This window comes from Simochromis diagramma, unplaced genomic scaffold (genome assembly GCF_900408965.1).
Source record: "Simochromis diagramma unplaced genomic scaffold, fSimDia1.1 OVJJ01000733.1, whole genome shotgun sequence".
Lineage (NCBI taxonomy): Eukaryota > Metazoa > Chordata > Actinopteri > Cichliformes > Cichlidae > Simochromis > Simochromis diagramma.
Genome location: NW_024387501.1, coordinates 243,730 through 315,818, shown reverse-complemented (window position 1 = coordinate 315,818; position 72,089 = coordinate 243,730). Strand labels below are relative to the sequence as shown.

Sequence of the window (72,089 nt, the reverse complement as noted above, 5' to 3'; positions counted from 1 at the left end):
TGTCGTGGATAAAATCAAATCTTTCCGAAAGGAGTTTTTGTGTTAAGCTGCGGTTGACCGCGTCCTCTGTGGCCCCTCTGCTTTGGGGTGTCCCCCAGGGATCTATCCTCGGGCCATTATTTTTCTCACTGTATTCACTCTGTCTTGGTGCGATTTTTCGTAAACACCGAGTGTCATTTCATTTGTATGCCGATGACTGTCATCTTTACTTACCCTTTAGTCATTTGGATACTTCCCCATGTCAATCTCTGCTTGACTGTCTTAGCGATGTCAAATCATGGATAGCAAATAACTTTCTAAATGTTAATGATCACAAAAGGGAAACAATTTTATTTGGCCCACATCGCTCTACTGATTCTCCAGATGTTGATTTTGGTGATTTGACCTCCCATCTGAAAAGTTTGATCACAAATCTTGGTGTTAAATTTGATTGCACACTTACCTTTGATGGTCATGTAAATCGGAAGTTAAGCCTTTCCTTACCAAACGCAACTTGGAAACTCGTATTCATGCTTTTATCACCTCATGTCTGGAATATTGTAATTCCCTTTTAATTGGGGTTGGGTCTGGCACTTTGTCACGCCAGCAATTAGTGCAAAATGCGGCGCCACGATTTTTAACCGATAGTAGGCGATTCGATCGCATCACTCCGGTTCCGGCTTCTTTGCATTGGCTTCCCATTGAATTTAGGATTCGTTTTAAAGTTCTTTGACTGGTTTTTAAATCCTTAAACAGTCTGGCTCCTGTCTACTTATCTGATTTGCTGAAGTCACATGTTCCTCCTCGCTCGCTCCGTTCAGCTGAGCAGCTGTTGCTGTCGGTTCCGAAGTCTCGGGCTGCGGCTGAAATGCAGAGGAGACCGAGCATTTTCAATTGCGGCTCCGAAGCTTTAGAATAACCCTCCCCTCCATATTAGACAAGCGTCATCAGTGCAGGTCTTTAAGTCCAGATTGAAAACCTATTTTTATTCCCTGGCTTTTAACTCATTTCATTTCATTTCATTTCTTTATTTATTTCACACATGGTTCAACAGTGTTTCATTTCCTTCATACAAATCCTCCTTCCCATTAATATAACACTGCACCCATGGGTGAAAAGGAGCTGGAAGAAGAATAAATTCTTATTAGCACCTGCCCCCTATCTGCAATCTAATTATTCTTACAAGAGGGCGCCAACAACCCAAAAAACCCTCAACATGTATCTTTATGTAACAATGCAAAACTAACAACAAATCTGTATAATCACAATATACAGCACTACTAAATGGCAATGAAATGTTTTCCTTCCACATTTAGCCCAAATTACTTTCATGTTCTTCATATTGATTTATCCTTTTAAGTATGTAACACACTTTAAAACGGTGCATGTTTGTACAACTCTTGAGATTATATTGAAGAGAATTCCAGATTCTTATCTGTCGGACACATTTGCCTTTGTGTGGTCTTAGCAAACTGGTGCTTAAAGTCAAACTTCCTTCTGCTGGCACCACTTCCTGAACACAATACAAACAAACTTTGTAACTTAAGAGGTAATGTACTATTTCTTGCCTTGAACATAAATAATAATGTCTGTAATTTCACTAAGTCTTCAAATTTCAACAATTTCGATTTTATAAACAGATTATTTGTATGTTCTCTATATTTAACATTATGAACCATTCGTACCAGTTTCTTCTGTAACAAGTATAGAGGATTTATATTAGTCGCATATGTATTCCCCCACACTTCAGCACAATAACTGAGATACGGGAAAATTAGTGAGAAATATAAAATACGCATCGCCTTATAATCAAGTATATCTCTGACATTACTCAAAATATAAATATTTTTAACCATCTTTTTTCTAACATGTTCAATATGAGATTTCCATTTTAATTTATCATCCAATGCTACCCCCCAAAAAACGGAGTTCAGTAACTCTGTCAATCAGAACTCCATCAACGAACAGAGTTACTTCATCCTCTTTTACCTTTCCAAAATCATAAATTTCATTTTTGTCAAGTTCAAAGATAATTTGTTTACCTCAAACCATTTTTTTTTAGTTTTTTCATTTCAGAAACCATTCATTCAGCCAATTCTTTCAATTTATCCCCAGTACAATAAAAATTTGTATCATCTGTAAACAAAACGAAATTTAACATTTTGGACACATCGCAAATATCATTTATGTATAAATTAAAAAGTTTTGGCCCCAAAACAGAACCTTGAGGAACCCCACATTCAATTTTCAGTCTTTCAGAGGAATTGTCTAAATAATGCACATACTGGGACCTATTTTCTAGATAAGTACTTAACCACTGTAATGCAATTCCTCTCACCCCATAAGTATTAAGCTTAGAAATCAAAACAGAATGTTGCAGCGAATCAAATGCTTTTTTTAAGTCAATAAATACTCCTATTGTATATTTATTATTGTCTGTTGCACATGAAATATCATCAATAGTAGTCATCAATGCTAATGCCGTTGATCTATTTTTCCGAAATCCATATTGATTTTCACTTAGTAATTGATGTTTTTCAATAAAGCTATCAAGTCTTTCCACAAACAGTTTTTCAAGTACTTTAGAAAACTGTGACAGAAGTGACACTGGCCTATAGTTATTAAAACTATGTTTCTCTCCCTTTTTATACAGAGGTATCGCTTTTGCCACTTTCATTCTGTCAGGAAATACACCAGCATGGAATGAAAGATTGAAAATATAACAAGGAGGAGTAATTATACAATCCAATGTCTTTTTAACCATAACCATATCTAAACCATGGCAATCAGTAGATTTCTTATTTTTAGTCTTTTTTAGAATTGCTGCAATTTCTTTTTCAGCGATATCAGCTAAAAATAGACTTAACCACTCTGCTTCCACCTTTCCAATCATCCTTTTGTTCTAGCCTATCATGTTTTCTAATTAGATTCGCCAACTTACTGTAGGTCTAATATTTACAAAAAAGGAATTGAATTCATTTACCACTTCATTCATGTCCTTTATAATCTTATTTTCCTTATAAAAATAATTAGGCAAATCTAAGGAAACGTTCCTATTGCCTAATATCTCTCTGAAAATATCCAAATACCCTTTATATTATTTTTCTTTCTTGAAATAATTTGCTATAATATTCTTTCTTGGCCTTCCTTAATATTAATACTAGCCTATTTTATAGACTTTTTATTTCTTATCCTTATACATCTGTCCAATTGCTCTTCCTCCTCCTCCTTACGATATAAGGTATCTAAGGTAAAAAACAAACAAACAGGTAAATGATCACTTATATCATTTATGATGAAGCCACTGTTAATATTATTCAATAAACTAAACTGTGCTAATGCACAAAAGAATACCTGCAGTGGTACTTCTGAGTAAAATATGTATGTGGGGTAATCAGGTTGTGAGCTTTTACTTGTTGCAAATCTGCAACGGCTGCCTCGAGAGGGTTAATAAAAATATGATCAATTAATGTTGCTGATGTATCCGTTATTCTACTCGGCTTTGAAATCGGAGGGTATAATCCATTTCCAAATAATAATTCTAAAAAGTCTGATGCCATCTTGTGATTAGTGTCTTTTCCTAACTCTGTAGGAAACTGACACCTTTCTTATTAATTTTATTTTATTTTTAATTTTGCTAGTTGTTTTTGATCTGTGTTGTTCAGCACTTTGGTCTGCCTGGTGTGTTCTTAAAGTGCTATACAAATAAACTGATGATGATGATTGGGTAGATGTCTGCCTCTCCGTGAGCCCAGTTCTGCTCCGTGTTTGCTCATGGGATCATGAGATCATTGGGATTCTCTCTTTAATATTGCAGGCTCTTTAGCTTACAGTATAAAGTACCTTAAGATGACTGTTATGGTCAACTGAAGCTGTTAAAATAAAATGTAACTGCATTCACATGCCCAGAAACCTTAAAGAAGACGTGTCAGAAGGCAGCCTAATCAAATGACAGAAGCACATCAGGAGCTTCTTTCGGTGTGCTGGAGCAGCAGCAGCTCTACTCTGAGCCCCTTTGGGATTACCGAGCTCCTCACACTATCTAACGGTGAGCTCGGGCACATTTCAGAGGAAGCTTGTATCTGCAGTCCTGTTTTTTCAGTCACTACCTGCTTTTTTGTATTATTAATGGCATAACAATAAAAGTAATGTTTTAAATAGTAAAATACACTCTTCTTTCAATGGAATAGTACAAGTCTGGTTGCCATAATGTATGAAAATGGTTAAATGGACTATAACATGTGAAAATACCCACTGGTTGTCTTAGGAAAATAAATTTCCTTTGGTTTATAAAGACATCTCTAAGAATGATACAATACTGAGAATACAATGATTTCACACTTTTTGCACATTTCGACACGCTCTCATCTCAGCAGCTTTTTTCTAAGCTTTGGAGGATTCTGGTGTCTGATGATGCAAGTCCTGGCAGGCAGGAACGGCAGCTGTAAGAATCCCCACTGGGAGGTGTGTGTGTGTGTGTGCATGTATGTGTGTGTGTGTGTGTGTGTGTGCGTGTTCCATTTCCTATATTGCGAGGACATGTCATAGACCCCATAAAGCTGTGCTTGGTGTTGGCATGACTCATGGCATCATTTCTGCAGATTTTCTCTCTCAGTCTGATTGGCTTCAGAGTGTTCTGGTTATAAACTGGTTACCATAATTCTCTAACACATGAAAGATGGCCAGTGTGAAGGTGATCAGGAAGGGAATCTAGTGTAAAAATCTGTGGAAATTAAATATCTGGATCCATCTGCTCTGGTGACTAAATTAACATAATGTTGAAACTAGACAATGAGCCTCTCTGCTGTCGTTAGCTGGTATCATACATGTGCCACAAAATGTGAGAAGTAGGAAAGTATTTTGTGGCCTCCTACTTTCTGCTATGTAGCCAGGACAATCCCTGAGTGTGCAGTGTGCTCATCTTTTTACTCCTGTGAGTACACTGTGTGGGTACTTGTAATGCACTTCATAGATTAAGATTCATCACAGATTAAGCATTAGAAATAGCTCATTTAACATGGAAGTATGCAAGTTAAAGCAAATCTCTCTAACACCACGTTTCTCCCACTGTGCTGTTTGATTTGGAACTGCAGGTTCTGACCTGCATCTGCAAAAGTTGATGCATTTCATTGCTGCTCTCATGATGGGCTGATCAGATAATTGCAACATAAGGCTGCTGGTAAGTGCGACTTCACCTCTGTGCTGGAGACAAGAAATTATAACATATTATGAAATATTAAACTACTACTAATATTTTAATGGAAACATTTCAGGGATAATTTCATTTAGGGATTGGCTTTGCTAAGGGTTACATTCTGGAAATAAGTGATGTAATGTCTTCTGAAGCGATGGAAAAATGATTATGTTCAGGAAAGAGTGTGTGGGAGAGCTGCCTCCTGCCGTTCTCTCTGTCAGTCCATTGCTGATTTTCCTTTCCAGCAGGATGCATATCATCCAATTTGTCATCCAAAAATGTTCTTGGGCACAGCAACCCGTACATCTACACATGCTCATTCTTACTCACAGCATCAGTTTCCAAGCTGGTTGTTTAAAATTCCTCAGCCAAATAATGTCCTCCAGTCTTACCGTGTCATGTTGGCAATGATGCACACATCAGCATGGTAGGGACACAGTGTGTCCTGTTTCTGGACACTACCACTGTTGTCTCAAATTAAACACAGTGAGTGGCACACTTACTGGAAGGGATGCAAGGTTTAACTGTGATTATCACGTGAAAACACAGGCAACATCTTCAGCCTTTATATATAACTCAGTTCTGCTACAATTTAGCCCATGTGATGTGACGCATGATGATGGAGGCGTGATGATGGACGCGTGATGATGGACGCATGATGATGGATGCGTGGTGATGGACGCGTGATGATGGACGCAGAGTGATGTGACGCGTGGTGATGGACGCGTGAATGACGGACACATGGTGATGGACGCAGAATGATGTGACGCATGATGATGGAGGCGTGATGATGGACGCATGGTGATGGACCCGTGATGATGGACGCGTGATGATGGACACATGGTGATGGACGCTGAATGATGTGACGCATGGTGATGGACCCGTGATGATGGATGCATGATGATAGACGCTTAATGATGGAGGCATGATGATGGACGCGTGGTGATGGACGCGTGATGACGGACACATGGTGATGGACGCAGAGTGATGTGACGCATGATGATTGAGGCGTGATGATGGACGCGTGGTGATGGACGCGTGGTGATGGACGCGTGATGATGGACACGTGGTGATAGATGCGTGATGATGGACGCATCACCATGTGATGGACACATGGTGATGGACGCAGAATGATGTGACACATGGTGATGGACCCGTTATGATGGACGCGTGATGATAGACGCTTAATGATGGAGGCGTGATGATGGACGCGTGGTGATGGACGCATGGTGATGAATGCAGAATGATGTGACGCATGATGATGGAGGCGTGATGATGGACGCGTGGTGATAGATGCGTGATGATGGACGCATCACCATGTGATGGACACATGGTGATGGACGCAGAATGATGTGACACATGGTGATGGACCCGTGATGATGGACGCGTGATGATAGACGCTTAATGATGGAGGCGTGATGATGGACGCGTGGTGATGGAGGCGTGATGACGGACACATGGTGATGGACGCAGAGTGATGTGACGCATGATGATTGAGGCGTGATGATGGACGCGTGGTGATGGACGCGTGGTGATGGACGCGTGATGATGGACGCGTGGTGATGGACGCGTGGTGATGGACGCGTGATGATGGACGCATGGTGATGAATGCAGAATGATGTGACGCATGATGATGGAGGCGTGATGATGGACCCGTGGTGATAGACACGTGATGATGGACGCATGGTGATGGACGCGTGGTGATGGACGCGTGATGATGGACGCGTGATGACGGACACATGGTAATGGACGCAGAGTGATGTGACGCATGATGATGGAGGCGTGATGATGGACGCGTGATGATGGACGCATGATGATGGACGCGTGGTGATGGACGCGTGATGACGGACACATGGTGATGGACGCAGAATGATGTGACGCATGGTGATGGACCCGTGATGATGGACGCGTGATGATAGACGCTTAATGATGGAGGCGTGATGATGGACGCATGGTGATGGACGCAGAGTGATGTGACGCATGATGATTGAGGCGTGATGATGGACGCGTGGTGATGGACGCGTGATGACTGACACATGGTGATGGACGCAGAGTGATGTGACGCATGATAATTGAGGCGTGATGATGGACGCGTGGTGATGGACGCGTGATGATGGACGCGTGGTGATGGACGCGTGATGATGGACGCATGGTGATGAATGCAGAATGATGTGACGCGTGGTGATGGACCCGTGATGATGATATAGACGCTTAATGATGGAGGCATGATGATGGACGCGTGATGATGGACGCGTGATGACGGACACATGGTGATGGACGCAGAGTGATGTGACGCATGATGATGGACGCGTGATGATGGACGCGTGGTGATGGACGCGTGATGACGGACACATGGTGATGGACGCAGAGTGATGTGACGCATGATGATGGACGCGTGATGATGGACGCGTGATGATGGACGCATGATGATGGACGCGTGGTGATGGACGCAGAGTGATGTGACGCGTGGTGATGGACGCGTGATGACGGACACATGGGGATGGACGCAGAATGATGGACGCGTGGTGATGGACGCGTGATGACGGACACATGGTGATGGACGCAGAGTGATGTGACGCATGATGATGGACGCGTGATGATGGACGCGTGATGATGGACGCATGATGATGGACGCGTGGTGATGGACGCAGAGTGATGTGACGCGTGGTGATGGACGCGTGATGACGGACACATGGTGATGGACGCAGAATGATGTGACGCATGATGATGGAAGCGTGATGATGGATGCATGATGATGGACGCGTGGTGATGGACGCGTGATGATGGACACATGGTGATGGACGCAGAATGATGTGACGCATGATGATGGAGGCGTGATGATAGACGCGTGATGATGGACGCGTGATGATGGACGCGTGATGACGGACACGTGGTGATGGACACGTGGTGACGGACACGTGGTGACGGACACATGTCCAGCGACTCTTCTGTCGCTGTCTGAAAATGTCTCGTTGGCGACACATTGGCTTTCTGCTCACCCAACACAGCGACCTAGTGTGAAATGTTCCACATTCAGCTTTCTGACTTTGTAGTTTTGTTGATTTGACTCAGTGGCACATTCACAAAGACAAAACAGACGAAATCTCTGTACGACTCAACAAGGAATGATCGTGTTTGAAACATCAAACATTTAGAAATTTTACCATCACATTTTTTGTTTTCATTTTTTCTTATAACAATATATAAAAAATAACAATGCTTCTTTTTCTTTTTTCTTTGATGCACATGTTTTTCTCTGTTATAAACAACTGACAGCTGTTTGTACAAAATAGTATACCAAAGCAATTGGAATACGTAGCCATAGCAACAACAGTCCAGAATATCGTACATGCATAGAAAAACTGCAGAGAGTGTGATTTGGTTCATTACTACAGTATCACAGTTGAAAAAGCAGCAGAAGCTTTGATTATGTAGTTATTTCACCCCAAAGAGAAGAATATGAATGGCTGTACAGACTCAGGCCATGAGGCCACATGGTTCCCTGGTGGCTGTAAATGACAGTGTTTACATTTATTACTTTTTTAAATATTAAAAAATATTCAAAGTTGCTTTATGAAGCTACACAGTTTATTAAACTTAGATGAGACGTTGAGCATGAGCAAACCAAAGACTGGTTCGATTGTGATCTGTCTTTGAATCAGTTCCTTTAAAATTGTGAGAAAGGTTATAATGGATTGCATTGATATAGCGTTTTTCAAGGCACCCAAAGCGCTTTACAGTTCCACTATTCACTCACTCTCACATTCACACACTGGTGCAGGCAAACCACAGTTGTAGCCACAGCTGCCCTGGGGCAGACTGACAGAAGCAAGCCTGCCATATCACGCCATCGGCCCCTCTGGCCAACACCAGCAGGCGGACACAAAAAAGGTTAGAGTGCACGTTTTCAGTGGCTGTTCAGTTTAATACCAGAATGAGTTTTACTAATAAGTACTCTTATAGTTACTTTTGGGACTGCATCACATAGCACTTCTATTCTTACTGCCCAGTTAAAGCCTTTAAAATTGGACAGTCTCTGTTTTCAGGCTAATTTGTGTCTCCTGTTCTTGCATGTATAATAGTGATGTGTCGGTCGCGAACGAAATGGCTCTTAGAGCCGGATCTTTGACGTGAACGACGCGAGCCATGGGTTTTTTTTTCTTTCTCTCTCCCTCTCTCACCCTCTCTCTCGCACTTTTTTTCCGCGTCACTCCGCATGCCAGCCTTGTGCTTTGTGCTGGGCAGAGGGGGGAGGGGTGGTAGTTACACTCAGTAGCACAGGAACAGAGCGGGAGGGAGAGAGAGAGAAAGAGCCAGGGACAACAACGTCACATTAGAAAGGTATAGTAATCATCCACAACTATTTTCAGTTGCAGATGATAAAGGATTCAGAAGGTTTATTCATGCAGGTCCATATGACAGAGAATATGCATGTTCTTTTAGTTTTCATATTATAATTTATATTTAATTGTGTTGTGGTTTGCAGTGTTTTGTGTGGTTTCACTTTAAATTTGTTTAAAAGGAAAAAGCTGAAAATTTAAATAGTTAAAAGTTCAAATGTGAATAGTTTTTGTATTATATGATTTGTTTATTACATTTTATGTGGAGTGAATGAATAAAAGTATATTTACGGTGGCCCCTACAGACAAAAGCACGTAAAAACTCCAAAACACGTAAAAAACTCAGAAGCACGTAAAAACACAACAGAAGTGCTCCAGGATGCTACACAGCAAAATCTCCAGTGTTAATTTAACACTGGAGATTTTGCTGTGTAGGGTGCAGTGTTGAGCTTTTGTTATCTTGTGGCTACACAAGCCAGCAAGTACCAACGACCGGATTTGGTGTGTGGTAGTAACAGCTACATGAACTTTTTTTTAAATTATTTGAATATATATGAGTGCTTGTGTATAAATACACAAACAATACACACATGCTTTCAATTGTGTAATTTAAGTGATCTAGTAGCTCTGCTTTGGAAGTTCAGTTCATGCTAGAAATGTGTTTTGGAGTTTGTACGTGTTTTGTCTCTAGGGGCCACCGTAAATATTTATATATAAACATATATAAATAAAACCACTTTTTTTACATTAGTAATTCCTTTTGTGCATAATTTTATATTATTGTTAATAATAAATTAATTAAAGCAACAAAACAACCTGAAGAGCCGGTTCGGAGCCGAAAGAGCCGGTTCTCTAAAAAGAGCCGGAAATCCCATCACTAATGTATAACCACCTTGTTATAAACATTCTGTATTAACATTAATGAAGGCATCTCTTGACTGGAGTTTGTTATACTACATGATCATTTGGTTCTTTTTTCCCCAGCTAGTGAATACGCTCGTTCTTTTATACAGAACAAACACAAAGCTTTCAGCCTCCTTTACCCTTCATTATTATGCTTTATCCTTTACCTGCAATATCTCTTTGGACTTTATATTAACAGGTCCAGTGAAAAGCTACCAAATGCGATTTCAACACTTGAAATCAAGTCCATATCTTTAACTGAATTCACCTATCCATGAAACTGCTTATATGTCAATATGGTACCTTTGTCCCTGACAAAGCGTACTGTACTGTTTTACATCCGGCAGATCTAGAAGAAACAGTCATGTTCTGTATGAATTTATAACAATATTGTAACACAGTAACAGTTGGGACGTGGTTTGGGAAAATAAATTAGAAGTATTTAGCTGAAGTGTATTTTATTTATGTTAGTTATTTTTTACCTTGTAGTTCTAAATTGGAAGGTTATTGTGATATTGAAATATAAAAATTAAATTATATTCTATTATTTCTTCATCGCTCATAATAAGCGTCACACTCGCGGAAGCCGGTGTACCCGCCGAAACGGCGTGCATTTATCGAGACTTTCAACCCCAGGTAGGTAAATTATGGATCTTCGGATCCACATTATGTCAGCAGCTGTTCTCCAACTATGTTAAAACACACAGCGCTCACGCCTCACAGACGACAGCTTACAGTCCTGTAGAGATGAAAGTGACTTCGTACAGCCCCGACCTGCAGACGCTGTGCGCAGAGGTTCAGGAGCAGAAGTCCCGTTGTAAACATATCACGGCAGACCGGCGATGTTTGCATGAACACGCTTTTCAGCATCTCTTTATTGACCACTTTTCACACACGGTCGCTGTACGCACACAGCCGGCTGTAGCTTTGCAGCTCACAGCCCGACACACACCAACACAACAGCACAACAGCAGAGAGAGCACAGACGTAAAGGCGGCGAGGCGTGATTGCAGGTCCGCTCAGATGAGTCCGCCCCCCTGTAGCGGCGCTGCAGACCATGCCCCGCCACACACATTAACCAGGTAAAATACATATTTAGGCAGAATTTTGCAAATATCTACTTTTTTTTTTAGCAGCATCGAGCTTTTTTCCAATTATTTTTTAAAAGTCAGGTCAAGGCTCCAAAAGCCCAAAGGCGATATGAGGATGGCTCACAACAGTTTTTGTTTGCTGGATCATTTTAGTTCAGCTGGGCGTCTTTCCTTTTGTTATATTTCTTTAAGAGATCAAAATGTGTTAATTACATGAATAAAATGTAATTTTCTCTGTAGCACTTCATGGATTTCATAAGCAGCACACCTTAGTTGTTCACACAATACAGGGAGTGCAGAATTATTAGGCAAGTTGTATTTTTGAGGAATAATTTTATTATTGAACAACAACCATGTTTTCAATGAACCCAAAAAACTCATTAATATCAAAGCTGAATGTTTTTGGAAGTAGTTTTTAGTTTGTTTTTAGTTTTAGCTATTTTAGGGGGATATCTGTGTGTGCAGGTGACTATTACTGTGCATAATTATTAGGCAACTTAACAAAAAACAAATATATACCCATTTCAATTATTTATTTTTACCAGTGAAACCAATATAACATCTCCACATTCACAAATATACATTTCTGACATTCAAAAACAAAACAAAAACAAATCAGCGACCAATATAGCCACCTTTCTTTGCAAGGACACTCAAAAGCCTGCCATCCATGGATTCTGTCAGTGTTTTGATCTGTTCACCATCAACATTGCGTGCAGCAGCAACCACAGCCTCCCAGACACTGTTCAGAGAGGTGTACTGTTTTCCCTCCTTGTAAATCTCACATTTGATGATGGACCACAGGCTCTCAATGGGGTTCAGATCAGGTGAACAAGGTGGCCATGTCATTAGTTTTTCTTCTTTTATACCCTTTCTTGCCAGCCACGCTGTGGAGTACTTGGACACGTGTGATGGAGCATTGTCCTGCATGAAAATCATGTTTTTCTTGAAGGATGCAGACTTCTTCCTGTACCACTGCTTGAAGAAGGTGTCTTCCAGAAACTGGCAGTAGGACTGGGAGTTGAGCTTGACTCCATCCTCAACCCGAAAAGGCCCCACAAGCTCATCTTTGATGATACCAGCCCAAACCAGTACTCCACCTCCACCTTGCTGGCGTCTGAGTCGGACTGGAGCTCTCTGCCCTTTACCAATCCAGCCACGGGCCCATCCATCTGGCCCATCAAGACTCACTCTCATTTCATCAGTCCATAAAACCTTAGAAAAACCAGTCTTGAGATATTTCTTGGCCCAGTCTTGACGTTTCAGCTTGTGTGTCTTGTTCAGTGGTGGTCGTCTTTCAGCCTTTCTTACCTTGGCCATGTCTCTGAGTATTGCACACCTTGTGCTTTTGGGCACTCCAGTGATGTTGCAGCTCTGAAATATGGCCAAACTGGTGGCAAGTGGCATCTTGGCAGCTGCACGCTTGACTTTTCTCAGTTCATGGGCAGTTATTTTGCGCCTTGGTTTTTCCACATGCTTCTTGCGACCCTGTTGACTATTTTGAATGAAACGCTTGATTGTTCGATGATCACGCTTCAGAAGCTTTGCAATTTTGAGCCTGCTGCATCCCTCTGCAAGATATCTCACAATTTTTGACTTTTCTGAGCCTGTCAAGTCCTTCTTTTGACCCATTTTGCCAAAGGAAAGGACGTTGCCTAATAATTATGCACACCTGATATAGGGTGTTGATGTCATTAGACCACACCCCTTCTCATTACAGAGATGCACATCACCTAATATGCTTTTAATTGGTAGTAGGCTTTCGAGCCTATACAGCTTGGAGTAAGAAAACATGCATGAAGAGGATGATGTGGACAAAATACTCATTTGCCTAATAATGTTAGGATGCCTGGGTCGTTGACCCAGGGTATTTGAGTTTATTATATTATTTACACTTTTTAGTCTTTGGTTTCTTTGAGTTCTGTCTTATGGTTTATGTCTCTGTCTTCTTTAGTTGCTCTGTCTCCCCTATCACCTGTATCCCCTTGTCTAGTTCGCGTCTCTGTGTATCCTTAGTTTCCTATATCCCCGTGTTCAGTCAGTGTTGGTGTCTGCCCTGGTCCCACGTCTCTGTTCCCTCTGTAGTGCCTGCATGTGAGTCTGTGTTATGTGTTTCCTGTTTTACTTTGAAGGTCTCTGTCTTATCTCAGTGTGTTCAGTTTACGCTTCCTTTTGTCTCGTCAGTTCTGATTTGTCCCAGCTGTGTTTCCCTCCTGTTACTCATTCCCTGATTGCTCCCTCTGTGTATTTAAGCCCTGTGTTTCTCTGTGTCCATGTCGCGATCTACCGTTTATTTTGCTGTGTGTTATGTCAATCTGCCGGTGTTAGTTTATTTTTTGACCTTTTTTCCCAGTTATGTTTGAGTTCAGCATTAAAGCTGTTTTGGTTTAAGTTCTGTCTCCGGAGTCTGCACCTTGGGTCCTATTCCTGTCTGCACACAGCCACACCTAACAAATAATTCTGCACTCCCTGTATATACAGTGTTAACTTCATTTTAGATGTCAACAAGTATTTGTGGCTCCCAGAGTTTTCTTTTGCGTGGAAACTGTGTCCAAATGGCTCTTTGGGTCTTAAAGGTTGTGACCCCTGAACTAGACTGTATCACGTCATCTCAACAAAAACGAATTAAGTTGCTGAATTTCATGCAGAGCCTATGTGATTTAATTATGTTCACCATAGAAACATGAAATTATTTTGTTCAAATTACAAGTTAGACTTTTGTAAATGTGACAACCACCCAATTTCCTTTTTTGAGTGTAGAAAAAGATGTCTTTGATTTAATTTGAGATGTGTCAAACTGGGGCCTATTGACAAAACACAACAATGCAAAGTGAACATTTTTTGTACTACATCTCTTCATCCAGAGGAGGGCAGCATGACTCTGTGTAACGAAGCAGTCCAGTAGTGATGGCCAAATGAAGCTTTCTGAAGCTTGTATTGAAAAACGGTTCATTACTCGAAGCTTTTCAACACAGTCCTCTCTGGTGACATCTGGTGGCCAAAAATATGAAGAGCAGCTTGAATCCACAAAATAAAACCAACTGCTTCATTAAGATTGCCTACTCTACAGAGTGGAGTTTTGTCTGATATTGGGCCGCCGTTGTGTTGCTTTGAACGTGTATTGTTTGGTGGTTAAAAAAACGTGTTTTATTTGGTTAATAAATAATTTTGACCAGTAAACTCTCCTTGTTTAAACATGCACCGTGGTGTGGTCTTCCTTTGCTTGTGACTTCTTGATGTTGGTAAATACAATAATTGAAAAATACCACGTTACATATAATATACATATAATAATGTACAACACATTATGGAGTATGCTTCTGCTGTGAGGTCCTGCCTCCATGCACTTATGCAGTTAATCGCTAGACGGGTATTTTTATAAATAATATTATATTAGGGAAATTTTCCAAGACATATTTTTGACCTGGGGGTAGAATTGATTGTGAACTGGAAAGGGAAAATGCTTATGAACTTGCAAATTAAAAACATGATGCATTTAAGGTAACCCTTTCTCATTTTTATTTAAGAAGAGAATTTGTTCTAATGTGCGATGGCTGAACCTGTTCCTTTTCGTGGTGATAATTTCTCCTGCCTTAAGAGAAATCCCTTCACATGGCACAGAGGAGGCTGCAGTGCAGAGAAACTGGTAGAGATGCAGGTATACAGTCTACCTGGGCCCCACAAACTATCAGCTAAAGAGAATAGATAAATTCAATTGCTGCACATTTGGCAGACTAACATTTTCAGATTAATTAAACAATAAAATATATATTTTTATAACATTACATGTAAAGAGTCAAGTGGAAGTTTTTCTAAAGTTATTTAATGATATTTATATTATGGAAGCAGATTTTTGACATTTTACCTTTTTCCCGTTTTCAGATATAATAAACACGCACAAAACAAAAGCAAACGGCCAGAACACAAAGCTGGAAAACCCACCCGATCGACCAAAATCAACTCAAAATTTTCCCACACAACAGAAACTCCTCTATTCCTCGCTGGCTCCAAATCTCTCAGTGGGATGATCAGTGGTTCGCTATCTGTCACCATCAAAACACTCCACAAATCCCGCAAATGATTCGCTTCCTTATAAACCATTGAATCAGACACCGAAGCAGTTAGGCTCTAAATGAAGCTTCGGACGTCACCGATCACGTGACTCTGGCCAAACGAATCAAGCTTCGACACAGTGCTTCTGAAGCAGTGTGTTGATTTTTTTGACACACGCACCGGAGCTTCAGCTTCAAGCGAGCCATCACTACAGTCCAGAGACTGTTTTCATTTGCAAGCAGAAAGCCAGCTGACAGCTGTGGATCAGGCTCACAGACTCAGTCCAGTACCTGTATTTCCAATGTCAACAGTGATAATCCCTCATTTGCCATTTAAAAACGATTTTGTTGGCCCAATAGGATTAAAAAGATTTCTTTTTTCTTAATCTTTTGTAACATTTGCTCTCAAGCACCAGAGTTTTGTTCTCAACACGGTTTATTGAGGAGGTAGGGGAGACCGGGGATAGTTGTAACATTTTTGACATTTCCGTCTGTAAATTGAAGCTCTTATAAGGTAGTGGTTCCAAAATGTAATGCAAAGTATTTACATGTCTCTGCTATTAAATAGTGCAGCTATTTTCTCTGCAGCACAATTACCCATTGCATGGTATGGCCTCAAACACAAAGAGTGAAATGTTACAATTAACCCCATAGTCTGGGTTAGTTGTAACATATCCTGGGGTGAAATGTAACACAATGAAATAAGGGTACTGACAAAATATTAACATGTAATCTTTGTTTATTCAACACATGAATGCACTTAGAGCCATTAATGTAGCTGTGTGTGTGTGTGACAGAATGCAGAAATCTAGCTTTTGAACATATTCCAACCCCCCAAAAAAGACAAATTATGGAATTTTCTGCAACTGAATATTTCATTCATTTTGGTTGGTCTTCCTTGAGTTTGGCCTCATTGGCTCAGTGGGCATTATAACCTACAACTCTTGCACCAATTTTAAACATAACAATGAAGCTGAAAAAATGTAGTTGTTCACCAGCATCGCAATTCCATTACTTTTTATCATGGCTTACCTTGGTGTGGTTTGCAAAGTGCTTCAGAAAGATGAGGAAATCTGTTTCTTGCACCCATCCTGACTTATTTCCACTACCAGTACTTCCTACTGGTCCATCTCTGACACAGTGGTCTGCATAATGTATGTGTGGGAACACAAACAGTGGAGGAATTGTGTTGCCAATGGCATTAACCGCATATACAGAAGCGACCAGTGAACCTCTCTCTGCTGATGTCGTTGCCCCAACTTGTTTAATATAAGTTAAAGTAATAGTGTGGTAAGTTGTAACATACATTATTGTTATAACTAACCCAGACTGTTGCTGTTACAACTGACCCAGACTCCTATAGCCATGAACTAGCTAACATTACAGCCAACGGCTAAAACATTAGCACTAAAGACCTACACAGAATATATCCCCATAGACATACAAATAACATAATTTAAGTTTGATGACTTTAACTGCAAAGCAGATAATGCTATTAGAAATTGAAATAAAGTAGAAAAACTTACTTTTTGGCATACAAATTACTTTTTTTGGTGTTTAAATTGTCTGTTTTTGACAAAATGTGCTGATTTTTCACATGTGATAGCAGAACTGAGTTGGGCATGCACAGGATGAGTCACATCATTTGAAACTTAGCCCTGATTGGAGAAATTGGAAGTGTTACAACTATCCCCGGTCTCCCCTACAGGAAAGAGGGCACAGGAAAATCCCGAGGAGAGTCAAATGGCCTGTATTTGTATAGCGCTTTACTCGTCCCTAAGGACCCCAAAGCGCTTTACACAACCAGTCATCCACCCATTCACACACACATTCACACACTGGTGATGGCAGCTACATGTAGCCACAGCCACCCTGGGGCACACTGACAGAGGCGAAGCTGCCGGACACTGGCGCCACCGGGCCCTCTGACCACCACCAATCAACTCACTCCCCCGCTCCCCAACAACAACAACAGCCCCCTCCCCTTCCCGCACACACTCGTCTTTTCCTGCAACCCAAACACTTCTCTTAAAGAAACAGTAACAGTGCAGAGACAGTGAACCTGTCAAAGTAAAATAACCTCAACAATCGTTACAATACTTATAAAAATCATCATTATTATCATCAAGAAATACTTTAGGAGCAAAAGTCATCCATCCTGATTTTTTGTATGAAAACTTTAAAGAATATACACAACCGGTCAAAACTTTCAGAACTGCCCAATTCTCCAATTTATGTTTTCCAATTAATAGTTTGAAATGGTACAAATGTGGTGAACTAGGTTAAAAAAGGGTAAGGTTACCCAAAACTGTAAAATAATGTACATTTCAGAATTATACAAAAATGCCTTTTCAGGGAACACAATGTTGGTTAACAGTTTAAAGCTGTTCTGCAGTAATGGGGGCGGATGAAAGCTGCTGCTACTAACTCCTACAGCTGTTCCAACCCCCTCTGCAGTGTTGGACACACTGTAGTTAGCAGCTTGCGTGATAAGCGGCTCACAGGACAACAGCTTCAAGCACAGATTAATGGTGGCCGTAGTAAGTGGAGGAGGGAGTGTGATGGTCTGGGGCTGTTTTCAGTGACTTGTACAGAGTGAGAGGCTCCCTGAGCCAAAATGGCCACATTCTGCAGCGCCATGCAGCACCCTCTGGTATGCACCTAGTCTGTCAGGGCTTCATCCTACAGCAGGATAATGACACCAAAAAGAGGTCCAAGCTGTGCCACAACTACCTCAGGAACAAGAACAAGATGGTGAGCTTGAAAACATGGAGTGTCCAGCACAGCCTCCAGACTGAAACCCCATCGAGCTGGTTTGAACTGGACAGAAGAGTGAAAGCAAAGCAGCCTACAAGGTCCACATTCGTGGGAACTTCTGCTACAGATGTGGGAGAATATTTGATGTCTATTGTAGAAAGCCATCAAAAAGAGTTTTCATGTTTATATGGGGCCTTGCCTGTTCCTGTTAAAATTTACAAAAAACAGTTTACATTTTTTTAAACAGCAATATGAGAGGAAGCAAGCTCAGTATAAGCCAGTTCATTGTATAATAAAGCAACTGCAGACAACAGTCAGAAACTCTGTACATGCTTAAAACTGCAAGGACAGAGATGTGACATATAAACAGGTTATCACAGTTCACAGTGCAACAGATTAGTGCAGAATACGGATATTTGACACATTCATTATTAGCACACGGATGGCTCCACATGATCAAGTTGAAAACAGGTTGTTTCTGTCGTATCTGGTGACATGTGTTAATGCAGACCTTCCCAAAGTGTGGGGCCCAGGGGGGGGAACAAAATGCTTGGACACTGCTAGCACTGGGCGCCTACAGAAAGGCAAAGCAGGAGATGAAGCATCGCTGAATATGTTTCCAAACCAACTTCATTTCAAGCCAAAGACTAGAAAAACAGCTGCGTTTTCAAAAACACCCGTGTAGGTGCGGACGCAGCGTAAAAGAGTTAGTAGTTTATTTTATTACTACCTGTAATTTATTGCAGATTACTGGTATTTGCTTAATTGTTTACTAAATGTTTGAGGTGTGAAATAAACCGCAAACGAGCAAAATATGTGTGTGGTTGGAGGATGTGTGTGTGTGTGGGGGGGGGACGAACATTTTTCTTGTAAAACAAAGGGGGCCCAGCAAAAAAAGTTTGGGAACCACTGTGTTAATGTCTGAATATCTGTGACATTTCAGTCTGATTCGACACTGATTTGTCGTGGACGTGTTCGAGGACGGAAACGCCTCTGTTAACGTCACGACCTTTATTTTGAAAACCGAACCAGACAGGAAGTTAAATGTTGCTGCTCCCTTTTAGTTAGTCACTGGATGAGTGCGTGCTTCGGGTGTTTCGTCAGTACCTTTACTTTGCTGTTTCTGATCGTGTCGATGCTTTGTTGTATTCGTCGTATTTGTTTACTAACGAGCACGAGTCCCGCGTGGCTGTTCTCTAAATGATCTGTTACATTGTTACTTTTTGCTGCGAGTTACTTCCGCATTTTAACAGGAGTTGGTGGAAGCGCCAGCAGGGTTTTTCTCAGCGCAGCTGTGTGACACACGTCTCCAGACATGTCGGTGTTCGACAACTGCTCGGTGCTGTTCGAACTCAGAGGTTTGTCGTTCAAGGAGAAGAAGACGGTGAAATCAGCAGTCACAGATCACGGAGGCAACCTTTCGTTTGTGGTCAACAAACAGGTCAGAGAGCTGTCAGCGCGGGGGGAGGGGGGACTCCTCACGGCTGAATGCTCAAATGAAACTTTACTAAACAACTTTACTTAAAAAGAGCTTTTTTCTTTGGTACCTGCTGCGTCCATATCGAGCTGCAGCACGTGACTATTTCAGTATAATGTTCACAACATATTCGTAGATTTTGAAACCATGCCAGAGCTGCACCACGAATGATCGAAGTCATTCAACACTAGAATTCTCCCACATCTATAGAAACATGTAGTTAATAGTTGGTTATGAATCGGCTGCACTTCCATGGAGCCTGCAGCCTCACAGGACTGTCTGGTACCAACAGAAGCGCACAAGTGAGCAAAAGCGCTCATTCTGCAGAAGGACGTCCCTCTGTGTTAGTGACGATGGTGCAGATGCTGAAGTCTGACCTAATAGAGCTAGGTTCTCTTCTGATGGGAAGCTTCAGCAATTCATTATTTTTGTAAAAGTATATATTTGCACACTGACTGACCAACACAGGCCAGCAGTGCAAAACGCCTTTTGGATTGTGTTGTGCTTTCAGCTACAAAGCTGCAGTGTGTGCATTCTGCAGCTTTATGTTCAGACCGAAAACCAATAAATACATTTAAAAATCTTAGACTTCTCTCTCATTTCTTCCTACATTTCCCACAGTGCTCTTTGGTAGTGACAACCGATGTATCCAACCTAAGCTCCAACAGGCTGCGTAGCATTCAGAAACACCACACACCTGTGGTCGGGGTGGATTACGTGTACCGGTGTGTGGAGAGAGGAGTTCTCCTGCAGGTAGATGAATACAAGCTGGACACGTCCTCTGCCTTATCAGGTCCTCTTCATCGCTCTTCCTTCAAGGCGGCTCCACTGGCTTCACTCGCACCTCAGCAGATAGGTCTGTATAGAAAGCACCACTAAGCAGATCTTTACAGTTTCATTTATTTCTGTATTTTTTTTCCATTAATTTGCGTTACAGACACAGACAAGCTGCTAATTCTACCCACATGCAGCACAATGACTGATATTTCCTTTACTGTTCAGTAACATCGTCCCCCCCACACTGATTGAAATACATTCACATTAAAAATGTTCAGCAGACTCAGCCAGCAGGTTGAACTAGTTTTATTAGGTCAGATGAACATGGGTGTGTGCAGCTGTGTGCAGTGTTACACATTCACATTGTGTTTAAAGCTGATGCAGCACTGTTGTGCAAATTGATAAGAACCTGTTTGATACTCGGTGTGTGCAAAGATCTATGCACAACGTGATATGATATGGAGTTAATTATTAAACTGTGTGTGTGTCCATACTGCAGGGTCAAAAGTCCGGGCCCAACCTGTGGAGTGTGTCAGTGGGACTCAGAGGGCAGAGAGTCCTGAGAGGAGTGGGAATGTGCTGGACAGGTTCAGGTGAGAGACGCCATCTGTCTGTTAGTGAGTTACATTAGGACCATCTGTCTGTTAATGTCGACGCCCTGAGTTATGAAGACACCTCTGACCTGTCACGGTACAGGACAAAGTACCAGGGATGCAGTGATCTAATATTTTGGATCAGATATGTGTCTGATTCTGGTTCAAGAACCTGGATGTGGTACATGGTTAACAGCCAAGTTCATTCTGCTCTGATTTACACACAAACTGGGTTCATGTGAGCGATTACGCGTGTAATAGGCGTGTAATAGGTGTGTAATAGGCATGTAATAGGTGCACCGTGTGCGTTTCACACTTTGCCTCTGCCGAGTGTGAAGTGGACACACAAGCAGAAGTTGCTTTACCAGCAGGAGGAGACAATATATTTAAAGTCAAGAATCACTAGTAAAGGCACGAAGTACATCCCATTGTCCTTCTGTGCCAGAAAGGATAAAGCTGGGCTGCTAATATGTAATTACATGTTTATACAGCACCACATGACAACAACAGTGGTGTCTTTATATTGTGAGGTAGAGCCTACAGTAATACAAAGATTGTGACTGTGATTATTGTCATGTTGGCTTGAAATCAGGTGTCTCCATCTGCTGGTACTGCATTGAACTGCAGCACAGACAGATGGTCAGTTTCAGCTTTCTCTGTAAGCCCACGTTGGGTTCAGATCTGGAAACATTGGCCTGGTTAAAAACCTGAACTGTTTGTTCTCTAAGGTGCTGTAGTTACTGGATTGGTTTAATAGTGCAGATAACTGCTCTGATAAGCTTTCTCCAGTCATGGCGCCTCAGAAGACAGCTGATGTTTGAAATGTTCATCTTGACAGAATTTATAGAGACACTGATTCGGATCTTCCATCAGACCAAAGTGACTTTCAAGTGGCAAAATATTCAATCTTTGAAAAGGTAAAAGAACATTTTTGTAGCTTACCACTAATGACATTCCCACAGCAATAATTACTGTAATGACTCTTACTGGTATTAAACATATGCGCTGTAGGTAAACAGCAACAGTTGGTGTGTGCTGGAGCTGCAGAGCTTCAAAGGGGAGGAGGGGCGGCAGTACCGTGTGGTCAGATACTGGAAGGATGATATACTCTGTGAGGTAAGAAGTGTTTTTACATGTGTATATATGTGTGTATACATGTGTGAGACTGACTCGATTCCACTCTGGTTCATGTTTTCTGTGTCCTGATGTGAAACTCTATAAATGTACATTTGTCTTTTGAAATGAGAGCTGAGCTGGATCCCTGCAGAGAGCGTAGTGTTGCTTCTTTAGCTGCTCGTCTTCAGGTCCAACAAATATTAGTGCGATGAAATCTCCTGACAGAAAAAACCAATCGGTCACAAATGTAACGTCAGTGTCACGCAGTGCTGGTGAAATACTTTGTGTCATGTGCACACTCTGTCAGTGCGCCCCAGGTGAGCTCGGTGAGCTCGAAATCATCAGCAGTGCTTAAACGAGTCCTGTGCCAAACCTAGAAGGGTTACGACCAACTCCTGGTGACTTCCTGTTTCTCCAGGAAAATCTGCTCACCCCACACACCGTACAATAGCAGCCCATCTGTCAGTGCTCATACCTGAAGGAGAGTGTGCATAGACAGTATAAAAGATGTTTCAAACACCAAATATTTACAAAATAGACTTTTTATTCAGTGTGACCTCAAACAGCTGACAGACTGATAAGCTCAGCAGGAGGGTCAGGACGACTATCGTAGTCTGGGTCCTTCAGATGGACAGCAGCCTTGAGATGTCCTCCGAGCTGCACTAACGGCAGTGTTGCTGTTCTTCTCTGTGCAGCCGGGTCTGAGACAAGTAAGCAGGGACTGTCTGCAAAACAGGACGCGGAAATAGGAAGACGTGTTCCACAGTGCACTGTCAGCACAATCACATGTCACTGCTTGCATAGACCTTTGATTTTGTGGTCTTTTTTTGCACACATACTTGTGTTTCACAGAAGAAGGCCGTGAGGAACAAGCTGGTGTTTTTGTCCACCTCAGAGGAAGCTCTGGAGGTGTTCCAGGCCCTGAGAGACAGCCTGGAGGCTTCAGGTCTCCGGAGGCAGAGCAGGTTTCCTCCTTCTGCCCGTGAGATGGGCTCTGCGCCCCTGCAGCAGGTCTGACACACTCACTGATGAATATTTCATCACATCTTTGCTCTCAGCTTTTAGACTCACCTTTATTTACTTCACTCGTTTTTTATTTGAAGAATTAAAGTTTAAAGAAATTCTCTTCAATACAAAATGTTTCCCACTTTCTTTCTGAGGTTTAATGAATCATCAGTTTTTACAATGAGGAATATTGTTGAATATCAACACAGGTTATAATTTTTGACATATTAAGAGGACACAATATTACAAAGTACACTCCCACCAACCACTGTGGCCTAAATCATCAACCTTTACTACAGCTATCTTTCTCTCTGTTAAACTGTATTGCAGCAGTTTACAGTACAAAGCTGTGGGTGGATCGGGTCTCACACCATGAATAATAACAGTTCAGTACAGATTTATTAAGAATGTCACCGTCACATCAGATGCTCTGCTTTATGTGTTCGTGTCACATTTTATATTTGTGCTCAGATTAAAGTTTCCTAAAAGTAATATAGAAGGAAAACACGAGCGTGTCCAAATCTGCTTTAAACTAAAATGACTGAATTCATGTTTCTGGACGAGAGAACGTGGGAAATCCTGTTTCTTAGTAGCACGTATGACATCTGAGACCTCCATCTGTGCTGCTCAGCAGTTGGATGATACATGCTCTGTTTGATTGACAGCTGCTCCTGGAAGAGAAGCTCAACACAGGAAGCTTATCACAGGAAGTGGGTGTGTTTGTGGAGCTGCTGTGGACCGAGGCGCTGGGCTGCCTCGACAACATCCTCAGAGTTTCAGTGGACAAGCTCAGCCTGAATGATGTAAGAGTTTCTCTATTTGTAAAACGTGGAGCTGCTGACGGTGACCACTGAGAGAAACTGCAGCTTTCCCATCAGCCTGACCTGATAGGACCGTGTGTGTGTGTGTGTGTGTGTGTGTGTGTGTGTGTGTGTGTGTGTGCAGGTGAGCAGGGCAGAGGGCTTGTTGCTTCAGGCTCAGAAGAAGCTGACAGAGGGAAACCACACTGAGCTGATGAGTCTCCTGGAGGACGTCTACACTCTGCTGCCACACAGACAACCCTCCATATTTCCCAGCACCAAGCTCATCTCTCAGAAACTGGACCTCTGTCAGGTACCACGCACACGGCTCTGAGACACGCCCACTGACGTCACACGTACTGAGAAAAATATCCTGCAGAATGATTTCTGTCAGAGATGCAGTGTGACTGAGCCAGGACAGAAAAGCCAACAAAACTATCACAATACAACTTGCAAAAACACCAAGAGCACCGACTGGTTCCACCGCTGTGGCACCATGTAAGAAACAGTTCCATAAAATCTTAAAGGTCAATGTGAGGCATGCACGTGATGTAAAGTACACATAAGGCCTCTCCCAGCTGCTGGGAGTGTTTCTGAAGGAGGAACGTTGCACTATGAACTATGACCCTTTAACTCCACCAGGAGATGGCGCTTTTTCACAAAAACGTTTCACAATTTTTTGATCGCTTTTACGCTGAAATATAAAAATTTGGTTTAGAAAATGTCAAACAGGTGGATAAACATTAGAGTCAACCTGACCGTCCTGTGCACTGCGACATACACTACAGACGACCAAAACAATCCCAGCATGCATTTCCTCATTTATCCAGAGATGTTTGGGCTTCAGCTATTCCGGTTCACTGTTCCTCTTAAGAACTTTTCAGCTTTTCAGGTTTTGCTACTAAAACATATTAACACAGTAAAATGCTAACCAAGCTAGCGCCGCAGCACTGGTGTAAGCTGAGTGCTTCCTGGCTCTGTCCTGTGTCTCAGATATCATCACACATTTATAGAAAACATTAAAGAAAAAAAATACACGACGACTTCAAAGGTTAAAAGTCTGTTTGAAGGGCCAGAGGAGGATGACGATTGGACAACATCACAAATTCCCCCACTCCAGTGCACAAGTCCATGATATCAGCTCAGCCTCTGTGTTCTCTTTGTATCTTTAGACTAACACAAAACAACGATTTGATTTCCTCCAGTTAATCCGAGATGTTCTGAATGCAAGTGAGATGACTCTGAGGAGCCCCGCCCCTTCCACTGTGGGGAAGTATCGAGCTCTGAGGTGCAGCGTTGAGACGGTTCCCCCCAGTAGCTCCGAGTTTCAGGCTGTGACCGATCTCCTGCAGGACAGGTAGTTTCATGTCTACTTTCCAATTAAGTAACAGCGACACATTCAAATTCATGGTGACATATTGTGATAAGGACCCAACACACACAGGATTTCATGTTGTTTTGACGTTTTGTGGTCACTCAGGAATAGCTGCTCCATTCCACACACCCTCCTCCATCTCCGCCGTCACTATATATACCAATCAATCAAAGCTTTATTCGCCACATGCAGGTTGCCCTGCAGTGAAATGGGACACCCCCCCCCCCCCCCCCCCCCCCCCCCGACCTTACACACACAACACAGACATCACATGGGGAGACAAGTCGGAGATCGGTAGCGTTACAGAAAAACACTGAAATATACACTACAATGGGAAAGTACAAGAGGAAAAAAAGAGACCTCTACTCATGCTGTGCTTCCATGGCAGGACAGCACGAGAACAGGAAACAAAGAAACTCCTCTGCACAGAGAGCACATAAATGTCCACAGCACAACATTGTGAAAGACATGACAAGCCACAGGATTGGGTGGGGGGTGAGGAGTAATCCGAAGCGAACACAGCAGCCGCCCTGCACAGCGCTACCATTCCAGCGTGGCACACAGACCCGCCGTGTTCCCTCGCAGGAAACAAGCATCCAAGGCGTTTGGAAAGGGAGGGGGATGAGTGTGTGCTTATCAGTGTAAGTGTATGTGTGTGTGTGCGTGTCCATAGTTCAGCTGAGACAGTGTCCTTCGCCCTGCCAGGCTAAGTAAACAGTCTTCCAGCCAACCCAGGTGGCCTTGCATGGAATGGGAAGAACAGTCTGAACACAGTTGTTATCAGGGTGGTGTTGTTCAGCTCCGGCCTTGAGCCCGCAGCTGGCGCTGAAGGGGTAGCCGCATTATGATGGTGATTTTTCTTTTACAAACAACTCATGAGAATTTCAAGCTGTTTTTAACACTCCAACACCGACACTGGTCTCAATCTCCCGTTGGATAGCTGCGAGTTTCTCCGTGATGTTATTAACCTTCAGTTCCGTGGTCTTTTCAGTCTTTTGCTCACAGAGCAGATTCTGAGACCTCACGACCGCAGCCAACTGATCCACGATGTAATCCAGCTTCCGCCCAGAGGTGTTGTTCTGAGTGGATTCTTCCCTGATGTACTCCAATATACGCTCAGAGGTGTTATTCTGAGCCTTCACTGCAGTCGTAAGCGCCTCCAAGCTCTTAACCATGCTGCTCTCAATGAGCCCTTTCTGAGAAGTCGCACCTGTCGTTCCAATCCCAGCGGGTAGCCTTGTGGGGGTTTGAACAGCCTGTTCCGCTCTCTTAATTCTTCGATAAGCCAGGGCCAAGCCAGCTCCGATCAGCAAGAACCCTGTTATCATGGTTCCAAATAGATAGATATCTTCAGCGTCCTCGATCGACAGTCCCGCCAAGCACACAATCCTCCATTTCTGCCACCCGTCCATCGTGTATCCGGCAGGGAAAGTCCCTCCAGGGCACTCGGGCTCTCCCGAGCCCAGACTTCTCGTTGAGAAAAGGGTGTCAATAGCATTCAGAGACCAGTTGATCAAATCCATAATTCTCTTTAGGTTTTTAGACACAGACTGTGAGAGACTGTTCCAGGGAAGTGAAAAAAGCACAAGACAAGGACATAAGAAGCAAAGCAGGGAAGATAAGGGAGAGGAGAAAAAGTGCGACCACCTTCGCTGAGAGCCAAACGAGAGAGTTTATATACGCAGAGAAGAAGAAGATGATTACGTTGAGCACTCACACCTGCCCTCTGTGCCACACCTCTGTACGGCTCCTCCACTGCAGCAGGCCACAGACCATACCCCTGCCACTTTAATATAGATGTTGTCCTAACACAGGGGTGTCAAACTGGGGGCCAAAGACTCCAATCCAGCATTTTGGATGGCTTTGGAAAATGTGAAGAGACAGCTTTTCCTCCTGAGAAAGATCTCCCTCGTGGCCATTCGTACTACATATTATAGGTTTCTGTCATTTTACACATTTACTTCTGAGAGCAGCTCTTTCATCACAGCAGCATTTCCTTATCATGTACAAAAACCCAGACATGCTGTTGAAATTCAGCTTCTCTGTCTTTTACATACAACTGATTAAATGTGTAAGAGTTTCACTGGTCCCACCCAGATCAGATCAAAGTGGGCTTTACTGGCCTCTGATGTAACATGGGGGTGACTTCCTGTTCCACACCTTTCCGACTTGGTTCAGATCGCCATCCCATCCCGGTGCCTCAGGTCCTCCTCTTCCCTTTCTCTTTCTGTTCCTTCCTCTCGCCTTGTTTCTGTGGGGGGGGGCAGTGCTTGTAGGCGCTCTGCCCCTTCACTTTGGAGTTCCCCTGACCTCAGAAACATCACTTTATTCCCTCTTTTTAAGTCCAACCTCAAAACCCACCTGTTGAAAATTGCCTACTCCATATAACTCATCCACGAACTTATACTTTCTGTCTGCTGCTCTTATTATTGTGTATATTTCATGTTTTTATGCCTGTTTTATTTGCTGTTCAGCGTCCTTGGGTGTTTTGAAAGGCGCTTTTAAATAAAATGTATTATTATCCCTGCTGTAAGAAGCCGGTCGTTGCAGAGGTAAACGAGCCAAGGTGCTCACAATGATCTGTCTTCAGTTTTCTGGCGCATGTCTTCTGTATGCAATGACACAAAGATCTCTTTCACAGATGTTCCCTCGCTTTAATCTGTGTTTCGCAGCAGGGTGCAGATCCAGCAGATTGTGCGTGTCGGCCGAGGGGTGGAGCTTCAGACCTTTAAGAGCGAGCTGGGGAATGTTAAGCCACTCCTCCATTCCTCCAGTCCCAACAACTTTGTGGGAATCCTGTCTCGGTGAGAACAACTGATCCTGTCGTTTGTCTCATACCTGATTCACTGTAAGAAAATGGACTTCAAGCTGAACCCACATCGACAAAACTCTTCTGTAAAGCAGTCCATTCAGAGACTTAGCTCGTCGCATCGAGCTGTGGTTGTCTGAATGTCGTCAGGGTGTTGTAGTCACCCGCCGTGGGCAGGCAGGCGGGTGGCGTGGACAACAAGTCAAGAACGCGGCGCTGTGGGGAATTGAAACACTTTAGCTGCAGTTACCAAATATCTCGATGAGTCTGGATCTCAGTGACGTTGACCTCGAGGTCAAAGTTGTCTGGAAACTTCATGATAACTTTAATTGATACCATAGCTGCATGTAGTAGTGACCTTGACCTGAAGGTCAGAGGTCAACTGAGAGTTAATGAGGAACATATATGCCATAGATGCGTCTTTGGGGAGGGGGCGACTTGTGGCCGTCAGTATTTAATTTTATTCAACTTTTGGGGACAAAACACAACCGTGTGGACGTCTTAGTCCATTTGCATGAACACGTTTGGTTTAATGTGTCGACCAATCAGATCAAAGACAGAAGGAAAAAACAAAGGTTTTCTGTATTTATTGTATTTCAATAAATACTCTGTGCTTGGTATTTACATGTAATCTAACCAGTGTTGGGACTAACGCGTTATTAAGTAATGCGTTACAGTAACTACGTTATTATTGTGGTAACGAGCACAGTAACTAGTTATTATGCCAAAACCGGGAACGCGTTACTCGTTACTGGGATTTAGATAGGCTCGTTATTCGTTACTTCGTGTGGTGGCTATCGTGGAGCTTCCACAGATTCAATAACATTAGCAAGTGGTGGAGGCCAGCAGGTGGATGAAGGAAAAGGGAGGCAAGAGGAGAGACCCGAAGCGGCCGCTGGTCCGAGAGTGTCAAGTGAACTGAACTTCAGGTAAGAAGTTGTAACCTGCAGTCCATCTGGGTCAGATATAAACCAAGTTTAGGTGGAGTTTATTTTCGTTATGCTAACTTTTTCGTACTGCGTGCTAGCTAGCATGACGGAGTTTCTATACAGCTGGGTGGGTGCTATGTTACTGATGTTGAACTTGATTTTGTTCATAAGGTTAATTATTAGAGTTTCCAACCGTCCCGTAAAAAACGGAATCGTCTCATATTCAGAGAAAATATTACAGGTTTCTTATTGAGGTGAAAAGAAACACAGTTTGTCCCGGACTTCAGCTACAATGAAAAAGACACAAAGCTGGAGTTACTCTGTGTCTTTGCTGCACAGCTGCCTCTTCTTCTCTCATCCTCTCACCCTCTCTCTCCTGTTTCTACTTCAATCATGAAACTGATCAATGATCAGCTGATCGGCTTTTCTCTCTTGTTTGTTTATCGCCCACTTTGCGCCAGAAAGAGGAAACCAGCGGATGTCGCGTAAACAGCAGCAGCACGTTTAAGCTTGATCAGCTGTTGTTAGAATTTATTTAATATTAATTTCTAGTATCAGCTGATGTTTGCTGGAGCCACAGCTGTAAGCCTGCTGGTCATGATATCGGTTTGGTTATCTGGTGAGAGGGAAACATGAAGATGAAACCAGGAGATGTCCTTACTGGATCATCAGAGCTGAACAGGTGATGGAGAAACAGGTTTACCTTTAAGGTGACATGAATGAGTTGAAGGGAAGTTATGAACTGTTTCTGAGAGACAAATAACACCAGGATCCTTTTTTTACTTAGCTGACAGCTGGTAACTGTGCAGGGGCGGATCTAGCAAAGTGTTGCCAGGGGTCCATGTAGGGCATTAAAAGGGAAAGGGGGGCACAAGGAAATACTTTCTTATTCTCATTTAAAATGTCTCGCTTTTAAAAAAATAATTATCTGAGTCTTACAACAAACGATTGATAGATTGATACATATATACCATCAGAACAGTGTACATCACTGTCACAACAGTGTTTATTTTCATTCAAAGGCTTTATGATTTTTCCTATAATGGTGGGCCGGTCTCTAGTCAAAATGCCCGGGACGATTTTCTTGTCCCAGTCCAGCCCTGTAAGCAGCTCATCTGCAGTCTGGTGTTACCTACATCTTCCTATTCAGAAGGCAGAATTTCCGAGTTCTGAGTACAATCGAAAGCACCACGACTGCAGTTTTTGTGTTGGATGTAAAAAGCGAGGATAGAATGGCTAGGATAGAATCAGGTGTGGGATTTCTCTCGTGGAAATGTGCACATTATTTTTTCCTTTCTATTGGTAGGTGGGACAGTGCACTTGTGGCAAGTAAGCAAGCTAGAAGACTGGCAATCTTGCTGGGTATCCAGTTACGGAAGCAAAACATTAACAAGAGAATTCTGAGTTAAACCAAAGTTACTTTCCCTAGTAACTAGTTACTCTGAAAGTAATGAGTAACTTGAAGTAACTGAGTTACTTTTGATAGAAGTAACTAGTAATGTAACTAAGTTACTTTTTTTTTTTTTTTTTTTTTTTTAAATGACATCAGAAACAGCAGTATGCGACATTACGTGATGGCAGAGCTTCAGTTCATCCTTTGTCATTTTTTTTTTTTTTTTTTTTTTTTTTTTTTTAATGTAACTAAGTTACTAATTTAAAGTAACTTACCCAACACTGAATCTAACTGATAAGCTACCAGGACATCTCTGCCTGTGTTCTGCTGCGAGTTCAGATCTGTGATGCTGTGTGGGAATAATGAATGGAAACTTAATGGGACAGAATCCCGTGTGCTTGGATTCTAAGAAGAGCAACAACAGCTTGCTGTCATGGTGTGTGTGCAGCAGGACCCGAGTGCAGGACTCAAGGTGCCAAAACTCAACTTTATTTGCTGGACAGGAAACGAAGAGAAAACTAACTAGACTGGGGAAGATAAACAGGCAGACAGAACTCACATGAGGATACAACACGACACAGAGCAACAAAAACACAGGGCTCGAATAAACACCGGAGCAATCGGGGAATGGCAGAGGGAAACACAGCTGGGACAAATCAGACCTAACGAGACAACAGAAACAAAACCAACACGCTGCACACAGGACAGGGACTATCAAAATAAAACAGGAAACACAAAAACAAAACTTAAGGACTAAAATTACAGAACAAAGAACTACTAGAGCTCGAAATACAGAACCATAAACCAAAAGACTGGTAATGATAAACCACGATGAAATCAAAGCTCAATAATTATACCAAAATCAAAACACATGACCCAGGACTGTGACACTTTGGGTCACACCAAAGGTTTGTTGTCTGTTGTGAGACATGTCTCGCTTTTTAACCAGTTAGAGGAAACTGTGATTTGTCTTTAACCCTTTAGAGCCGGTTGGAGTGGGTACGCTCTGTTTTGCGTAACTATTTTTAAATCCCGGTAGCTCTGCAACCACGTGAGCTAGCGCAATAATTTTTTTTGCATATGAAACCGGAGGAGTTGTACTTACATCTTATGCCATCAGCTTGTCCTCGGTCACAGTTTCCTTCCACATATAGCTTTGCAAAAACTGCATAAAAAGCACTTGCAGCAACAAAAACATAATATTCCAGAAACTCGCTTTGCCGATCCGATCAGCTGTTTGTAACACTTCCTACGTCCATCAGCGTGAACTATCACATGACCGCATGTCCTGCCCGAAACCGGAAGTGACGCCATTTTTCGCGGAAATGTAGTTTGTTTTACCATCAGGGCCTTATGAGCCTATACTGGTGTTTTTAAAAGTTATGTTTGACTTTATGACTTTCTGTGTCATTTCTGGGATGCTGAGGACTCATATTGCACTGCTGGAAATAGTTTATTTTGATGCACATGCTGTTTTTTTTGCAAATTTGCATTATAATATTTATTTTCGTTTTTCCTGCAGTGTATAGAAATTGGGATATTTCAAAAATAAAACTATGAAGACACTCAAAATAAATTTCCTGTGGTGGGAAACTAGTTTGTGCAACTTTTTTGTATTTACAGTTTTGAGGGATAAGCCTCTTAAATTTCTCTAACTAGAAATATATGTTAAAAAAACAAAAACGATTTTCAATTTTTTTGTAGTTTATTGCACTTTTTTGCAATTTATGTAATTACTATGCACTTAATGCAGACATGTTATTAAAATTTGGGCTATAATGGTTGTATTGACAATGCTCCCAAAAATGGCTCCACAGCATGTAAAAATATAATATAAGCTCTGGCGGACTTGGTTGTATGGTAGGTCTTAAAGGGTTAAGGACACTGACTGGCCAGGTGGATTTCAGCCAGACACAGTGTCTCTGGATGTTTAGTGCTTTATTTCTACAGCCCCAAATCACAACAACAGTCACCTGAAAATGTTGTTAGTGGTTTCACATTTATCATGTATACAGATGTGCACGATGTGTTTATCACATCACTTTGAAACATGTCGTCTTTTCACTGTCCTCTCTCTTATTCTTTCACTTTAAATAAACATTATGTCCATAAATATTTGGACAGAGACGGGTTCGGTTTTTTATCACAATGAATTTGTAATGAAGTTCAGACTTTCAGCTTTCATTCAGAGGGTGGAACAAAAAGATGTGAGGAACACAATCTCATCATTTCAGGGGCTCAGACGTCATTGGACAAACGAAACAAGTGAAAGTAATTGTTGAAAAGCCTTTTCTGGCACTGACAGCCTGAAGTGTTGAATTCATGGACATCACCGGATACGGAGCCTCCTCCTTTGTCATGCTGTGCCTTTACTGCAGCAGCTTTCAATCGCTGTTTGTTTGTGAGCCAAAGTCTTCAGCCAATGAAACGCTCAGCTGGGTTAAGATCAGCTGACTGACTTGGCCTTGGCTCTGGCTGTACGTCTTGTGTCCATCTGTATTAGGAAACGCCGTCCAATCATTTAGCTCGATTTGAGCAGACCTCCTTTATTAACATAACGATATCTTTAATTTCATATGAATTAATAATAATAATAATAATGGATTGGATTTATATAGCGATTGGATTTATAATTGTGTGTCTTTAATGTCTGTAGTGAAACAGCAGCTGTGTTTGTGTCCTCCTCTTCAGTGGCCTGCTGCTGCCCCGTGTGGGAGTCGAGCACCACGGCATAGAAAGAACCGACGTCGGCAAACTGGGCGGTGGGATCTACTTTAGTGATTCCCTGAGGTTAGTCGAAAATCTCGATTTGACCAGTTTCTTTGTGTGTCTGAGACACACGCTGCTGTGCAAAAGTCTTGAGCCGCCCCTCATTCATTGACATTTTGCCATTGAGTGAAAAGTGTGCAAACGTTGGTGGGAATACGACATAAGGCAAGTATGAAGAACTAGTTCAAGGACGAGAGACGTGTTCCCGTTTTGTGTTACAATCTGGACACAAATCTGATGATTCCATTGATTTTGATTCCCAACACCACTGGCTGAACTCCGTGTTGCACCTCTCCCCTGACTCCGTGCGCATCGGCAACGCTTTGAACCAAAACGTTCCAATTTGAATAAGATCATGAGACTTGTTGCCACTTATTTTAACGTGATCTTTTGTAATCTGCACGCCTCAGCATCTTCTCCTTGGTTCCCTACGAAGGACTGTGAGGTTCATACGCTGTGGAGTGTTTTCAGTCCTCTGGTTGTAGAGTTTCCTCTGAATGTAAAGCAAACACTGACCTGCAGTAATAAAAGCTAAATGATTTCACTTGTTATTATTGGAGTTTTGATATCTCTGAACCAAGATGGCAGCAACACAGTCACGTTTTCCATCCACAGCACCAGTCTGAAATACTCCAAGCCCGGCGTGACGGATGGCTCCCGGTTGTTGTTGGTGTGTGACGTTGCGTTGGGACGTTGCAGGCAGGTCTACAGGACGGACGTCCTGCTGAAGCAGGCTCCCGACGGATACGACAGCGTGCGCGGAGTCCGCCGCGCTCCAAACACTCCCTCTGAGTTTGAGGTACAGTAGGACTGTGTGAGCGTTTACATGCACATGGACAGATAAACAGACAGAAGAAAACACTTACTGCCCATAAGCTGAATTATTGTTCTTTGCTGAATATTTAACTGTTGTCACACTAGGTTCACTTCACTAACGCACACAAACATACATCCACTCTTGTGTCTTCCAGGATGATGAGTATGTGGTATACAGTCCTGATCAGGTGAAACTCAAGTATGTGGTTCAGTTCAGCATCCAAGGAGACCAGCTAAAGGCCTTCACTCCTGCCGTGGACATGTCACCTGAGCTCTGTCTTCCTTGTTCTGCTGAAGGTGAGCACTGGACACCTGCGCCTTTGATCGGCTCTTATTTATGGCAATGAACGTGAGAGTACAGTGCGCTCAGCTTAGTGGTTGAAGTTGAGCTTTCATACGTTTTTACCCCTCAGCAGTAAAAGGCTCATGTGGTAGCATCGTCACTAAGTTTATAATTCCAGTAAGCTGAGAATGAAATTTGAACCTCAAGTGCTAAAAATCATCAGTGACCCTTGACCTCAAGATCAAGTTCATAGGTCTGAAAACTCCAAAAGGAAGCCACCCAGGATTATGACACTCCATACTTGCATCTACTCACATTAAGCCCAGACTGATCCAAGTGGGGTTAACCAGTAACACCACCAGATATAACATGTAGTGGAGCAAGCACTGCTGCACAGCTGTCTTTAAAGGTAAACAGTGATGTCATTCATTAGATGCAGCTTATAATTTACAGATGGACATCTTTACTCAAAGCACGTTTTAGTTTATCGTAGAAAGACACAAAACCTTTGCATGTAGAGTTGGTGAAACTACACAACAACAGTTTTTTGTCAAGCTCTTCAAAGTGTTTGTTTGTACGTCCAGGATGTTGGTTGTGGCCCTCAGCTACAGGTTTGTTGCCATGCAGGCTGAGTCTAAAGAAGTGTCAAGATCCTGCTCCGGTGGCTTCGTCTATGTGAGAGGACTGTGTTTATTGGTCAGGATGGGACTGACAGTCTCTGAACAGCTATGAGATTAGTGGAAATCCTTTGTCAGCACGGTCTGCTATGTGCGAATTATAATTATGAAGCTGAAAGATAGAAATGAAGCTAACCACGTCATTCTGCACTGTTTTGTCTCTTGTTTCTGTGTGTAGAGCTCAGTTTAGGCGATGATATGTTTGAAAGCAGTAAAAACCCCTTGGAAGAGGTGACCGCCGGACTGTTGGACAGCACTGGTCAGCAGCTCCCTCTGCAGGCCGTTCATGTGAAGTGTAAACTGATGGATCTGCTTTCGCAGGTAACGGTGGCACATCGAGTCTTTTCAGTGTTTTTCATTGTTAGCTTGCTGACATACGATTTGACATTTGATGTGATCGTCTGTCTCCTTGTTAGGTCATCATCTTCCAGAAATACACAAATCTGAGCTCAGTGCCCATTGAGGCAAAGTATGTTTTCCCTCTAGATGATTCAGCTGCAGTGTGTGGGTTTGAAGCTTTCATCAACGGGAAGCATGTCGTGGGACAGGTAACGGAGCGTTATTCAAATACTAGTTCACCGTCTGAAAGTTTGTCAAACTCACTCTGTCTGTCTGTCTGTCTGTGAAAATCTGACCAAAGCATAACAGGATCTTTTATTATTCCTGTTGTTGTTGTCAAAGCCCAGCAGTCTGTTGATAAAGCCCAGTACTCTGACGCTGGAGGGAGTAGAAAAGCATTCTTTAGTGTTTTCCACAAAGTTCTGCCAACATCAACGAGCCTTGAAGCAGCCGGGTTTGTAAAAGACTTCAGGCTGTGACTACATCACCCTTCAGCTCACTCGCTCTTTTGCTAGTTTGATCTATCAAATGCAACATTTAGGTTTATTTTGGACATTGAAGTTCTCATGAGCTCATTGGCTAATGATTTGTGAGTCACAATTTGTTGACCAATAAGCACGTGGGTTCTCTCATTTCAGTCATAGCCCTGTGCTCGTGACATTTGGATTCAAAAGATGAACGATGAATAGTAAAGCTGCTCAGTTTGAGGGTCTACGTCTATCGTGTATATAAAGCCTGTGCTGTTCAACACAACGTGAGCAAACCAATGGATGTTTGTTTCTCAGGTGAAGGAGAAAGAAAAAGCTCGCAAGGAGTACAAACAGGCTATTGAGAAAGGACATGGAGCTTATCTCATGGACCAGGATGCACCTGTACGTCTAAGCGCACGCACACACACACGCACGCACGCACGCACGCACGCACGCACGCACGCACGCACGCACGCACGCACGCACACACACACACACACACACACACACACACACACACACACACACACACACACACACGGTCATCATGCGGGTCCAGAGCTGTTTAGCGTCTCCTGGTGTTATGTAGGCCCTTTTAGCCGCCACTGGTTGTGACATGGTCTGTATCCTCACTGCAGGATGTGTTCACCATCAGTGTGGGTAACCTGCCCCCTGGTGCAACTGTCCTCATCAAAGTGACCTTTGTCTCCGAGCTGATCATCCGGGACGGCACAATTCTCTTCTCCCTGCCCGGCAGCGTGGCTCCGTGGCAGGAGAGTGCAGCCCTCAACCAGACCACACAGGTAACAGAGATCCTGTCCAGCTCATGATTGAATCAGACTTTGCTTTGATGACAAATATGACTTTAAACGTCACTCCACAGGTTAGTGTGGAGAAGGTGTGTGTAACTGATGAAGCTGCGAGTGTGAGGTGAGCGAAATGAAGCATTTCTGTTAACCAGTCAGCGTGAACCTCGTCTGCTCATATCCACCTCCAAACTGTTAAGAACTGAACAACAGCTTTGCAGTATTTACAGCTTCATTATTTCGTGTATCGTCATGTTTTTGGTTTGGGGTTGTTCAATCACTGTTCCTTTTCTCTCAGAGAGTTCACCTTGGACCTGTCAGCTGAAATGCCCTATGAGATCTCCAGCCTGCAATGTATCACTCACCAAATCAAGATGAAGGTCATTTGGCTTTTTATTTTACATTTAAGCAGTGAAACTGAATATTTTATTTACAAAAAATGTGTCCAAGTGGAAGACTGTAGATAATGAAAAGAAGAGGCCCCAGGACAGATCCCTGCACGCCTGCAACCAGAGGAAAGGGCTGAGAAGTGAAGGATTTAAGTCGAATAAACTGGGTGATCTAAACCTGGCTAGTGGGATATGGGAGAGACCGATGGAGGCGAGCCTACTGAGGAGAATTGAGTGAGAAATAGTATCAAAAGCAGCAGTCAGATCGAGAAGAATAAGAATGGAGAGTAAACCATAGTCAGCTGCCACGAGAAGATCATTGGTTACTTTTATCAGCGCAGTTTCAGTGCTGTGGGACGGCGAAAACCAGACTGCAACTGTTCATGCAGATTATTATTAGTTACGTACGATCCAAATCTTTTGGGATTTAAGTCCCTCTGATCGAGCATGTGAACAAATGACAACCTGGCTGCATTTGGAATTGAATCAGAAGTCGTTAAAATTAATTCTGCTACTATTAATAACAATAATAATTACAATCATTATTATACTTGATGCCGTTTGTTCTTTATTTACAGCTTTCCAAAACACCGTCATTCATTCTATTTAAAGATTTCGATTGTTAATATTTGTTTAATGTAACTCTATTTTAGTTGGAAATCATTTCTATTTGACCTGTTGTCTGTGTCCAGTCAAAGGAAGGCTGGGTGGACCATACCACTAATTGTTTTGCTGTTTTACCTCAAAGTTTAAACCAAACTGCTGTTTACAAATATGGATTTATTGCATGCAAACCAATCATTTTTTGCTCTTTAATGTTTGTGGTCATGTAGAAAACCGACTGTAAGGCAGTGGTGAGCGTGCTGCCAGGACAGATCATGGGTCCAGATGGATTCCAGCTGTCCATCATGCTGTCTGACGTCCACCTGCCCAGGATGTGGGTGGAGAAACACCCTGACAAGGACAGCCAGGTTTGTCTGTCGCTCTCTTTGTCTTCTCCTCCTGTCACTCTAAAAATGCTGCTTTTTTGTTCAGCCATCTCCTTTACGTCCCTTTAGGCCTGCATGTTGGTTTTCTATCCAGACTTTGAGGTCAGCTCCAGTTCAGATGCAGATGAAGTCATCCTGCTGTTGGACACATCCGAGTCCATGAAGGGAGAGTCTCTCCGCTCGGCCCGCATAATCGCCCTGCAGATTCTCAAAAGCCTGGATCGCAGCCTGAGACTCAATGTCGTTTTGTTTGGAACAGGTCGGTTTGTACTTCCAGCCTGAGGCAGCTTTTAGGCTAACATTTAAAAAGTGTTAGCTCAAGTCAACCTGAAGGATGTGAATAACAAGAGCAGCACGTCTTTCTGTGAGCAAACGTATGTCACTCACAAGAGTTTCATTTACAGTTTGTCATATTTGCATTTTTCCCACACAATACTTGGATGAAGCTGTTAATCACATATTACTGAGGAAACCCCGCAAATGCTTGCTGTAGCCAGTGGTAGCTTTCTTAACTTTTACTGTGTTTGCCTTTCAGATCACACAGAAGCTTTCCTAACAGTGACGCCACTTGGTGAAGTTTATGAAGAAGCCCAGAGATTCATCAAGGTCAGTTATAAATCTGCTGTGCTCTTATAGCTCCGGGTACTGAGTAGCATGGCTGCATGCTGCTCTATTTGTTCTATTCTTATCTTAGCAGGTACGCTAACACTAGCTAACATGATCCAGAAAAAGCCCTTCTTTCACCTCAGCCCTAAAAGGCTGATGGGGTTTTGTCACCACCCAAGTTTGTGAATGTGATAACTTGAGAACAAAGCCATGTAGGATTTTCAAATTCTTACTATAGGTGTATCTACCAACAGTGTCAGACATGTTTGAATCTTAGTGACCATGATCTCAAGGTCAGAGGTCAACTGTTCTGAAAATCTTCAATTCAGTTTTATTTATATAGCGCCAAATCACAACAAAAGTCCCTCAAGGCGCTTTATGTTGTACAGTAGATACAGAGAAAAAGCCAACAATCATATGACCCCCTTTGAGCACTTTGGCGACAGTGGGAAGGAAAAACTCCCTTTTAACAGGAAGAAACCTCCAGCAGAACCAGGCTCAGGGAGGGGCGGGGCCATCTGCTGTGATTGGTTGGGGTGAGAGAAGGAAGACAGGATAAAGACATGCTGTGGAAGAGAGACAGAGGTTAATAACAGATATGATTCAGTGCAGAGAGGTCTGTTAACACATAGTGAGTGAAGAAGGTGACTGGAAACTTAACTTGTGACACATCAAACTTATTGGTAATGTCACAAGAAAAACAATGGTGTGCTTGGTTTCAACGTAACTTTATTCTTTCATGAGTTACTTACAAGTTTCTGACCACTTATAAAATGTGTTCAATGTGCTGCCCATTGTGTTGGATTGTCAATGCAACCCTCTTCTTCCACTCTTCACACACTGATAGCAACACCGCAGGAGAAATGCCAGCACAGGCATCCAGTATCTGTAGTTTCAGCTGCTGCACATCTCGTATCTTCACACCATAGACAATTGCCTTCAGATGACCCCAAAGATAAAAGTCTAAAGGGGTCAGATCGGGAGACCTTGGGGGCCATTCAACTGGCCCACGACGACCAATCCACTTTCCAGAAACTGTTTGTCTAGGAATGCTCGGACCTGGCACCCATAATGTGGTGGTGCACCATCTTGCTCGAAAAACTCAGGGAACGTGCCAGCTTCAGTGCATAAAGAGGGAAACACATCATCATGTAGCAATTTCAAATATCCAGTGGCCTTGAGGTTTCCATTGATGAAGAATGGACCCACTATCGTTGTACCCCATATACCACACCAAACCATCACTTTTGTTGGTCCAACAGTCTTGGAGGGATCCATCCAATGTGGGTTAGTGTCAGACCAATAGCGGTGGTTTTGTTTGTTAACGTCACCATTCACATAAAAGTTTGCCTCATCACTGAACAAAATCTTCTGCGTGAACTGAGGGTCCTGTTCCAGTTTTTGTTTTGCCCATTCTGCAAATTCTGTGGCCGATCTGGGTCATCCTCGCTGAGATGCTGCAGTAGTAGTAGTAGTTTGTAAGGGTGCCATTTGTGAGTAGCACTACTGTGCATATTACTTTGTACATTTACACTACTCGGGTCACTTGTTTACTTGCACTGCTGTGACAATACACTGGGGTGCTAATATGGCACAAGACACTTTAACATTGTATTCACACAATGTACATTTTCAGATTTTGAATTTAAAATTTCCACATTTTTTCTATTTAATTTATTTATTGTATATATTGTCTTTTTGCACAGTCAAAGGAGAGTTCAGGACACATTTCACTGTGTTGCACTCGTATGACTCTGCATATAACAAATAAAGAGCCTTGAATCTTGATGTAAGGAGCAAAAGACCGGGACTGAGCTCTTGGCAACGCAGGAAACTGAGCTACTGACTGTAGTGACGTTTATGGGTGAAGTTGAGCAGCTGACTGAGCAAATATCTGAGTTTCATGCTGAGCTGGCAGCTCTGAGTGCTCTGGCCACAACTCAGCGTTCCCTAAATCAGAGTGCTCTAATTCAGCACCTGCGATTTCAAAGTCCACTAAAAAAGCTACACAGTCCGCTGAATTAGCTCACTTGATCCCCTCGCCAAGGTCGAAGGCGGTTGTTCCAGAACCATGTTCAGCCTCAGTTACTACCTTTAAAGCAGCCTGATTAACAGCCACACAAACAGTCTGAGAATGCACAGCCTGTTAATGGGCTCTAGTTTAAACACTCCAGGCTCAGAATGAGCACAAGAAAAATAGTTTCCATCACTCCCTGAACACTCCTGCCCAGAATGAATAGTCACTGTTTCAGCAGGTAATGACAAAATGCCTCGGTTACTCACAACAGCTTTACAATTAGCAACTACAGGGACGGCTGACAGTGAACTAACAGTCTCCAGGCCCACTGGCCCAGAGAAACCCACAGTGGACAGGTTAGACAAAACCTTTCTCTCTACTTTCAGCTGGCTTAGCATTGCTAGTTAGTGGGGAAGAAACGGCCTTCATCTTGTTAATAGCAAGTGGCGTTACAACTATGGTGGAGTCTGAGTTACTCACTGTGCTGACTAGCACTGCTGGTCCTTTGTCTGCTGACTCAGCAGACGTTGAGGGAGTGAGAAAAGATGGGGTAGGGTGCCGATGGCGAGGAAGCCTTCTTCCCTGAAGTGGAGGGTCCAACAAGTGAGCAGCAAACGACGGTGGGGAAACTGTCCGCCTATGAAGAAAAACCAGGCAACAAGAGCTCCCAGGGAGCAGGGTTTTAATAGTTTTGCAGTTTTCATTAGTTTTTATTTGTATTTAGTTTTGACTTCAGATTTTCAATTTTATATCAGTTTTAATTAGTTTTTACCAATTGTTTGCTAGTTTAGTTTAGTTTTTATTTTTTTGAAAATCCTTAGTTTCAGTTTAGTTTTGATTAGTTTCAGTTATAGTTTTAGTTGTGTTTGCAATAATTAAGTGCAACAAAATCCCAGTTTAATCATATCAGTCATGCTCTTCTGCTTATCCTTGGGTATGTTGCTCTTCCAGCTACCATACCCTGCACAGGTCGCCTGTCTGTCGCAGGGCTAACACGCAGAGACAGACAACTCACATTCCCACCTATGGGTTCTTTAAATAAATAAATAAATAAAGGCAGATGAACAACCATTGATACCAGGCAACTATAAAATGTATATCTTGGCCCCAATGAGACTATTAACTCTTGCAGCACCGGGTGTTCGTAATTTTGGTTCAAGTGAATTGATAAACTTTGTGAAGGCAATTGACTCACACAGTTATGTAGATGTCCCCGTCCTGTTGTCTCGGGATGCATCACGCTGCCTTGCCTGGGGTTAGCTTCTGTTTTCTGGGGATGAGGGTTGAGTGTGCTCCCTTCTCAAGGTAAGCTAGGTTAGCCTTCTTGTGTGAGCTTTTCAAGTGCACTTTAAGGTTTGTGGGATTTTTTTCCCTTTAGAAATGTCCCTCATAATTTGTCTCTTTCCACTACAAGACACTTGCTTTATCCAAAACACAGTCATATTCAAAGTAATCCCAAATCGGACTCTGGCGCTTTCTCCCAACTTTTCCTGACATGATTCTGCGCGTGGACGGAGCAGTAACACAGACGACTCGACTAACGTGCTGCCACCTGCTGGCATAATGAGACACAGCAAGACAAAAATCTGGAAACTAAACTTCATTTTCACCCTTGACTATTGTAGGACACGCACACATCAATGAAAACGAAACACATTTTTGCTATAAATTCAGTTAATTTTAGTTAGTTTTGTGAACACTCATTACAGTTTTAGTTAGTTTTCCTTTTTTGTTTTTATTTTTATTTCCGTTAACGAAAATGTTTTTTCACTTCTAGTTTTCGTTATTTCGTTAGTTTTCGTTAACAATAATAACCTTGCCAGGGAGGCAGCCGCATCCTCCTCGCCCGGACTGCCCAAACCAAACGGCTCAAAGCTGGTACTTGCCCTCAGCACGGTTACAATTTGAATTATTTTTGTAATGTCCAAAAAGCTCACTACACACTACCTGTGTGTGAAGTGAAGGATGGGATTTATTTATAGTGAGTGGAAAAAACAACATGTACAAATGCAGCACTGTGGCTCCCGTGGCAATTCCTCTGTGAATCCGACACACGTGTCCATAAACAGCGAAGAGGTGACAAAACCCGATTGCGCTCCATGGTTTCCCCTCGAGACGACACTACCGACTCCTGGTGGCACAAAACACACATAGCTCAGCAGGAAACCCACAGTAGTGATGTCGTTCACATAAACGCTCATCAACGGAGGTACTTTACAGGTTTGAAATGGTATAGTCCCGTGCTGACTGGAGCTCCGCCCCCTTCTTAAAAAGGACTCTCTTGATGAGGCCATCAGCTGCAGCTGCTAACGAGCGGCAGGTGTCGCAGTCCCTTCAGTGACCCAAAGTACCCCGGAGCGCGTATGACCACACACACAGGAAGGAGGAGGACAAAAGGAAAGAAAACCACCAAAAACACAACATACAGAAAAATAAACATACAAAAAATGCATTAGCTTACTTAGGGTAATGTTGTGTTTAAAGCCAAACTCAACAGAGAGTTTTGAAAAAGCTCGATTCTTGTCTTTCCTATTAGCACTCCGCTCCATTAGGGGGAGGCACTGAGCTGTGGCGTCCCCTGCGAGCGCTCAGCCTGCTGCCTCCATCGCGCGGCATCAGGAACCTGCTGCTGCTGTCGGACGGCCACATCCAGAACACAGAGCTCACCTTGAAGCTGCTCAGAGACGATGCTCAGCACAGTCGCCTCTTCACCTGTGGCCTCAGGTCTGAAAAGGGTTCTGAGTGGGAAAATGTGTCGTCCTACAGCTGTGGGCACAAGTTTACATCCATTTATCATGAACATGATCGTCATGGTAACAGTAGGCTTTCATGAGTTCTCTGAACTGCTCTTTTTCCAAGATTATTATACAGTTTACATCTTTAATGAGCTTAAAAAACAAGACGTGGGTACACAGTTTGTAAACTTTTGCCCACAGCTGTATACTGTCGTATTAAAGTGTGTCCTGCTGTTTAAACGGTACAGTCACCAGTAAGAGACGTGAATTTACAAAGCAGAAGGCCTGAATGTCAACATTAACAACACGGATCATTGTAATGGACTCTGTGATGCTCTGCACACTAAGCTTCTTCTTGATTTGATCCATTTGATCTTTTAAATATGTATAAAGTATATCTATGTGTCTGATGATTTTAGCACGATGGCCAACCAACACATGCTGAGAGCCCTGGCTCAAGCAGGGGGCGGAGCCTATGAGTTCTTCGACACAAAAACCAAACACAACTGGGCAGAGAAGGTGAGCGCTCATGTCATACATAAGCAGCTGTTAATTGTTGTTATTCAGTTGTTGATTCGTTATAAGAAGATCGTAAATAAAATCCAAAATTTTCTCTGTTTTGTTTACAGGTGGCCTGTCAGCTGAAGCGTATGGCATCTCCTGGCTGCAGTTCAGTGTCTGTCAAGTGGCAGCAGTTCAGCCCAACAAGTCCACCTCTGCAGGCTCCCAAGCAGCTGCATGCTCTGTTCAATGACTGTCACACTCTGGTTTATGGCTTTGTGCCACACTGTACTCAGGTAAGCTGTTTCTCTACTGCGCTGAACACAGCCCTGCCTTTTCCTTCTTTTCTGTCTTTTAGAATAGAAAAGAATAGAATTCAACTTTATTGTCATTGCACATATCATGAAATGCAGTTTGCATCCATGCAGAAGTGCTTTAGCCATGATATAGGTATATTACAAAATATATATTAGCAATAATAAAGATATATTACAAAAATGGGTCTATTATGGGTGTGTTACAGTGTACACGGTATGAAGGTATGTTATGAATATGCAATAACTATAAGTATATACAGGCTGTAGTAGGGCTGTGTGACATGACAAAAATCTAATATCCCGATATAAGACATTTAAATGGTAAATGGTCTGTATTTATATAGCGCTTTACTAGTCCCTAAGGACCCCAAAGCGCTTTACATATTCAGTCATCCACCCATTCACACACACATTCACACACTGGTGATGGCAGCTACATTGTAGCCACAGCCACCCTGGGGCGCACTGACAGAGGCGAGGCTGCCGGACACTGGCGCCACCGGGCCCTCTGACCACCACCAGTAGGCAACGGGTGAAGTGTCTTGCCCAAGGACACAACGACCGAGACTGTCGGAGCCGGGGCTCGAACCGGCAACCTTCCGATTACAAGGCGAACTCCCAACTCTTGAGCCACGATCGTCCTGACAACGGTATAAATCACAAAAATTTAATATTTTCTGTAAATTCTGTGAATCTCGGGCAGCTCGACTTGCGTGAAGTTTTTCCAGCTGGGCGTCCTTTACTTGGACTCCAGTGTTTTAACCGATGCATGAAACTATACATTTTCAAGTTCAAGTTCAAATTTTATTTGCCACATGCAGGTTGCCCTGCAGTGGAATGAAACCACCCCCGACCTTACACACACTACACAGACATCACATGGGGATACAAGTCGGAGAATGGTTGCATTACAGGAAAACACTGAAATGTACACTACAATGGGAAAGTACAAGAGTAGAAAAAGAGACCTCTGCTCATGCTGGGCTACAGGAGGACAGCATGAGAACAGGAAACAAGAACAGTCAAAACAGTCGTTATCAGGGAGTTGTTGTTCGGCTCCAGCCTTTAGACATAAGTTGTAACGGCCACCATTTTCTTTCAAAGTTTGAGTCCAAGGTTTATTTTTTAGCACGTGACTGCTCTTGTTTTTCTTAAGTGCACAAACCTCCACCTCTGGTCTTGCCGGAGTCATCTGCTAGCCTGTCGGCTCGGTGTGTGTAGCGTCCTGCTAACTCAGTAGCATATTGTCCGGGCAGCTGTTGTTCAACCAACCTCCGGTGTTCTGGAGATCTCTGGGATGAGTCTGAGATCGGCGATAAAACTGTTGGAGTTATGAGTCCAAATGTCCAGAAGGTCTTGTCTGCTGTAGGTCAGCAATGCACAGCAATTCTGGATGAAGAATCCGGTCAAAAATAGATTAAAACAACCCGCTAAATGGCAGATTCTGGAGGGACACTGAGCCTCGTGTTGTTCATGCGACGCCATCTTACATTTAGAAATGTACAAACTACGTTTTGCTGCTGCTAAAAATGTCCATGTAACAAGTGAGAATATGATCGGCAGTGTTGTGATTTGCTGTGTGGCAGACAGGATTGGACCCAAACGCAGGACTCACAGACACCAGGGTGAACTGAAAGAGGCAGCTTTATCTTGGCTAAAGTGGAAACACTGACGTCGGACAAGGACTATCAAAATAAAACAGGAAACACACAGAGCGAAACTCAGACTCAGGACACACAAGCTTAACAAGAAGACTTGTTTGTTGGTTGTTTGTTTGTTGTTTTATGAGATGTTTTGATTTGATAAGTATCTGAGGCTGAGACCCCGATGCTGTAAAACATGATTGTTGGGCTTCATTTCTGTATCCAACTGTAGTTTTAAGATTAGCTGTTTACTAGCTAATGTTGTTCATGAGACTCATCTCACCTTGGTAATATAAATATAATATGGCGAATATATTAAAGTTATCATTTTCACCATTATTAGTTATTACAGCAGTGAGCTTGAACTGTGCCAAACACTGAGCCTCAGTACAGATTCAAGTTGCAGTTATTTATATTTCCTGTCACCTTAAATCTTCACTTAAAGACAAGTATCTTTGACAGTGTATATATAGTGTTATATATATAAGAGACAAATATTGTTCTTTTAATATGTTGGTACTGAATTTGGCTCAATGCTTACATATATGTGTAAAAAGCAAATGTACGAGCTGTGATAACTGTGTCTGATAGAATGAAGAGTAGACTGATATATGAAATATTCCATTATTGGCTGAGAAAATCAGACCATGTCATAACTGCTTTAAGTCATACAGAATAGATATCAGAGCCTTAAACAGGCTGACTTCTGCTAAATGGGTCAAACTGGGCAGAAAGTATACAAACACATAACATCCTTATAGAATATGATGTAACACTATATATCAACTTACCTCAGAATATATAAAGCATATAAACAGTTACAGCAATATGATGCAACAAACACAGCAGCTACTGATCCAAAATACTCAAAGCTTCATAGAACTGAAACCAACATTTATTTTTAGCTCCATTCTGCTGCTGATACATACTTTAGGTTTCTGAACATTAAACTTGTTGCTGCCTTTCATAGTGTGTAACTTGAAGGCCCTGAGTACTCTGAGTAGTTTCTCCCACACTGAAAACACTGGGATGATAACATTATTTGAACATTACCTAATAAGACTGATTCAGGACAGACAGTTATGTTAAACTTTCCTAGCAGTCCTTCACAAACAGGGAACAGTCTGTCTATTCTCTCCATCTGTCAGCTGCTGCTGGCTCTTCCTCCTCCTCTTCCTCACACACTGCTGAGTTTGTCCTGGTGGATCATCAGGGGTGCAAAGCCTCACAGATGATGTGCAGCAGTGGGTCCCTCAGTCTGCCCTCACTCTGGACACTTGCAGTCGTCACACATGGAAATCAAATGTGTGATAAGCTGCAGGATTCAAACACAAGTGTAACTTATAAACACATGTTCATACTTTTATTCCACAATCAGAGAGAAAGAAAAAGAGAGAGAGTGCAGGACAGACAGACAGGTGGCAGTCTCAGGTGTACACACTGCTACACAACAGCACCAGAGAAGGAGGATTTAGTGTTTGTGTTATTACGAGTGCTAAACAAGAAGAGTTCCCAGATGGTGCAGTGGACACATGTGTGACTGCTGTGATTAAAGCATCTTTCTTTCAGCTTAACGAGTGAACCGTCAGCTCGTTCAAACACACGTTAAAGTCCGTTTGGCTCGACACCACCGAACAGAGGCAGCAATATAACATAGCTAACATTAACAGTGCAGTGAATCCTGCTTGTGCCGTGATATTCAGGACTGCAAACCGAGCAGCATCACTGACTTTCAGCCTGTTGTGTTTGTGGATATATGACTGACTTTAATTACTCACAAAATCATCAGATTCTCTGTGAGATTAAAGTCGACTATTGAACGGCGTATATTTTAAAGTAAAGGCTTTAAAACCAAGTTAGTACAAACATCACTAATGTCACATAACTTTGCTGACATGTGGCCAACAGTAATGTTTTAATGTTCTTCATTATTAAGCATTCGCACATAAATAAGTGGCATAAGCTGTGTCCCAAAACATAGGCTGCATCCTCCTGAGGCTGCATTTGTAGACCTTTTAACATCACAGCGACGCAGCAAAGGCTGTCCGAATTCGTAGACCCCTCTGAATCCGGCCGACAAATGCGTCCTCCTTTTCCCCAGATTTCAAGAATGGGTCGGTGTATCCTTCGTGGCCCGCCATATCCCAGAATTCATAGCGCGGCCCAGCCAATTCCAGTTTCCAACAATGGCTTAACACTGTAGTGTTTGCTGTACAGGGTATGCATTGGAGAGACCAAACAGCAACTTCATAACGCACGCCACAACACAGAAGAGCCACCGCCACGGGACAAGACTTGGCGATCCATCTGCATCTAAAGGTCAAAGGTCACTCTTTGAGGATGCCAGTGTTCACGTTTTGGACAGAGGACAGATGGTTTGAAAGAGGAGTGAAAGAAGCCATTTACATCCACTGTGAGCGACCAGCTTTGAACAGAGGGCGGGGCTTATGAAACCAACTGTCTGCCATCTATAATCCAGTTTGAGATCCTTCTCAGACGCCTTAACGCCCACTCACATCCTGGGCCATCTGACCTCAGGAAATCACGTGATAGGGTGGGGCCAGGTTTCACAATGAGCTCACCGAAAACTCTGGCTGATTGGGACCCACACCCAGTTTCACACCTTGGCTCAGGCGATTAGAGGATCATCAGGGGGTCCTTTTGTCCCTCTGTGGGGGGAAACTCCCACTGGGTTTAAATCTGGGACTCTCCACCATTTGACCTTAGAACTGAAGAAGCTTCTTGGATGAGAGGTGAAACGTCTTCAAGCAACTTAAAGAAGTCCAGTTGCTTTTCTTTCCAAGCTCCTTAGACTACGATGACCTGGATGACTGAGAACCTTCACAGACATTGGAAGTGGATCTTTAACTTATTTTCAGTACCTAATTTCACTCTGTCACTCTAATTTCATTCTATGGTTAGTAATGCTTTGGTTGAAACTTCAGGCATGGTTATATTTCTACCAGCTGAACAGTAACTGCGAGTGGCCTGAGGGGAAGAACAAATGAGTTAACACTAATCTGCATCAGTATGACTGATGACTTAGAAACTGTGAAGAGCAAAATATTTGAACTTTATTTTAATTTGCAGTCTCTGGCTTTTTGACCTGATTAAAGAGTTACAGCACAACACCGTTAGACAATAATGATAATGCCGTTGTTTTAACACAGGCGACTCTCCTGGGAAATCTGAGTGGTCAGGAGCTCAAAACAATGGTGTCAACCAGCGAGCTGCAGAAAACAAAGGGCACAGTAAGAACTCACACTGACACTCAACAGTAGCTGCTGTATGAGCATACATCTCACTTGTTAAGCCTGCAATCCTCACGCAGGCTGACTGCCATCACAGGACAGTGAGGTAATTGTTATGTCATGTGTTTAGTTTCTTCACAAGCTCACTGCGAGGGCCGTCATCAGGGATTATGAAGACGGGAACCTGGACACCAGTGAAGCTGAACACGAGGTACTTTGCAGATAAGTGAGACCAAAGATTGAAATTTACAGTAGTTGTTGTTTTAGTGATTTATATATATATATATATATATATATACATATATATATATATATATATATATATATATATATATATATATATATATATATATATATATATATATATATATATATATATATATATTTTATTGTTCTTCAATTTTTTCTTCCAGTTCAGTTTAGTTTCAAAATCCTTATTACAATAAATACAGCTGTGGTCAAAGGTTTACTCATCATGGACATTATGTTCGTACTATTTCGTACTACATTGTGAACTGTTAATCATTTCTTATAGCATATTTTAGTGATGCTGTAAAATGATGTTATGCTTATCTTTACCAGCCTATAAAGTTGTGTTTGATAGCACTGATTAGATTGACCAGTAGAAGAACAGAAAAGAACTCAGTGAAGAAGAATTGTAGATTTGGACACATTGGGAAGGTCTCTTGCAGCCATTTCTAAACAACTACAGATTCCAACATCATCAGTTCAGGTGAACATTATTATTCAGATGTGTCACGACTCTGCCAAGGTCTGGAAGAAGACACAACCCCTCAGATGAGAGGAAGTTTGTAAGGATGTTCAGGAACGACCCAACAAAGCTCCAGCCTGCCATAAACTGGAAATGATATCCGATTCAGTAATTTAGGTCAGGATCGGACCGATACTGTATATTGGATTGGTCCCTAGTAGAACGTACATATATTTGTTTAGAAATGTAGAGAGTTAAAGTAAAAAGTAGTCAGAAAATAAACTACTGATAAACTAGTACTTAGAGCAGGGCGATATGACCAAAAATATTTATCACCATATACGTTTGAAAATTTGCGATAACGATATAACTGACGATATAATTGACACTAGAGAAAACACTTTACAACTCCACAACTTTATTAGTGCAAAAAAAAACCATCAATGTAGTTTCACTTAAACAAGCAGCTGTTTTTTATCTACATTAAAGTTATATAAAAATGTAACAGTGCAAATTCCTCGCTGACAGTTTAACCAAAAGGCATTTCCAGTGGAAACTGGCCGACATATCCTCAGCATAACCATGTATAACATCCACAAAACTTAAAAAGAGGTTAAACACACACAATACGGTAATATTATGTTGAAGCACAGTACACATCACTCCGCGAGGCTCCGCCTACGATAGCCGTAACGCTCCGACCAGTGTTGCCAACTTAGCGACTTTTTGACAAAGTCGCTAAGTTGAAAAATCAAAGGATGATTTTAAGTGTGCCGCATTTTCCAAACAACACGGTAATAACGACGGCCCGCTAGCATGCGCTACCAAAAATAGTGCTTTGTTGTGTATCTGAGGGACGAAAGCCAAACCAGTTCCACCACTGAAGCTGCAGCATTTTTACAAACCAGTTCTGGTTCATCTGTTTCATTCAACGATCCACTTTCGCCCTTCTCATTCTCTGTCGCCATCATGCTTTTTCCGCCATGTGCGTATGAAAACAAAGGCACTGCGCATGCGCGTTTTACCCGTATTCTATCACAATATTTCATTTTCTTATCGTTGCCCAACATTACACCGGTATTACCATGAACGGTATGATATGTCCAGCCCTACTAGTACTGATACCTAAAAATCGTACTTCATTACAGTAACAAAGTATTTGTACTTACTTCTTACTTACTTCCCACCTTAGGGGGATATTATTACATGACGGATCAGCCGGTACTTGGCCATGGACCCACCAGGTGCCTGTCATGGTCCTGTCAGGAATAAGGCAGCCATTATAAGTGGCTGTATCTGTACAACAGCTTATCTCTGGCCTAAATGATGTCAAGCAGCAGGACAATGATCCCATTCGTTCCCACTGCTGTCCAAACTGACAGAAGTTAGCTTAGGCTCTCTAGTTAACAGTGCTGGGATTGTTTAACAATACATTCCTCATGGATATCTTCAGAGGTGACTACAGGCTGATTGTTAGCATACCTGGGTGGGCTGTGAGGGAGAAACTCTGGAAACTGACATTTTTTACTTTTACAGGGTAAGAAAGCAGAGTTGAAGTCCTTCATCATCGAGTTAAGCAAAGAGTTTTCCATCCTGTCTCAGTTTACCAGCTTCGTGGCCATTGAGGAACGGGTTTGTCAAATCAGCCTTTTTTCACATTTACAGCTTGTTTTCCATTCTTTTAGCTTTTTTATCAAATATTTATTTAACTGGTCTTATTTTTAGGACTCAGAGCAACCACAGCCTGGTTTTACAGACATCCCCAAGCTGATTGCAGAGGAAGATGTGGACTTCCTTCCCTACATTAACTGGATTTCTCCCGAGGATGATGAAGACCTAATAGAGGAAGAGTCTTCGGTATGAATTTTTTAAACTGTTGTTCATACATGACTAGTCCTCATGCGCATAAACTGGAGCTGTAGTTTTGCCAAAGATTTTGTTTCAGCGGCCGAGGGAGCAACACATCTGTGTTCCTGTCCTTTACTAAACATGTGATCATCATGTTATTGATCGCACTGACTGTATTGCTGCTGCAATCTTCACAAATGCTGACGTTTATGATTTCATGCTTTTGTCTTCCTGCTGCAGGAGGAGGAAGATTGCGGCTTTGGTTTGTTTGACTCTTGTGGTTCATTCACGGTTAGTCCCCTTACACTAAGACGCTGATGCTGCACATTCAGTAAAACAAATTCAAGAAATTTAACAAATATATGGAACAATAATTCAGTTCAATTTCAGAAATATCTAAATGGGCATGTAGCAGATGTCCCGCAGTGCAACAAACTATGTGATTCTTTTGTTGAGTTAATGTTGATGTAGAACTTTTCTTATATTGTGAAACCTGTCAAAAGACATTACCAACAGTATTTCTGATAGAATTCATCTCAACACATTTAGAGGTTTGTAGAGTCGGAGTTTAAATTTCTGCTTATTTCTCTCCTTTCATAGCGTCCCGACTACTCTCCTCCAGCTTTACCTACTTCTTCTTTTAAGGAGCTTGCTTCAATATATTCTTCTCCTGGACACTCGGCTCCCCCTCCGCCTCCTTCTTTTATGAAGCGTGCTTCAGACGATGTTCCCCACCTTTCTTTTCTTGGACACTCGCCTCCCACTCCACCTTCTTCTTTTATGAAGCGTGCTTCAGACGATGTTCCCTACCTTTCTTTTTCTAGACCCCCACCTCTGCCTCCTCCTTTTATGAAGCGTGCTTCAGAGGGTGTTTCAGGACTTATTCCACAACGACTGTCCATCCCTTCTTCATTTTGTGGTGACTATCCTCGTAGTCAATCCATAGATTCATTTTCATTTGGCATTTCATCATCATCAGACAGTCAGGCAGTGAAGGACATCGATATTCAAATTCAGAGCTGTAGCACTCAGATCAGGCCATCACTCCACACTCAAGGTTACACTTCAGCGATGAGTAATCAGGTACAGAGTGCACTTGATTCTGTGTCTGATGAGGAAGAACAGAGTTCATCGGAGCATGTTGAACGCTTTTGTTACAGGGCCTGTAAAAAGTCTGTAAAATACAAAGACAGAGAAGCAGCCAGGTGTCCGTCTTTCAGCCCAGATTCTTGTAGTTTAAGACCCGAGTTTAAGAGTAAAGTCTTTCCTGAGAAGTCCTATTTGCGTCCCGAATTGTGCGGCCTCAGCACAGATGGGAGTCTTCCTGACACTGCTCCTGCAGCAGTACCGTCTCAGATGGTTGTTGAATCTGATGAAACAGCTCCTCTGTTTGTTGCACAGACTGCCAGAGACAGAGCGCCGTCTTTTGGGTCAGCTAAGTTTACTTCCAGTGGCTTTCACTCTCAATTAGGTAGCTCAAGCTCCACCTATGATGGTGCTCCGGGATCTACAGTGGTTCCTGTGACGTCAGCTCCATCAGATTTAGAGCACCAACCAAAACCTGACTTGTGCTTATCATCATTAAGGCGGGTAAGGGGAAGAATCTGCAGGAGAAGAAGCTCTTATTTTGAGTCCTCTTTACCTCTCACCCGTTCCGACAATGATGTTCCTGTAGGCCCTGCAAGGGCTCCTGAAAAGGCCGCTCAGGTTCATCACAGAAGAATGACTCCCTCTTATAGTTTAACCAAAGTTAATAGTGCATCACAATCTCACCATGAACTTGAAGCTCAGAGCAATGCACCACAACCTTATGTAATAGCAAGTGTTCGACAAAGAACGCCCGTCATAGCTTTCGTCGCTGGCCATCAGGATCTCCCGACTAACCCTGTCCTGCGTCATCAGTCAGCTGTGTGAGTCCCTGAACATTTCTACACACATTCTGTTTGTTAACTATGAGAAGTGTTTGTCTAACAGATGGAAATGACTGTATGTTAACTAGGCTGAATGCAGCAGAATCTCCTGAAGCGCTGAAGCTCAAATGGATGAAGATCTTCCAGATGCAACATTCAGTGAGCTTTTTGTGGTTTTATAGTCTTGGGTTCACTTAAGCAAACATAGCTGTTTATCACTCGGACAAAGCAACAGCTTCCTTTGGCTCTCTGACAGGTTAAAACTGCGAAGGAAGCAGTAATTTTTTTTTACTGAATCACTTGTTAACATCTGTTTTATTTCTATGGGACTTGTTCTTATCATTGTTAGGGTCGTGGGTGGGTGGAGCCTATTCCAGCTGTCATGGGGCGAAAGGCGGAGTACACCCTGGAGAGACTGCTAGTGTATTGCAAGGCTAACACAGAGAATTTAACCTCCTAGGACCTGGCGTCCACATGTGGACATCATATTCTGGGTTGTCTAGACCAAAATACAAAATTTTGGTAAAAACAAAGAATCACATAATTCTTTGTTTTTACATTCATCAGGTTCAATCAGCCCAAATAACGAGAAGAGAAAATGCCGTGTAAGAGTTCGGGTCTTACGAGGTTAAACGTAACTGTCAGGTTAGGCTCAGACTAGGGTTTTAGTCTATGTGATATATTAACAGAGCATGCAAACATCCGTTGTTTTGAAACTTTAAGCTGCATTTCAGAGTTTTATGATAGGAATATATAAAGAAAGCTTCCAGTGATGCCCCTCAGCCTCCTTGTAGACACACCTGTCATATCAATTTGAAAATTCTACCTCACCTTGTTCTCAACTCGTCACATTCACAAGATTTCCAGAAAACTTGACCTCCAACCTTTACCTTATACTAAAGGGCACTGGTATTCAAACTGGTCTGAGGTTTGTAGTGGCTGCACCTGTTTTTGAGTTACTGCATTCACAAGCTCAAGTATCCATGCTGCCCACCTGCCCAGCAGGGTGGAGACAGTACCCCCTCCATCTTTTACAGCCGAGGGGTGAAAATCATTTTGATGCAGAAAGAATCGCAGCTAATGATGAGTCTGGGATCATAATGGGGATATAAACAAGACCTTGCTATCACGTTTACCCAGTGTTCCGAAGGGTTAAAGAAATCTGAGCTGGCAGCAATCACTTCAGAGTGTCGGGTCAGAACACTTGCAAATGTTCAGATGTGAGAGGAACAAACAGGCAGAGTCCAGGAATAAAGTTGTCATTCTTTGTATTTCCAATTGAGAATGTGCCCGCAGCTGGGCGAGAGAGTGTGTGTGTGTGTGTGTGTGTGTGTGTGTGTGTGTGTGTGTGTGTGTGTGTGTGTGTGTGTGTGTGTGTGTGGTTTGGTCTTATGAACGCACACACTGTCCGTTGTTTGGCTGCCGTTTGTCTCTGAACTAAAGTTGCGGACATGCACCCCGATGGTGCATTCAGGGGGCATAGGAAATCCCATACACAAACCTAACCCTTTTGTACAGCCGCCCCCAAATTTGGTGTACAAATTTGACCTCGATGGAATGTCCTCTGCACCTAAGCAGAATCCTGGGGTAGAACAGGCAACCTGATGAGCCGTGCCACCGGGCGAGTCTAAGTTCGGTCCTTTACTTGAACGACTGCAGCTCTGACACGATCATCGGCCCCCGGTAAGATAGTTTTCACGGTTCCTACTTGCCAGAGCGCTCGTGGGGTCTGCTGATCAACAATGAGAACCACAGATCCAACTGCAATGTTGTCTGTGTCCTTGTGCCTTCTGCCGTGGTTGCAAGGTGGGCATAAAATGCCGTATGAAGTGCTTCCAGAATTGGTCAGCCAGGACTTGAGTGTGTCTCCACCTCTTACGACTGAGCAGCTCGGATTCTGGATAGAACACTTGGGGTAGAGAGCAATCTGGCCGCCCCATCAACAAAGAGTAGGGCGTGATGGGATCTGGGTCTGCGATGTCTGAAGAAACATAACCCAAAGGCCTGGAGTTGAGTATACTCTCCACCTCAAGCAGGACAGTCCTCAGCACTTCCTCTGACACTATCTGCGCTCCCAACGTGGTGCGCAGAGCGGTTTTTCACAGATCGCACCTCTCTCTCCCAAGACCTTCCAAAGTGTGGAGCACTAGGGGGATTGAAACAGAATCGGATCTGTTCTGCTGCCAGTTGCTGTCTAAGATCTGGCGTTAGGGCGGTGAATGCTTCTTGTAGTTCCTTACTTGCACCTCGAAAGTTGGTACCCTGGTCTGAAAGGAGTTCAAACGGCTTCCCTCTACGGGCTATGAACCGTCTGAGTGACATCAAGAAGGAGTCAACATCCATGTTTACCAGCAGATCCAGGTGAACTGCTCGAGTAGTAAGACACTTGAAAAGGATGCCCCACCTCTTTTCTGTGCGCCGACCCACTTTAATGAGCATAGGGCCGAAGCAGTCCATTCCAGTCGAATAGAAAGCAGGTCGGAAGAGCCTCAAACTTGAGGGCGGCAAATCTGCCATTTTCGGGACCTCTGGTTGACCTCTCCACTTCTTGCATTCGGGACAGTAATGCTGATGTCTTCTGACTGCTTCTCTCCCCCTTAAGATCCAGTATTTCCGGCGCAACTCAGCGAAAACACGTTCAGCTCCCGGGTGGTTGAGCTTATTGTCACATCGCTGGATTAGAAGCTTCGTAACTGGGTGAGCAGGCTCTAGAAGTACAGGGTGTAGTACCTCAGGGCTCAGGCCTTCGCATCTGTGGAGTCGACCTCCAACTCTAATCAAGTCAGAAGCCTTGTCATACTCAGGAGCGAGGGTAATTAGCCTGCTACTGGATGGAATCAGCTTCTCTGATTTAAGTAATGTGAATTCTCTTGGGAAGCTCTCCATCTGAGAATGTCTAAGCAGGGCCAGCTCTGCCCTTTTAAAGTCATCAGCATCAGGGCGACTGGTGTCATTAGCCGCCCCGTGCATCAATCGAGCAGTGGCTTTCAGGAGTTCCTCATATGTGCTGAACTGTTTGATGTCAGGTATCGCTGGACTAGCGGATCCAGTAAGCAGACCACAGAACACTGGCTTCTTCAGCTCCTCCACTTCCTCCTTAGCTTCTCCCACCGGTGCTTGTGGCCAAAGGCTGGGTGGCAGCTGAAGAAATGGTGGCCCCCGGCTCCAGCGATTCTCACCAGCAAGCTGAGCCACAGTTTTCCCTCTCGTGATATCGTCTGCTGGATTGGTTCCTGAGTCCACGTACCGCCAAGATGCTGCAGCAGAGAGTTCTTGTACCTCTGCAACTCTGGTTCCCACAAAGACTTTATATCTGCATGAATCTGAATGGAGCCAGTTAAGCACTGCAGTCGAGTCTGTCCAGAACACGACATCTTGGATGTCAAGGGTCAGTTCTTTCTTCAGAACAGAAGCCAGCTGTGCTCCTGTAAGGGCTCCACACAACTCTAGCCTTGGAATTGAGAGTTGCTTCTTGGGTGCAACTCTTGACCTCGCAGCCAAGAAAGCCACCTGGACTTTTCCTTCTCCTTGGTCGGTGCGTAGATATACCACAGACCCATAGGCACGCTCAAAGGCATCACAGAACACATGAAGGCTTCGATGGCTGTGACTACAATCCGAGCGTGAGTCAGTGTAGCATCTCAGCAGCGTTATCTGTGAGAGCTGGCCGAGTTCACTTTCCCACAAACGCCAGGCGTGGAGCAGATTCTCAGGTAAATGAGGATCATCCCATCCTCTTTTCTTGTCCCAGAGGTGTTGCACGATGACCTTTGCCCTGGTCGTATATGGAATAAGAAACCCGAGAGGATTATACTGCTGGGCGAGCAGCCGATAAATGTTGCGCATTGTTGGCTCTGAACTGACGCTCTGCTGATGCTTGTACCGGAGTGCATCAGTCTTACAGTGCCATACGAGTCCTAGAGTGCGCTCTTGAGGATCGGCTGACTCCTGGGAGAGCCAGAGAACGCTACCCTCTGACTGGGACTCAACTGGTAGGTGGCTGATGACCGTGTGGACATTGCTAGCCCATTGTCGTAGTTCAAATCCACCCTCCAAGAGGAGAGACTGCAGGCGATCCACCAACTTCTTGGCTTGGCCTTCTGATTGGAGGCTCTGCAAACAGTTGTCAACATAGAAATTACGTTCTATGGACAGACGAGCATCCTCTCCTGGCTCAGTGTGTTTCTGGACATGATCTTGAAGTGCAAAGGTAGCGCAGCACGGACTGCATGTAGTCCCAAAGGGAAGCACCTGCCATTGGTAGATGGTGGGTTTTTCGTGTACCTTCATGTCTCGCCACAGGAAACAGAGAAAGGGTTTGTCCTCATCTAGCAGACGGACCTGATGGAACATCCCTTTATGTCACTGCTGAAGGCGACTGGGTGTTCCCTGAACCTGAGAAGGACTCCCAACAGGCTAGCTCCCAGTGTAGGCCCTGGAAGAAGGCAGTCGTTCAGGCTCTGACCCTTGTAGGTGAAGGAACAGTTGAACACTATCCTGTCCTTCCCGTTGTGGTGCACCATGTGATGGGGGATAAACCATGAACAGTTACTCACTGCGGCCTCTTCCAGTGCAACAGCTGTGACGAAGCCAGCCTGCAGCAGATTTTGGATTTCCCGAGAGTAGGCAGCTGCCTTCTGTGGTTCTCTGGCAAGTCGTTTCTCTGTACCACGAAGCTGGGCCAAAACTGCCTCTGGTGTAGCACGAAGAGGGGGAAGATTCTTCTTCCACAGTAGTGGGGTGGCGTAGCGATTTACTCCATCAATTGTTACTCGAATTGTCCTTTCCTCAAGTCTCTGAATGGCCTCAGCGTCTTGTCGGGACCTGGTAATGAGCCGCTCACTCCGGTATGGCAAGGTATCCATCTTCCAGAGTCTCTCAACATGGCTGAAGAGCTCAGCTTCTGGTGAGGCCCCAGAGGTGAAGAGACACTGCTGTGGGGTTAGCCGCTGACGTAGGAATCTCGATGGACCCTGTAGAGTCCATCCAAGTCGGGTGTGCACAGCTGCAGGTCCACCTGGAGGGCCTAGACGTACTGGCTCCACAGGAGTGAGAAGATGTGGATTATCTGACCCAATAAGCAGAAGGGGCTGTACTTCCTTTATGTTTGGCAGTGGCAGGTGCTTAAGGTGACGGTACCGCTCCTGTAATGCTCTTATAGGGTAACTATGGCGTGCTAGGCCAAGTTCTTTTGCTGTGAAGGCTCGGTGGATCTGGAAGGACTTGTTAGGCTGTGAGGCAGGAGAAATGGAGAATGACACAGCAGCACCATGGATGGTACAGCTATCTTGACGGACAGTGCGGAGTGCTAGGTCCTCAGCTTCCCCGTGCAGCCCCAAGCAATCAGCCGCTTCATGCAGAAGTATGGTACGCTCTGATCCATCATCCAGTATAGCATAGGTTTCAACCATCTTGGTACTGCTCCTAATGATGACACGACTTAGCTTGAGTAACACCTGACTGCTATTGGTTTGCCGGTCTACGTACAGTGTCTCAGAGGTGGAACTTACTAAGCATGTGCTTTCCTCTGGTGCACTGGTTGAATCAGAGGCTGTAGCATCTGGGCTGGTATTGACATCATGAAGAACTTCAAGATGTCGGCGCCCACATGGTTTACACTTGGCTTTGAGGTTACACTTAGCTGCTTGATGATCACGGGCGCATCGCCAGCACCTCTTATTCACCTTGATCCACTCTGTCTTCTGCTCCTTCAACAAGAGTTTGAAGTTACTGCACTGATTCAGGTAATGCTGCACTGTGTTACAGAATGGGCAGTACTTCTTGGGCCTTTCTTGTGTCGCTGACATGTCACCTTCCATCTTTCTCCTGGGCTCACTACCATGGAGAATGGTGGCAGCCTTCTGAAACTTATGCTCAGGACGTCTCTCCTTTCGTGAAACTTGCCTCTCCCTGTCAGAGTGGCCACAATATTGGTCTCCAATTACCTGGACACGCACCTCATACTCAAGCCATTCAGCCAGATCAAGCAGTGTTGATATAGGAGTGTTGATGGGATTGACAAATCTCTGGAAATTTGCTCTTAGGTCATAAGGTAGCTTAGCTAAGAGGCGAGATACGTGTGAGCCACACCTCAACTCTGTCCGACCTTGTTCTCCCAACTGGTGTAACATACCCACTAGCGCACGGACTTGTAGTGCAAAAGACTTGAAGGCTCTGATGTCACCACTCCTAATGTTGGGTCCATCCATCAGTTTGGTAATCCTTTTTAAGGCCAGATGTTGAGGTTGCCCATACATTTCTGTAAGTGCTCTCATGGTGTCAGCAAATGGGAATGGACTGTTACTGTATGAGTCAGCTACAAGTAGTGCATCTTCACACTTAAGGTGATCTGTCAAGATCTGGAACTTGAAGTGTTCAGGAGCATCAAGTGGAAGTATGTTATCTAGAGCTAACTTTAATCTTGCAAACTCACGTGGGTCCTCGTGCACAAGGTCGGGGATCGTTGGTTGAGGTCCACAATAAGTCTCTATCGGTTGGGCTCTGCTGAGAGAGAGTGGTGTCTGAGGGCACCCACCTGGTTGCAGGCGATCGGGTGGACACTGTCGGCGGTCATCTGGATAGTTACCACAGCGCCTGTACGGATAACTCGAATCCTGATACCCATATCCATAAGGAGAACGATAGTGACTGTCAGGGCAGCTTGGGTGACCAGGGGTAGGATACCTGTCATCTTGTCTGTAGTATGGCTCATCTTCATAGCAGGCCCCTAGCTTTGGCAATCTAGGAGGAGTGGCAGGCTGACTGCAGTTCCTGTGGCGACGAGCATACACCTCATCAACCCTTCTTTGTTCTGCATGATATGGTGACCGTCCCCTTGCTGCTGACGCTGGAAGTGGAGGGGGCCTCTCACCTGGTGTCATTGGTGAAAGAAAATCTTGAGATTCAGGGCATGAGTCGACTGAAGGTGATGGTGACTGTGCGCTGCGCTCCCTGTCAAGATCTGCGTCATTTAGACTGTGAGTGAGCTCCTCAATCAGGCCATGCTGGCTGTCCTTTGGATGTTGAGACTCATCCCCAAATGGCACCTGTGGAGCACTTTCAGGCTGATGTGGGCTCTTCTGACCTTTGATTGGCACCAGCTTACTAGTGTGGGCAGGTGTGGTTGACGTCCCATCCTCACAAAGTCCAGACCGTGATGTGGCATGCTGTGGAGCTAGTACAGGTGAGCTAGAGATCAATTCTGTCAGGCGTTGCACATCTAGTCGGAGTTGATTGTGTTCCTCTTTCATATGATGAATATATTGGAGAATTTCAGGATGAGTAGAATGCTTGCCCTGATCATCATGTGAGAGTCGGTTCTTAGCGAGGTCATCCACTTCATAGTTCTGGAAGTATGATGGCAGCTTGCTATGTCTGTGCGGACGGTCAGACCCTCTGTATGGGTATCGGTCTTCCATTCTGAACATACAAGGTTGAAGCAGTTGCTCACCTCCGGCTCGAAGGACCAAATGTTCCGAAGGGTTAAAGAAATCTGAGCTGGCAGCAATCACTTCAGAGTGTCGGGTCAGAACACTTGCAAATGTTCAGATGTGAGAGGAACAAACAGGCAGAGTCCAGGAATAAAGTTGTCATTCTTTGTATTTCCAATTGAGAATGTGCCCGCAGCTGGGCGAGAGAGTGTGTGTGGGTGTGTGTGTGTGTGTGTGGGGTTTGGTCTTATGAACGCACACACTGTCCGTTGTTTGGCTGCCGTTTGTCTCTGAACTAAAGTTGCGGACATGCACCCCGATGGTGCATTCAGGGGGCATAGGAAATCCCATACACAAACCTAACCCTTTTGTACACCCAGAATGCAGTTTTTCAAATGGTATCCAGTTAATTATCAGAAAACAGATAAAACAGCCACGCTTCTGTCAATCTACATCACAGATATTAAACTGGTAATATATGTCATGACAGTGATGCTCAAAGTTGGTCATAGAGTTAAAAGTGTTTTATCGTAGTGAACGTTTCATGTGGTTAGCTCCTGTGCTTTGGTAGTTAGCAAGGCTCAAAAAAGCTAGACAGAATTATTAAAATGACCAAGGACAAAACTGTAACCCACACCTTTGTACTCTGAGTGCATGCAACTGAAAAAATGTAAATGTCACTTTGATATAATGGCGTTATTTTTATGCGTGTTGTAGGAAGGGTACTGGGAACTAACCACAGAGCTGGGGGAACTACTTAATGTCAACGTGGACCTGTTTGCCAACGTGTTCCTGAAGAACAAAGGCATCCATTCTCTCGGTGAGAGCTCGTTCAATTCTGATCTGGAGGTGGAAAAACTAGCTTTGTACTTTCAAGTTTTATGAAAGTTAACAAGTATGTACGCTTACTTGGGATCATGTTAACAATGCATATAAAATGTGACTCACATCCACCAAGGTCTTTAAGGTCAACTTAAGATTTATTGGTGGAAAATTGACAAAAAGCCTCGAATAACTTAGAAACTACAGTTCTTACACGTGTGTTTTGTTAAAGTACATAAAGTGCCATATAAAGATTTACAGCATCATGTTACATTTGAGGTCTGACCTAAGTAGTACTAAACAGTAAAAAGAATGATACATATCCAGTATATCCACATAAATAAAACCTAATTCTTTGCATTTGTTTTCATGGCACTTCTTAAAGTTTACAAAGAACAGAAAACAAAGTGGTTTCAAACAAAAGCCGATGCTGGTCCTTTAAATAAAGCCCAGAGACTGATGGGTGGACAGATTTGTGCTCTGAGTGCTTCTTGTTTTTCAAGTTATTGTAAGTTTACTAAAAACATAAATTTACTTAGTTTTATAATTATTATGAGCTCACACTTAACACTTTACCTCGATGTCTGTAAGAAAAGTTTTGCAATAACCATTTTATACCAACACGTTCTCACTCACAAAGCGCAACATTTTGCGCTAAGTGACAAATCATCGATATAGTACGCTTCCGATCACTCAACACGTCCCTATATTACGAGATCGGAAAAATGAGGAAACACGAGAACCATTGGGAATGAATCTACACGTTTGTATTACTCGCTTTGGAAAACACGATCCAACATCATTGAAGTGCTGGTTATGGTTTGGGATCAGGTTAGGGCTGGAATAACCCGGTGCGTAGCATAAGAACACGGAAGGTCACCTGTCACATTCCTCAGGAACGTCCGGGACATGACAAATAGTATATTACGACTCGGAAGTGAGAACGGGCTGTTTATATGCAGTTTTCTCGGAGCTCAGCTGTTAATTAACCTTATTTTTCATTATTTCTTTAAAAAAATCAGGCACATGTTAAACCTGTAGATTATTCCCCAGTGCGACGTTTAAATGGGCAGCTGTTGTTTGAGATTGATTCATTATGTTGATTCTGTTCGTCTGGACGTTGCGTCTGGTCTGGTAAGAACACTTCGGTTATAAACGTACCATTTTGTGATTTACTTTGGGATCTTTTTTGCATGTGTGTTTGAAGGCGTGACAGCCCACGCAGATATCCTGAGGCTGGTGGCGACTCTTCTGGTTCTGCAGCTGATGAAAGCGAACAAATTGGAAGAAGGCAAACTGCTCCGCACCCTGTTCTGTCTGGAAGAAGCTTCTCAGTCCAGGTCTGTCCAACACAGGATGCACAACAGCTTAGAGTAAAATTTCTCTGCAGTTGTTACAAATCAGCCGAAATTAAGCTTGAAAAACATTTTGTACAAAATGTGATTTGATATATTAATGAAGCTTATTTCACTATGCCTTGCATGACTTTAGAAATGCAGGTCTGGAAATATTTGCACCACGATGGTTTTAACAAGTTTGTTCACTACTGTGACTGTCTTTTTCATTCAGGCCTGAACGATGGGAGCAGGTGAAGAAGGCGGTGGACTGGGTTTGCTGGGCTGACCGACAGTACCCCTGTGTCTATTGTCGGCTAGAGTTTGGTTTGAGCTGGGAGTCCGCCACCCGTCAGCTACTGGGTTATGAAAGCCTCCCTCCCTTCTCGCCTCTCTGTGGTCTTGGTCTACAGAGGACAACGGCCCCAGTACTGGTCCAGTGAGAAGATGCTGTGGACACCGTGTAGCCTTTCAGAGGGGATTACAGTAGCTTTAGATATGCTTGTAGATGAATATGCATGTATTCCTTTACCTTTTAAGAAGAATTTCGTACTCTGTGTGTTTATATATGTATGTATAATCTCAAATGTCCGCTGCTGCAATCTAATTTCTCAAATGTTACAAATACAGGTCATTTACACGGAGCATTTACTGTACATAGAGCAGTTGTTTTGTCATCTGTGAAGTTTGCCCGAAAAGCAAACTGGTGTTTGATCCAGGTCAGGTGGTAAAATGTACTTAATTTGAGACACAAGTTGTTATTTTTAACATAACAACTTGTTATTGCATAACACAGTATCCATTTTTTAAAACACTTCATAGCTGTTGGTGTTGGTGGCACTGGCTGACAGTCATTCAGTTGTTGTTTTGTGCAGTGGGATAATGGTGGAGGGTAAATACCTCTGATGCTGGAGGACCAATGTTGACTCTCCAGTGATTGGGTAACAGAATGTAGGAGTCTCCCCTGGTTACGGGCATCAGCCAGGTTTGTGTCCTTTGTGTTTGATGCACATTGTAACGTGATTTTATAGTCAGTCAGTGACTTGATACTTATTTACATGTAACAAGGGTTGTTGTTAATAAATTGCTACTCTATGACCTGTTTGTGCCGGTGCTTTACCTTGCTGCCTTTTACAGCTTCTGCCGTGTTAAGTTGCTGAGGGAGGCTGAAGAAATTGAATACATGCAAAGGGTGCCAGGTTTGAGGGTCTCGGGATCTTATCACTGCTTTTTGAAGATGAAGTGGTTTTCTTAGGTTCACCAAGCTATCACATCCGGCTGACACCAAGATGGTTATAGTAAGGAGCTCAGTCATTTAGGTGAGAGAGGTGTTGACTGGCATGAAAACCATCACTATGTTCAGGCCGTCCCATCTGTGCTGAGAACAGAGGCAATGAATTGAATGTGTTTTTCAACAGATTGAAATGCTCACCTCCCTCCTGATTTACCTGTAGTCATCCTTCAGTCCATGCCACTCTCTCTCCGCTTTGCACCTCAGGCTACGTCTACACTAATCCGGATAAATCTAAAACACTCCGCGTCCACACTATCATTTTCAAAGAGTTGTGCATCCACACTGAAACGACCTAAAATGCTTAAATTCCAGTCCTGCGCATGAATGTAAAGTAAGAAGATTCGACCCGCCTCATTTCTGTCTGCCGTTTATTTTCTTTCCGGCTCTTTGAAAATTGGCAAAATGTGGAGGAAAAGCACAGAGTTTTTTTAAATGGACTACAATGAGGTGGAGTTGTTGCTGCGAGGAACACAAAAGCACAAAGTTGCAAAAGCGAGTGAGAATTAAAGAATTTGAAGAAAAGCTCTCTGGAGCATGTGCAGACTGATATTAATCTTTAACAGGGCTGTCAAACCTGAGAGCTAACAGAACAACTGCTGCTCTGCTGTCTCAGTTTAATTGGTCACATGACTGCATCATATAACTAAAATGCTTCATCTTTCCAAAAGTCTGCGGTTACGCTGTCCACACCGCCACGTGAAAACAGCGTTTTCAGTTGTTTCTGCTTTTTCAAAAAGCTCAGTTTTCCTTGACCGAAAACCCTGTCTCAGTGTGGAGTGAAGGCCAAAACGGAGACAAAAAGATACGTTTTCAAACAAAAACGTATTAGTGTGGACATTCCTGACACCCCTCCCCCCACCTGTCACTTTCACTCATGTCCAGGCTCATGAAGACTGGACCAGAAGGCGAGCACTGTGAGCGAAATCACGCCAACTCTCCTGGGTGATAAGCTAACAGCAATGAATGTGGATGCTTGTCTTGTGTCCTGGATTGTTGAGTATGTGACAGGAAAGTCACAGTATGTGCGTCTTCTTTATTGCGTGTCTAATAAGGTGACCAACAACACAGGGGCACCCCTTCCTCTTCACCATCTACACTGCACCGAGTCCTGCCACCTTCAGAGGTTTTGTGATGACTCTGCGGTGGTTGGATGCATCATTGAGAGTGATGACTCAGAGTACCGGGCTGTGGTCGACTCCTTTGTCATGTGGTGCGATCAGAATCAGCTGCAGCTCAACGTGGCAAAGACCAAAGAATTGATAGTGGACTTCAGGAAGACCAGGAAAAGTGTGACCCCTGTTTCAATCCAGCGGGTCGATGTGGACATTGTGGAGGACTATAAATACCTCGGAGTACACACTGATAATAAACTGGACTGGTTAAAAACACCACTGCACTTTACAGGAAGGGCCAGAGTCATATCTATTTTCTGAGGCAACTAAGGCTTAGACGTTTTCAGCTGAACTTTGCTCACCACTTCCCACAACCACCCTGACTCTCCTTTCCCTGTGTTTCAGTGCCCTACACCGCTGATTCTTGAACCACAGTTTTCCTGCTGACCCAGCCAGTTTAAGCTCATGTCTGCCTGGTCTGGAGTTTCATAGTCCATGTTAGATGTGTTTATTACTCTAGCTTGTGTCCCGATCCGTGATTGAGGTGTGAGACAAACGACTACTGGTCCAAGTGCGTCAAAACAATGATTTTATTAAACACGTGTGTGGAAAGATACAGCTCTATATTGTCAATACAGATCTTCCGTCAAAACATACTTTCAGCATGGTTTTGTTATGTCAGGGTTAACGCCCCTTCTTGCATCAGAAAAAACATCACATGTACAGGTTATAATTAACGACAGTTCAACAAGTTTCCGTGTTCAACGGCATTTCCTCCTTATTTGGTTGTCTGGCCCCCCCAGATGTTTCCTGTGGACCCCGGATCACTAGTTGCTAAGCAGAGACAAAGTCTTTCACCTTTACCCTAGAAATGATACTTCATGTCTATGTGTATGTAAGCGTGTTAGGCCTTCATTCACAGCATACAGGTCATTGCATCAATATATCAGTTCAGACATAGCGCTGAACGACGCTTTAAGCCTTCCTTAGACTGTATGCTCAACTCTATCATGAGCACAAATGCAATGTGCGTAATAACCTGATTGAAACTATGTTTAATAAATGGAATAAATGACACTGCTCAAAGCTAAATAAAAAGATGTAAAAGAATCAACCTGATATCAAATGATATAATCCCCACACTTGCACATTCATAGTTCATTTGCTCGAATCCGGTTTCATAGCCCTAGTTCTTGGTCATTGTGTTGTACTTTGTTTCTGTAAATAAAATCTTCTAATCACTAAGCTCTGCTTTTGGTTTCATTTCTCACTGCTGGCTACCGAGCCCTGACACCCCCAAGGCAACCGTTCCAGATGGGAGCTGTTACGAAATCAGTTTCACCCCGGTTCTTTTTATTTCTCGAGCATCCAGAGATGGCACCGGACTCAGTCATTTTCACAAAACCTTTACTCATCTTTACTCTTCTTCATTTATCCTCATTTAAGCATGCATCTTCTAGAAGGGAAGACGAGGCCGGTGTGTCCCTCTGCAAAAAATCTTCACCCCTTTGTTTGTTACAGCCAACTTTATAGAGGCGTCCCCATCATAAAACCCCCTACGGTGTGCTGCAAACTCTGTCTGTGTTTATGTGCACGAGCACATGAATGTCTACATGTGCGCGTTCCCACGTGTCTATGTGAGTGCTCGTGAGTGACTGTGTACGCATACCTGTGTGTATGTGTGAGTGCACATGAGTGAGTGTGCGTGTGGATGTGTGTGCGTGACAGTTAAAACACTGTGGGTGTAGGTGACTCCCTTGGTCATAAAACCCCTCTCCCTTCCAGACCACAGTTATCCAGTTACAAATGTTGAGACCCCCACCCAAACATCCTCTGGGAAATTTTCACTCAGCATTAACTCTTCTCTGTTTTACTTTCACAGTTCAAGTGGGGGAGGGGTCTCCTACAATCTACTCCTAAGTTCACGACACAGTGAGGCCTTTATTATATTGAGGGCAGTGTCAGTATCTCTACAATAGTTCTACATTCTATGATAACACATTTCTAAACTCTAAAATCAGCTAAACATTCTACAGAGCCCACAAATCCAACACAGATGGGTCCAGTTGTCCAGTATGTTTATTTTCAAAAGAAACAGCAAATAGAACTATTTCTTACCATGTCAAAACAGCATCCCAGTAAAGGAAAGCTTCAGCTCTCAAGGTTGCTCAGTGACAAACTCTTCCAAGTCTGGAACATATGATAGGTTGTTTGATAAAGTGGGAGACACAAACAGATGAAAAAGGGTTTTACTCCATAAAAGAGCTGGCCTTCCTCAAAATAGCTGAAAAGCGTTTCTACCAGGATGAAACAAATAGTTGGGTGGCTCCACCACCTTTTCATTCTCCAAGACCATGACTCCCCAACAACAGACAGCAAGCCAGTCACCCTCTTGCTTCACTCAGTCGAATGCTGAAGAATTGACCTGGAATGAGACAACAGTTTATGCAAGGCATATCAACAACAGCCTTCTGGGTGTCCTTGTGCGGTTTTGCAAGGATCGAGTGGTAGCTACTGCTGATATCAAAGATATTTTAGTTCTCTCGTGAAAAGACACTAAAAAAGAAGAACTTTGTGCAGTACCTTTGGTATTTATATTTGTAATTGAGCTATATTAGACCTATTTCTTTTATTTTGTAACTTTGTAATATATTGTATTATTTAATTAGTTCAGTCTGTTACTGTTCTTTTTCTCTTGGAGCAACTGTAACAACATTATTTACTTCGGGATTAATAAAGTTTTCTGATTTTGATTCTGATTGAGAAGAGAACTGTTACTCCTTCACATCAAAAGGAACCCGGTGAAATGGGTCAGACATCTGGATATGATGCTTCTCGGACACTTGGATGAGGTGTTTGGGGAATGTTTATCACAAGACCCTGTGGTAGACCCATGACATGCTGGTGACATTATGTCTTTGGAGCCCAGAAAAAGAAGCATAGGTGGCTGGACAGGAGGCATAGGCATCCCTTCTTAGACTCGTGCTCCTGAAATCCAGGAGAAACAGCAGGAAATGAAATGATGTATCGGTGGAATGGATGTGTTTTTATTTTTATTTTTGTCAAGCTGTGAAACATAAGTAAATCTCAGGACGTGCTATCATGTGCATTTCCAGTGAAAGCGTTAGAGAATATCGCACAAGAGATTTTCTGGGGTGTGGTGGATGGAGAAAAGGAGTAGGAGGAGTACGGTAAGTCACATTACACGGATAGCTTTAGTCAGAAAGGTGCCAGTGTTCAGCAGCTTTCATCTTCTTTTCCCTTTCTGCTCATGGAGAACGTGTATGGACAACAACTCTGCTTTCCACAGCTCCTCAACACTTCCTGTAGGAAGCCACTGCAACATCACAATCAGACCATTTTTCTCTACATTCTGCTTTGCTGCATCTCTCTGCTCACAGTGACTCTCAACGTCCTGGTCATCATCTCTATCTCCCACTTCAGGTGTTAAAGTAAACTTTACTGTAATATATTGTGTTTGACTTGAGCATACTTGGATTAGCTACAGAGTACTCTTCACATTTGGCCTTTACTAAACTGTAATAGCTCTCTTTTAGAAAGGAACAGCTGATGTGATAAATGTTTGTACTATTTAACTGAAATGATTTTATATTCTGACCTCCTCCTCTCAGAATGATGTGGAAACGAGAGGTTTGCCCTACTTTGTTGCACTGGATTGTTTATTGTATGTTGTTTTACTTTCAGAACTGGTGCATTACTGTAGCATTCCACCTGCTGCAGGTTTATTAATATTATGTTACATCTTTCTTTCTGTTTTTTTTCTTCTCAGGCAGCTTCACAACCAAACCAACCTCTTCCTCCTCTCTCTCGCTGTCTCAGACCTCCTTGTTGGCCTCCTGCTGATGCCGCCTCGAATCATCCTTTTAGGGGGCTGCTGGTTTTTGGGCACCTTCATGTGTGGACTGTTTTACTATGCCTCTTTTGTTCTCACATCTGCCTCAGTAGGAAACATGGTGCTTATTTCATTTGACCGGTATGTAGCTATTTGTGACCCCTTGTCCTACCCCACCACAGTTACTGAGAGAAAAGTCCAAATCAGTGTCTGTCTGTGTTGGGCCTGTTCACTGCTGTATAACGGCACAATACTAAACAACTTTCTGAAGCAGCCAGACAGATATAATTCTTGTGACGGGGAATGCATAGTTGTAATTTTGATGTCGTAGCTACCTTCATCGGCCCCACTGCTGTGATTATATTTCTGTACATGAGAGTATTTCTGGTGGCTGTGTCGCAGGCTCAGGCTATGAGATCTCATGTTGCCTTTGTTACTTCAAAGGGTTCAGTTCACGTTGCCATTAAGAAGTCTGAGAGAAAAGCAGCTACAACTATTGGTGTTGTTGTGGCTGTGTTTCTGATGTGTTTCTGTCCTTACTTTTATCCCTCTCTCGCAGGGCAGGACACATCAACCAGTGTGGAATTTTCAGTTTTTGGGGTCTGGTTACTTTATTGTAATTCCTGTCTAAATCCACTTATCTATGCGTTTTTCTATCCCTGGTTTAGGAAGACTGTTAAACTGATAGTTACATTGCAGATTTTGCAGCCTGACTCTTGTGATGCCAACATACTGTAGAATTCAAATCTTATCACTCCTCAGTTAGTCAAATACACTGTAAAGACCAAAGGTCAAAATGTGAAAAAATAAGTTGATATCTGACACCTTCTTCAGCTGTTAATGAAAAATTGCATCAATTATTTGTAATAATGTATTAATATTGATTATTACCAGCTGTAATAAACAGTATTAATCAAGAATTCATCAAGATCCTTTAACTTCTTCATGAAAAATGCACATGCATACTCCAGAGTCACTATGAAGACTCATCTTCATTCACTCCACTCTCGTCAAAGAACCTTTTTATTTTGTGGATGGTTCTTCAGCTATTACAAATGGTTCTTTAAAGAACAAAAGGTTCTTCATCCTTAGCTGTCTAAGTTTGATGGTGTAAATGGCATAAATATTTATTCACTATAACGAGGCTGTGAATTATACTGTGTGTTTTGTTTGTGTGCGTGTGTGTGCAAAGGGGGAGGGCGGGTTACCTGGTGATTACCCTTTAAGAGCAGATGGTAGGAAACTGAATATTCAAATAAAGTTAGAAATACTTGCTTAAAGATATACTGGTGGCAGGGGTGGGGGCCAAAGCCTAAAGACCCCCCCCCACACACACACACCTAACCCAGCAAACCCATTGATCACAAATAATGTGGTAATAGAATATGGAATTTATTATTAAGATGTTTATGAATATGGTGAGTTAACAAACAGTAGACACAATACACACATTCAAATACTGTACTTTAGTTTTAAGTTTTAATAAAGCATTACTATTTTCTGCTTCAAGGCATTACTTTTGAGATTATTATATATATTAGAAAATATAGCATAATGATAATACTAGTTATTGTAAACTTTACAAACCACCCAGCAGTATGTAAAGTCAAATTATAAAATACAAGTAAATAACAATTGCACAACAGAATGTCAATGAGTTTTGACAAAGCGCACTGCTTAGGTAAAGGATCTGAGTACTTGTTCATCACTGAGCAATTTGTTAATATGTGTTTTTAACCCAAATGACAGGGAGAGAGAGAGAGACGTCAGAACACGTCGTACTATGGCAACCTCCCGGGAGGGACGGAGGGGGTCAGTCGTTGGGATGCGCATGCGCAGGCAGATCGCGCGAGCGGTAGTGATGTGCGATACCACTGATTTCCTTTCCGATCCGATACCAAGTAATATTCAGGGTGGTATCGACGATACTGATCCGATACTTTGTACAAAAACGTATTTTATTTATTGTATCTCAAATTATAGCATCATAATGATTACAGGACATCAGATCACTTGTTCTTATCACTTAATGATGCAGAGTTCATCATATGGAAATAAAAAAACTGAAGTTGTTATTTGAACTATTTGCTATTTGAACACGTTGCCTGCCTGCAGCACTAAAGGACTCCGTGAGAGACGTCTCCTCTTCAGTTCGTCTCAACATACGCTCGTCATATTCTGTGATATGATTTACTCTGAGGTGTTTGACGAGGTTAATGTTGCCACAACCATACATGCCAACCCTCCCGATTTTTCCGGGAGAATCCCGAATTTCTCCCAAGTTATTAGATTAGATTAAATTTTATTTTATTAATCCATTGGGAGGGGTCCTCTGGGGTTTTCACACAGCTGAATAAACGTTAAACAGAAAACTGATTAAACAAAGTGTGAGACGGTCGAGAGTTTACTCCAGTGCCCGGTTATATTTGAGATAGCAAGGAGCAGACGGCAGAGTTTCACTCCACCGAGGGAGCTCGTGACGTACTACCCGTCTTTCTTTAGACCACGAAGGCCGGGTCCTCAGGTGGAAGCAGCCTCTGAACTTGGACACCCCCGCTGTTTCCCGGCCGGCCAAT

The 72,089-nt window shown here is 43.1% G+C and overlaps 1 protein-coding gene and 1 pseudogene across 1 annotated transcript; both read left to right on the top strand.

Moving 5' to 3' along the window:
- Positions 1-19,360: 19,360 nt before the first annotated feature.
- Positions 19,361-64,352, top strand: LOC120725707 (protein mono-ADP-ribosyltransferase PARP4-like). Its single transcript, XM_040018677.1, has 35 exons — positions 19,361-19,757; positions 20,415-20,649; positions 21,070-21,163; positions 22,002-22,080; positions 22,175-22,279; positions 23,132-23,290; positions 23,950-24,087; positions 24,230-24,397; positions 25,290-25,441; positions 28,132-28,263; positions 33,282-33,380; positions 33,975-34,158; positions 34,331-34,472; positions 35,314-35,456; positions 35,552-35,683; positions 36,260-36,346; positions 36,583-36,747; positions 36,828-36,874; positions 37,049-37,130; positions 37,973-38,110; positions 38,198-38,387; positions 38,664-38,734; positions 43,288-43,475; positions 43,906-44,005; positions 44,116-44,283; positions 49,118-49,198; positions 49,329-49,409; positions 51,447-51,542; positions 51,636-51,767; positions 51,978-52,049; positions 52,359-53,668; positions 53,758-53,827; positions 61,816-61,918; positions 63,128-63,260; positions 63,490-64,352. Exons 1-35 carry the CDS (start codon positions 19,632-19,634, stop codon positions 63,695-63,697), a joined length of 5,610 nt encoding a protein of 1,869 aa, XP_039874611.1. The 5' UTR covers positions 19,361-19,631; the 3' UTR covers positions 63,698-64,352.
- Positions 64,353-69,445: 5,093 nt separating this feature from the next.
- On the top strand, positions 69,446-70,259 carry LOC120725697 (annotated as a pseudogene).
- Positions 70,260-72,089: the final 1,830 nt, after the last annotated feature.

What these genes read in the sequence shown, in the direction of transcription:
- LOC120725707 (XM_040018677.1), top strand. Translation starts at nt 19,632, where the DNA reads ATGTCGGTGTTCGACAACTGCTCGGTGCTGTTCGAACTCAGAGGTTTG. An exon ending in AATGTGCTGGACAGGTTCAG is followed by an intron (nt 21,164 to 22,001) that starts GTGAGAGACGCC and finishes TCATCTTGACAG; the next exon opens with AATTTATAGAGACACTGATT. An exon ending in CTCTTCACCTGTGGCCTCAG is followed by an intron (nt 43,476 to 43,905) that starts GTCTGAAAAGGG and finishes TGATGATTTTAG; the next exon opens with CACGATGGCCAACCAACACA.